Source organism: Carcharhinus amblyrhynchos, chromosome 1 (genome assembly GCF_965287045.1).
Source record: "Carcharhinus amblyrhynchos chromosome 1, sCarAmb.v2.hapA, whole genome shotgun sequence".
NCBI lineage: Eukaryota > Metazoa > Chordata > Chondrichthyes > Carcharhiniformes > Carcharhinidae > Carcharhinus > Carcharhinus amblyrhynchos.
This window is the reverse complement of record NC_137324.1, coordinates 93,710,161-93,782,249: the sequence shown is the minus strand read 5'-3', so window position 1 is coordinate 93,782,249 and position 72,089 is coordinate 93,710,161.

Below are 72,089 nucleotides of genomic sequence, written 5' to 3'. Positions count from 1 at the left end.
TTAGGGATCTTTGACATCTCTTCAGGAACTGTGTTCTCTCTTGTGGGGGCATCATTCTGATCTCCTCCCCTACATGCAGAGGAGACAAATCTGGACCTGCATGTTTGTCATGTATGATTTTCACTTTCTCATATTTTTCTAATTTTTTTTGGATTGATGACAGTCTGATCAGATGACGACTTGGAAAAGTTGTTCCAACTTGCCTTCTGAACGTAATCTCTGTTGGTTATTGTAAACCACAATCCAGTGATGTTGCTTGTAGGTGCAAAATTGCTATTGAATATCTTGACTGGTCTTCTTACATTTCCCAGTTTTGACTTTACCGTCTGCACTTGCTAGCCTGTTTGACCTTCAAAAGTGCAGAGATGACTGACATACTGTGGTTTGCAGTCAACTTTGTGTACATGTCTTGGAGGGTTACCACTGTCTTGTGCATCATTTTCCAACACTATCTCCTCAAGGGAACTAAAAAGATTGAAATTGGCATCAATGCACTTGATGTATCCCTCAGATGGCAAATGATAGGGAATTTGGAGAAGTAATTGATGATAAGTAAGGAGCGATCGCGTCTGACAGTAAACAATTCAGTAGCTGTTCTTGACCACGGATGTGATGGACCATCATGAGGATGCAATGATTCTTTGTGTTGACAAGGTTAATGCTCCTGACATACGTCACACATTCTCACAGCTCATTCAATGTTAATATTGATTCATGGCCAATAAACTATTCCATATACAAGTCACCTTCTTCTTTCATTGTCCATGTGACCTTACTGTAACTGGATAAGAATACCTTGTCAAAGGGTTTCAGGGATCAGCACTTGTTTGCCCTTAGAAATGATTCCACTTGAAATAGAAATCTCATCATGATATGGCCAAAAGAATCTGAGGTCCATGGGAACCTCTTGGCCAGTCTCCAACTACCCACTGATGATGTGCCATAATCCCCTGAGGGCAGGATCTCTGGAAGTCTCTGTCCAGAGCTTCTCACACTTGTCTTGTCTGAATCACATTAGATCAATGTTGTACAGATTTTCTATTTTTCATCCGCTTTATCCACTTGGACACCCAAAGCTATATCATCTGCCTTCTTAGGGTTGAATCAGCTGCCCAAGGTATTAGGCATAAACATGAGGCTTCCAGCTTTATACTTGACCTTGGTATTGTTTTCTACACAGCCCTTACTTTGATAACTTTGATTAACAATCCTTGGAGTTGAGGTGGTGAATTGGTGAGTGACTTTCTTTAAGTAATCTACAACTGCTTGTTATCTGTATCAACAACAAAATGTTTGTCAAATTGCTAACCGTGTAACCTGGTCAACAACATCAATACCAACATTTCTCATGAAATTTACCTGAGTGGTTAACAAACTTTTGGAATCAAACACAACTGGTGTAACTTGCTACAACACACATTCAACAAGGCCTTTTTGTGTATCATCTACTTTGAGTGCAAGGGTCATGGTATTGTGAGCATGTTTCAGCAGAATGTGATAGTTTTAATAAATTGAAAATCTGCAAATGATCTTCATGCCCCAAGAATGGCGTATCTTTCTTGGGAAGTTTGCACAGTAATGACGCTTTTTCAGATATATGTTTGAAGAAATTTACAGTATAAATTTTCTATAAAATATATATCTTTATCGAGGGTCAGGCATTAATTGCACAACCTCGATTTTACTGGGATCTAGCCATATTCCAATATCAGAATGAAGTGAACCGAATAAATTAACATATTTCACATAAATAGCTTATTATTATTGAAGATAGGACCTTATCTGTTTCCTTTGATTCTCCCCATGACCGCTATGACACCTGCAATGCAAACACAGGCAGGTGTACCCTCAGTAAGGGATATGTTATTGAAACAGGTCCAAACTCACTGACAGATCAAATGGCAAACATATAAATCAATACTTCTCAAATGATGCTTTGATTGTTATTAGTTCCAATGGTTCCTCAGGTATATACACTGACCAATATCTAACATCACACCCAACTTGGAGAGGAATGTGCCTTAGCAAACCTTGGGTTGAGTCCCTCAAGAGTAGGCATCTTGTGAAGACATCTCTTGAGTACGTGATTTCAAGAACGAGATTGATATATTTCTAAATATTGATGATACCAAGGGGTATGAGGACCGTGTGGGAAAATGATGTTCAGATAGATTTCATTATGATTTAGTTGGTGGGTCAGGCTTCAGGGGCAGAAAGGCTTACTTCTGCTCTTATTTCCTGTATTCTTAATCTTTGGGATACAAGCATACTCTGATGGTATCATTTCTATTCATCACAATGCTTATAGAGCTATACCAATCTGCATGCTGCTGAACACAGTGAATAGCACCTTGCTGTTTCATCATGTCAAGCTCAGCCTTTGACTTGGTGGATCTGGCAGATTACCATTCCAAAATATCACCACCACCCCTGTCCCTGACCATCCACACCTGCACCACCACCCACCCACCACCCCCAACCCTGCAACACCCACAAAGAGTTCTACCTTAAGAACATAACAAAATATCAAGAGAGCTCCTCATTCACATGTTACTCACTCCAACTATTACACTACATGTTAATTTGCATCATTTCCTATGATGATTCCTACAAAACCATTTACACATTCTGCAAAATGTTACTCAGTATGTTAAACTACATGCACTAACAAAGCAATATCTCAAAAACATCCAAAGTATCAGAACTACTACCATAAGAGGGTAAACATTTGTGGTCCATACCTCCAGCTCCTTCTAATGTCCTTCTCTCCAGGAGATGCTCCTCTTAATATGCTGAACCCGCAGGTCCTTTTTTCCTACGTTACCTAGACGTCCCCACTTAAAAATAGGGAATAACGGAAGCAGTGCTGTAACAATTCTTGTTCATCAGTTAAGGGAAAAACAACATGTTTATTTACAGGTTAGAACTGAATAAAGGCTTGCAGCCTCATGGCTGCAATCAGCTCCCAAGAACGTTCTGTAACAGGAACTTGAGCTCACTAGTGTGATCCCCCAACCTGCTCCATGATTGGTTCTCTGGACTTGCAATCCTTGCTCTGTGGATTGAGTCTTAAAGGAACAATCAGCACACGTACATTGCTGATCTCAACAAAGCTCTAACCTATTATTGCAAATAGAATTGAACAATAGCAGTCACACTAGCAGCGAAAAGAAGTTTTAAGTGAAGGTGTGGAGGCACAATTTGAAAAAGAGAAGTGCAACATGAAGTGAGGGTTCCTGTCAAAACTGGCTAAACCTACACACTATGTACATGTCATTTTGATTAGTAAATTATTTGTGAAACATCGAAATCTAGATTGAACTTTACTTTTGATTGAGTGCAGCACACCCAGATTCTCGAAAATGAATACTAACAAGGGACCAGAGTCAAGTATTAGAGTTTTATAAAAATTGGATCCATGTGCAACATGTCATCATATTAAATAAAAATATTGATAGTTCACATATTACATTACATATTCCAGCATCAATCACACCATGTCTTAATTACTGAAGGAAATAACAAGGGCCATCGATTCCATACTTAATCTCGATTGCAAACACGTTGATGGCCCAGATTTTGTGATTAGTGGTGAGACAACAGTGTGTGTCATTGACCACATTTAAAAAATTGTAATCACATAGTTTGATGGGTGGAGCACGATTTTTTTAACTTTTATCTGCAGCACAGCCTACTGGCACAAGGAACAGTGAGACCCGAGACCCTACAGTGAACTGCATTCTGGGCAAAGCTATGACCCTGGTGGCACACGAACGAAAGGTAGACTGTCAAGGACAATCTTCAGCTGATGGGCAGGTGAGTGCTTGATAACAATTATGAAAAATTTTAAACATCTCTTAAAAACTTGAAAATCTTCTGAAAAATGTTATTGACTTTTAAAAGCATTAATATAATTTAATGAATCTATGAAAACTTAAAACTTTAAAGTATGTGTAATTAAGTGCACTGGAAAGGATGTGCTCAGTAAAACTAACAGTTTTTTTCAAAACACTTACTTACTTGCGTTTTTTTAGTCATGGGACATGGGTGTCACTGACTGGCCAGCATTTGTTGCCCATCCCAAGTTACCTGAGGGCTGTTGAAATTCAACCACACTGCTCTGGAGTTACATGTAGGCCGCGCCAGGTTACATTTCTTTCATTAAAGGACACTAGTTAATCAGATGGATTTTTCCAACAATCGACAATGGTATTGCGGTCATTGATAGATTTACAGAAAAGAAGATGACAGCTTAGAAGGCAGGTGAGAGAGTAGATGTTGTGACTTTAGTATAGAATAAGACCTCAACACACATCCTACTGGTGACAAAGACTGGAATTTTCCAGCTTTTCCTGCCGGTGAGATTTTCCGGTCTCGCCAAAAGCAGCATGCTGCTAGGGGTTTCATGGTAGTGCAGCCTGTGAGTAACACAAATTATTATTGTCTTTGATGGGACGGGTAGATCCCACCAGCAGCCCCTGGGAAACCCATTGTGGGAAAGATGGGGGTGCAGGCAGAAAATCCCAGCTAAAGTATTACCAGCTTATCACTAAGTGCAGGACACCTAGAAAATTAACACCATGGCATGGAAGGAAGTCGCAGAGGCTGTGACTGCCAACAGCAATGTAGTTGACTCTTAAATGCCCTCTGAAATGGACCAACAGACAACCCACCCAAGAGCCATTAGGAATGGGCAATAAATGCTGCCCCAGCCTGATGCCCGTGTCTCCTGAATGAGAAGAAAACATATTTTCATATGATGCAACATCACCAGAACTTGAATGATTTGACTTGATCTGCCAGGGTTTCCAGGGTTTGTGCAAAATTTTTCATTTAAATATTCATTTAAGGTTTAAAAGGATATGAAACAAAGACTTTGTTTGTGGGTAGACAATGTGTTCAGTTTAAGATGGCTTCAGGTAGCTGTAGGATGAAGATGCCTTTGGAAACAGAGATTATTAAATGTAAAGATCTGTTATGTGCACCACACAAGTCTTACCCAAACCAGCAAAGAATTGATTTTAATTTTGCATTGTTGCTGAGTCATATGCCCGTAGGCATTCATTGACTTGGTGGCGCGAGGGGTGGGGGGTGTTGAGGGGAAGCAGTAGTGTTGTGAGGCAGTGTTGTGCTAATTATTGAGTTTATAGTTATAAATTACTGTTTGTTTTCCACTTGAGTTCTAGTGTTGTGTTTGCACATTAGTCTGCATTCTAAAATATACAAAATAATTTTGCTACAATAAACCATTTTAATTTTATAAAAATTTACAAAGCATCAAGATAGCTAATTAGCACAAATGTTATGAAAAGTTTTCCACTTAGCACCAGAGCCATGGTTTTACAGCCCCACTATGGCATTGTCTCCTCCACTCCCAGCAGGTCCGCTGGTCATTTAAATTGCTGTTTACATTGGAGGAACTGTAACATTCCACCAGCTGGGATGTGGGGGTGGAAGAAGACATAAAACCCTAGCCCAAAAGTCTGCATTGTTCCATTATAATTACCTTCAAAAATTTGCAATGAGTCTATGCTGATAAAACAAAATGTCATTTGTTTCACTTCCCACATATATTCTTATTTTGTCTGATTTCCTGGAGTGGGGGTAATGGGGAGAGAGGAATTTTGTCATGCTCAATGTCCAGATGCATCATCAACAATAACAACTTAAATTTATTCTGACACCTTTAATATAATCAAGTCCCAAGATGTTTTGCAGGACCATTATAGAACAAAGTATGACACTGAACCACGAAAGTGCGTCATAGCACCAGGCAGTCAGGTTCAATTTCAGCCTCAGGTGATCGCCTGTGTGGAATTTGCACATTCTCCCGTGTCTGCATGGATTTCCTCCAGGTGTTCCATTTTCCTCCAACAGTCCAAAGATGTGCAGGTTAGGTGGATTGGCCATGTTCAATTGACCCTAGGTACCCCCTAAAATTGCCCCACCCCCCAAAAAGATGCATAGGGTAGTTAGCTGCATGAGAATTATGGAGATAGGGCAGCAGGGTGGGGTTTTGATGGGAGTTGGTGCAAACTGGATGGGCTGAATAGCCTCCTTCTGCACTGTAAGGATTCTATGTTTAAATGGATTTTTTTAAAAACCAGAGCTAATATTTGTGCTTTTAATGGAGCCTAATAGGAATCCAAATTATAAAGTAGTAGCTGCACATGTAGTAGCTAGAAAATCAGACAGGGATACCATGGTTTCATGAAAGGAAAATCGCGTTTGACAAAGTTCTTTGGGAATGCCATAAGCAGTGTGGATAAAGAGGATACACTAAATGTAGGGCATTTAGATTTCTAGCGTGGATAAAGAGGATACACTAAATGTAGGGCATTTAGATTTCTAGCGTGGATAAAGAGGATACACTAAATGTAGGGCATTTAGATTTCTAGAAGGCACTCAATAAGTTGCCACATAAAATGTTACTACACAAGAGCTCATGTGGGTAGTCATTAGCTTGGGTAGAGGATAATTAATTAATGGAAAACAGAATGTTGGGATAAAGCATCATTTTTAACTTGGCAATCTGAAACCAGTGCAATGTCACAGGGATCAGGGCTGGGGCCTCAACTAATTGCAGTTTATGAAAAATGGTTTGGAAGAAGGGACGGAGTGCAAAGAAAACTGGCACACATACTACAGGCACAGTGACACACTGAGAATGATTTCACAGTTCTGGAAAGTGCAACAAAAGCTGTGGCTACAAGGTACTGAGAGAAAAAATCCCAAAAGTAAAAGTTGCAATGTGCATTTTAAATCGTTAACATTTCCGTAATTGCAAGATACTCTGTTTCTCTTTGACACGATCTTTACCTTTCAGTCAGTTCTCACCACCTCTTTCTAACCTCAGTAATCCCTTTCCAATGAATCTCTTGTGTATTTCATTGTTGGTTCAGTATGTATCTTCTATGCTTGGGGATGAATCATTGCGAACTTTCCTCCCTAAAATCCACTTCTAATTTTTTCAGGTTTGAAAACTAACTTTGAATTCTAGGTACTTAATTCCTGGAGTTAGGAAATGGTAAGGGGAATCACCCGAAGCATTCTCAGGTATCTTTTGAGAACTGATTACATTGCATTGATAAACATTTGGAACAGGTTCCCAATTATCCACTTGGCTGGAGATATTGGCTGCGATTTTCCTAAAAATGACTGGTGTCATAATGGCAAGAAAAATGGAGCGATTCATGCCAGTCTATCTCGCACAGACTGGACCACAATTCTCTCATGCTTAGTTTTTGGTGAGTGGTGGGTTGATTGCCAGTTCTGGGAGGGACTGGGCCTGGCTGCAAAGCAATCAGGTGCTGATTTGATCTCAGTGCACTAGGTGATTTCCACCTCCCCCCCCCACCCCCGCACCCCCAAACATCAGTCTCCTCATCGACAGCATGTTACCCTTCTGACACAGATTTCCAGCATCAGGACTTCCCAATGGGTCTTCCGATATGTCCCCCAACATGCCCCTCCCTCCCCTCATCATAGCCCTCTCCCCATCATAGCTCCTGCCACAGCCCCCCGTCATAGCCCCCGCTTAGGCCCCAGTCCCATTTAGGCTCCATGCATTACCATTGCCCCTAGCACACTAGCCGTGCCTAACTGGTACTGCTATGTAAACAAGATGGAGTTGAGGCTACAACAGATGATCTTATTGAATGGTGGCACCCAGTTTTATGATTGTAGCAAAACAGATCTCTCCTACTCACTTCCCAATATCTAACTTAATCTTATCCTTCACCAATTGTGACTGGCTTATCAGAAAGATACACTTCAGGTTTACAGTGACTTAAACTCCGTACACCTATTATGTTCGACACTAACTTCTTTCCTTTCAAGGCCAGAATTCCAAGTTTAGTTTAGCTCTATTCCTGCTCCTAAGTCCTATGTTCTTTTGATGATTGTTTTTAAAGACATGGATTTGAGTTTCCATTAGTTAATGCTAGTATTATGAGTGCAAATTAATGAGGACTACTGAACAGCACAAAACTACTGCCAATACAAAAGAGTAAGGAATATTAAATATAGGTTATAGTAAGGGTAACTATGTTACTGCAACCTCTAATGTTTCTTTAAAATGATTTCACCCAAAGCCTGCCTCAGATTGAACAATAAGCATAGTGAGTTTTCACTGAATTTGGTCATGTGTAGCTGTTTAAGGAGGTTCTGTGTATAAATGTGTAACTTTAAATGCAAAGGGAAAAGTCCTTCTATGCTTAGCAGAGGCACATGTTCATGGAAGATTTTATGTTTGCAGAAAATTGAACAATAAATTTTTCAGAAAAACAACACAATTACAATTGATGCCCAGTTTTATGAGCATGGCAAAACAGATCTCTTCCACATGCTTCCTAATATCTAATTTAATTTTGTCCTTCACAACTTGTGACTGGCTTATCGGAAGGTACACTTCAGGTTTACATCCTCTTATCCTCCGTACATCTATTATGTTCAACACTAACTTGTTTCTTTTCAAGGCCAAAATTCCTGGTTTAGTTTAGCTCTTTCCTCTGAGGCATGTCAGGTTCTCCTCTAGGACCTGCACTTTCTTTTTATGTCTTAATGAGCAAAACAGTACATAGTAATCTAAATGCATTGCACAGCAGGCCCTCTGAGAATTCGAACATAAGTCACTTAGCAATATAACCTCTCATCCTACTTGCATGATAGCTGTCTCTACTATTCAGATATGGTGAGTAGGAAGTCTCTATAAGCCCCCAAGTTGTTCTCTTATCAGTCTGTAGCTTTGCGGACCAACATAATCTACTGTTTGGCCCATATTCAATGTTATTGGACATTTTGTACAACATTTCGTGGCTGGAAGGAAGTGATAGGAAGCGTTATCTTTTAAAATTTGATTTCCTTATTTACTTGGTAATCTCTTTGCTTCTTAATCCAATTTTCCACATTAGTTTGACACACCTGCGTAGAATGGAATCAATCTCTCATTATTACCTAACCTCTGGTTTGACTGAGACTCACCACATTAGAACATTAGAATTGATAACATGAATCTATCTCATAACACAGTGGTATGGCAGCTGAGGTGATAATGCACTCTGCCACTTCACTATCTGTTTCATTCTTTTCAAATGCAATATATCATCAACTCAGCCTCAACTGAAGAAAAATAAAGCAAAATTTGTCAGCTCTAACAGAGCAGAATTCTCACACCACTGCACTAGACTATTAACCACTACACTGAGAGCACCACCACTCAGCTAAGCTGAAGCAACATTCATTAGGATTTAACGATCTCCCAAGTAACCGTAAAATACTTCCTGTGCTGGGTCAAATGAGTAAAGATTTAAGTTCTCAGCATTCTTGAGAAATTCTAAGCTTGCTTTTTTTAAAATAAATATCAGTTCATAGACGGATGTTGAAAGATCACCTAATGTTGCAGAAATTTCATTGCAATTTTAAAATATTTGACTAAAATATATAGCAAAATTGTAGCAATCTACTCCTTATGCGAGTATAAATTGAATAATATTGCATAAATATTAGCAGCAATAACATGCAATTCTTTAGATTTTATGTCTATAACCTCCATACCCAATTCTTTGGTTTGTGTTCCCATCCGGCAGGACTGTTGCAACTTAATGACTTAAAACATTCAACATTAAAAGGAAAATGTTTTGGAAACTTGAATACTGATTTACTCGCTCCGTACTTTTATTTCCATCCCTTTTCCTTCTACACTGACTGTTTGTACATTTTCATTTATAATTGAACAGTAAGATATTTATATTTTCCTTGTCCGTTTCATGTTTAAGCACTGCGTATATCTGATGTACCTGCACCATTTATTCGTCCATTCTATCCTTTTTCAATCGATCTGTGAGGAGGAACTAGGTTGTTCAAGTGTTGTCAACCTATAAAAAAATCCAATAAATGTGTGCCCCCACTTTAAAGGGAACTAAATCATATTAAAGAAAAGAAACATCCAACCATTTATTATAAAGCTGAGACTACCTAGTCTCTGATTGGTTGAAATCAGTTTCACAGACTCGGGTGGCGTGGTGGGGAAATTTTCCCAAAACAAAAGTGTCCAATGGGGAAGTGGGAGGCTTTCCTGCCGACTGTTTTGGTGAGTTGAGTTTATGAATTTAATGGCACTCAGGGGAGAACGTCAGGCGATTCATGCCGGTGGTGGGGCAGGGGGTGGTAGGGAGAGACAGAAAGGCCGCAGCAGCGTGCTTGGGGACCACTGGGGATCCCCCAGTATACAGGGACATCAGTGGACATTCCTCCTCCTCCTCCTCCCTCACATCACTGGCCCCAAACCATCCCCCCCTCCCCGGTCACCAGCCCCAACTCCAACCCAACTCCCGATTGCCAGCCACAGTATCTGATCGCAAACCCCTGGTCACCAGCCCCAGCCTTTGACTCCAACCCCAACCCTCAATCACTGGCCCCAACTCCCAATAGCTGGTGCACCACCTACCGCCCAATGCGGAGTTCCCGTTCCTCAGCATAAGGTTGATTACTGAGAGGAAAATGGCTTGTGAAGATCGTGACCTGCCAGCCACTGGGCACGAATTAAACTCTTTGCTTAAATTTCCCGCCCTGCTACACTGGTCGAGTAGTGTAGCAGGGCAAGAAATTCATGCCCTTACTTTCTGTCCTTTTTAGTATATATCACATCATTCCATCACTAATTAGTCCAGTGCCAGGTGTTTCAAAGACTCGGGGGGATATTATTAATGGGCTGGGAAATGGGACAAGTTGAAATGTTTTATCTATTTTGGTTATCAACCTAAGAATTAATTGTATGAGATATAATGTTACTTTATGATGCAAACTTTTAGTTTAGTTTAGTTACTTCTTTCTTAATCAATTGAAATGCCACTGAGAATAAGTGCAACAACATCTCAAGGCATTCTTTAGTTATACAGTCCAGGTTTCAGATACAATATCTTTTCTTTGGCAAGGTGCTTTTTTCTTCTCAGGTGGTCATACTGTCTGCACAAAAATAGCCTTTTGCAGAAAGATGAAGTGACAAAGCAAATTCTCCCACAACTGAAGAAAATATTTTGCAAAAATTGAATTGCTGATTTCTCCAGGAAGCATTTCAGGAACAAAAACACAAGCCTTCCTGATATGCCAATCAAATCTTGCCAGAGAGAACATTACACAGTCCTATTTTTCCAATGTCCATTCTATTGGATACACTAGAATCACCACGAACAAGGCACAGCAACTTAGCTTAAAAGAGGGTCAATTCAAGAAGAAATTTTCAGGCTGTGACAATGTTATTGATGGCATCATGACATCAAACAGCTGCCTGCTGTGGATACTGACTCTTCCGTTCTATCAGATTATACAGAATAGTGGCCATTTGGTTCATCGTGTTTGTGTCAGCTCTTTGATCCTTCTGCTCAACTCTTTCCCCATACTTCTGCTTTTGAAAGTTACTATGTATCAGCTTCTTTCATCCTTACAGGAAATACATTTTGGATAATAATAAAAAGAATGTTCTTCATCTGCCTCTTGTCACTTGGGGTTAATTTTCTTAAATCCATGTCTTGTTTGTAGTTCATTTGTTCTGTGCTTGGTTATGTATGTCTGGTGGCAGCTGAGGTCCTGGCAATGCCATCTTCTGAGGATGATTCAAAACTTGGAGACATTGCAAACTGTGAGGAGATACTGCTGAACTTCAAAGGGACACAAACAAATTGGTGGAATGGGTGGACAAGTGACAGATGAAGTTCAATGCAGAATAATGTATGATGATTCATTTTGATAGGAGGAACATGGAGAGGCAATATACAGGAAAGGGTACAACTCTAAATAGATGCAGGAGCAGAGGGATCTTGTGATATCAGCGTAAGTTATTGAAGATAGCAAGACAATTTGAAAATAAGGTGAAGAAAGCATAGAGTATCCTGGACTTTATTAACAGAGGTATAGGGTATAAGAACAAGGAGATTCTGTCGAAATTGCATAAGGCACAGGACATTGCTGACCCCCACCCCCCGCAATCTCTGCCCCTGATTCCCGTGCCCCCAGCTGATTGCTGCCCAAACCAATCCACACCCCCACTCATTGATGCAGAGGGCCACCCACTACAGAGTTCTCCCCCTGCCTCCCTGTCATGTCTGTAGTCCCTATCATGGGCCCACCCCTTCAGACACCTTCTCCTCCCCTTACACCTCACCCCCTTAGCACTGTCTGGTACCTGGTGGGTAGTGTCAGGGTGCCCAGTGGGCACTATCAGGATGTCAGGCTAGCATCCTTTCAACTGTCACTTGTGTTTCTCCTTGCCTGGTGTTTGAACACCAGTTTTGTTTGCTTAATGATAAGGGACAGATACATCAACAACACCCCCCCATGACAACAATGAAGTGTCAGGGATTAAAATGTGAAATCTGGGTAACCCAAACCCAAGATGCTGGGCCCTATTTTACCAGTTTGATTCTAAGTGCTGGGCAGACTTGAAACTGGGCATGTTTCGGATCCGATTTTTAGACCCGCCCCATATGCACTCTGCCTGAAAAAGTATCAGTGATCCTGAATCACACTGCACAAGCCTAAGGGTGACACTTAACACGCCTGATATCATGCAGCTCCGATTGGTGCCTCCAACAGAAAATAAACGATAGAATGCAGCTCTACTGCCACATCCTTCCCGAGCTGATTAAGACCGTCCCTTGGCCCCAACATTACTGACCCCTTTATCTCCCCCCAACCCCCCACCACCCACCTCAATTACAGGCCCCTTCCTCGCCTTCCTCCCTCCCACTGATCTCAGGCAGAGTGTCAGTGGACTCCCTCCTTCCCCTTTACTGATCTCAGACAGAGTGGCAGTTGACTCCTCTTCCCCTTACACTGATCTTAGGCAGAGTAGCAGTAGATCTCCCTTCCCCTCCATCAATCTCGGGCAGAGTGGCAGCGGACCCCCACCTCCCCATTCTTCCTCCCCACAATCTCAAGCAGAGAGCCGTTGGATGCTAAGCACATACCTCCTCAATAACTGGTGCGTACAAATCGGACTTTGAGCATGTCTGTTTTGCGCCAATTCTGGATGGGTGAATATATTGGTAAAGGGAGAAGTGCTGGTAAAATTGGGCATGCAGCCCATTAAGTCAATTTAAATGCATGCAAATCGTGGCCATTTTTGGGCCTTGTAAAAGGAGAACCGGCGTGGAGGCAGGCGCGAATTGCACTACTTGTCTCATGCCAACTTTACCAAGTTTTCATGCCTGAAAACAGGCGCAAGGTGATGGTAAAATTGGGCCCACTGAGTCTGTATGTTTTACAGTGACGCATGTTATGGTGTCCAGATACCTCTCTGTGAAGACACAGGATTTTCTGAACATATTTAACTTGGGCAACTATATTGCATCTTTAGACCTGGGGCTTGGGAATCTCAGCACCAAAATGGAAGTGGGAGGAGCCAGCTCCCTAAGGTGAGTGTTGCTTTTGGCCCTCCATGTGAGCCAGAAGGAGCAGGAGTACTCCCCCCTTCCCCCCAGGAACCTGAAGGAAACATTTGATCCCCCCTTGTTCCGATTTTCAATAACGGCCAGTCCTGTTACTCACTAGCAGGCTGCCCACATGGAGACAAGCCTACGAAAGGGAAATGTGACCTTGTTTTTAGGATTGGCAATGCTTCTGCATTCCCACTCTTGCTGGCTATTTTCAACGTCACATACTTGCTTCCTGCTCAGGTTTCAGTCTCCAGCTGGGAGTTGGGCATTTTGCAATTAAATCCCAAGTTGTGTTTCTTGTTCACTTGGGAAAAAGTACTGCATCTAAGAAAGATAAATAATTTTAGGCATATACTTCTTGCACGATGAACAATCTATTTCACTGTTGATGGTGTTTAGTGAAAGCACTGTGTTTTCTGATCAATATAAATTAACCTATGTTTTTTTTTCATTCTGGAAGTCAAATAATTTGTTTCTTGTTATTTAATGTGACAGACTGTAATAATTACTGCTGGCTGCTAACATGATTTTGAAATTCATGAAGGTAGTACAGGCTGTTCATGGGCAACTGTTGCATTTCCACATTATCATGTTGTTCAGCTCACTTATTCATTATCACTGATAAAGTTACTAATGATTGAAAGCTGAGAACTTGTGGCCACCGTTTTCCCCTCCTCACCAGCTGCCTCTGGTGCAAGAAGCTATTTCACGCCATGCCAAACCATCTGAGAGAACAATAATCGGTCTGGAGTTGGAATTAGTCTTGGCTTTCCGAGAATATTTGACATTAATCTAAAAAAACACCAGGAATTCTTTAGGGAATACAGTACCAACTTAACAGCTGATGGGTGAAAATTAATTGAACAGTTAGCATATTTTAACACTTGCCAGTGTTTTGTTCTTAGTTTAGTAATTGCACTGTTGGAATGTTTGCAGAGTATGAAAATGTTCAGGTATAATGTATTGGAAAATAGCATTTATGTTTTTATATGTGGCACTCCTAACATTCTTTTCAACTTTGTATGTTATTGAATTGCCCCGACTGGGTTATTGCCTCACTGGCCCAGATCTTTCAATGTGTGGACTGTCAGAGACCAGGCGTCAACTCAAAATGAATGCCAGGGCCCTGCAAAAGTCCAGATGTGCTGACTCTATGAGAATTTGCATGGCAAGTTTGGATTTCCAGTTGCTAATTCCCCTGGTCACTGGGATCCTCAGAAAAAATCTTGGAGTGGAATTTTCCCATCCCGCAGCCAGAGGAATTTTATTGTCCAATCTTGGGGCAAGCATGGCCGGAAAGTCACACCCTTGGATTCTGAGTTAGATTAGGAGACTTTGGACAGTTCTAAATTACTTACCTGGATACTAATCAAACATTATTGGATAGAGGAAAAATGCCTAACTTCCTGATAACTAACAAATTACTCAAATGACTTATAGTGATGCCTCCAACTCACCCCTCAAACTCCACCTTCCTTACCCCCTCCTGACTACTCCTCCCTGAGACCTTGACTTCCCCACAATGCAAGCCAAAATGACTGCCACCTGGTCTGAACTGACTAGCCTTCCTGACCACGCTAACCCCTGACCACCTGACTGCTGCTCCCAACTCAACACAACTTACACCAACTAGACCTGAATAGTCCCCAACACCTAACTACCATCCTGACCCAACACGACTAGTTCCAACCTGACTACCCCCTTGATCCAGCGCAACTGACCTACCCACTCAACTGCCTACCCACCTCATTCAATTGGCCCCACACCCATCTACCACACTACCCACCTGCCACAATCTTACCCATTTGCCAACCTACCAGCCCTAACCATCTGCTGCTCTACCTTCCTGCCCACCTACCAACTTATTCACCTGCCACCATACTCACCTACAATCATATCACCCTACCCATTGTTGGGGAAAAGGAAAATTTTATTGGGTTAGAGAAGATTTTAAACAATTATGCATTTAAGACACGGGTGCTTCATCCTGGACCACAATGTCTTCACCTTCAATAAACAGTTCTTCATCCAGACACATGGAACAGCCGCGGAGACCAAATTCGCTCCTCAATATGCCAACATCTTCATGCACAGGTTCGAACAAGACCTCTTCATTGCACAGGATCTTCAACCGATGCTATACACTAAATACATCAATGTCATTTTCTTCCTTTGGACTCATGGTGAACAATCACTGAAACAACTATATGATGACATCAACAAGTTCCATCCCACCATCAGACTCACCATGGACTACTCTCCAGAATCAGTTGCATTCTTGGACACACGCATCTCCATCAAGAATGGTCACCTCAGCACTTCACTCTACCACAAGCCCAAGCATAACCTCACAACGCTCCACTTCTTCAGCTTCCACTCTAAACACGTTAAAGAAGCCAACCCCCACAGACAAGCCCTCCGTATACACAAGATATGCTCAGATGAGGAGGATTGCAACAGGCACCTCCAGACGCTGAAAGATGCCCTCATAAGAACAGGATATGGCGCTCGACTCATCGATCAACAGTTCCGATGTGCCACAAAGAAAAACTGCACCAATCTCCTCAGAAGACAAACACAGGACACGGCGGACAGAGTACTCTTCGTTGTCCAGTATTTCCTCGGAGCGGAGAAGCTACAACATCTTCTCCGGAGCCTTCAACATATCATCAATGAAAACAAACATCTCACCAAGGCCATCCCCACATTCCCACTTCTTGCCTTCAAACAACCGCACAATGACAAACAGACCATTGTCCGCAGCAAACTACAGTTTGTAAACAGGAGAACAGTGACCACAACACCACACAACCCTACCACAGCAGCCTCTGCAAGACATGCTGGATCATCAGCATGGATGCCATCATCTCACATGAGAACACCATCCACCAGTTACACGGTACATACTCTTACAACTCGGCCAACATTGTCTACCTGATACGCAACAGGAAAGGATGTCCCAAGGCATGGTACATTGGGGAGGCCATGCAGACACTACAACACCGATGAAGAACACCGTTCAACAATCCCCAGCAGGTGTGTTCTCTTCACAGGCAGTCATCTCAGCAGTTACGGGCATTCAGCCTCTGATCTTCAGATAAGTATTCTCCAAGGCAACCTTCACGACACACGACAATGCAGAATCAGTGAGCAGAAACTGATAGCCAAGTTCCGCATACATGAGGATGGCCTCAAACGGGATTTTGGGTTCATGTCACACTATCTGTGACCCCCACACTTGCCTGGGCTTGGATAATCTCACCAACTGTCCTGGCTGGAGACAGTACACATCTCTTTAATCTGTGCTTAACCCTCTCTCCACTCACATTGTCTGTACCTTCAAGACTTGATTACCTGTAAAGACTCGCATTCCAACCATTATTTTGTAAATCGAGTTTCTGTCTATACCTGCTCTGTTTGTGAACAGAACTCCCACTCATCTGATGAAGGGGCAGTGCTCCAAAAGCATGTGGCCTGTGCTACCAAATAAATCTGTTGGACTTTAACCTGGTATTGTGAGACATCTTATTGGATTTAAGACACTGACAGAACTACCAGTGTTGAGTTCAATGATTCTAAAATAGACTTATAAGCTACCGAGAGAATAGTGAATGCAGTAAGAGATTTAAAACAAGTGATTTTGATTTAAAAGCATATTTTGATATTTTAAATGTATTAGCTCTTTTTAGAAAGTGATTGTGCATTTTGGCGAAGAACAAGTTCCCATGAGACCTAATAGTGCAGGGACTTTCAAACAGAACCTCATTCTTAGCAAACAATGAAAACTAACAATGTGCAGGTTCTTATTAACAGGAATTGTAAGCAGTAAGGTTCTCAGGGCTGCTTATGAATAGAATTATTCACTATCCAGATAAGATGGATGCTTGCCTGGACACAGGATCCTGTGTTCATCTGGTTTGGCCATGAACTGGAGAGGAACCTGTGGGAATGTTAACTTGGTGGCCATACTTCTGGTTGCTAAGTTAGCCAAAAGAGGAGGTTATGTCTGGATTCTACAAACTAATGAAATACCATTATGCCAGAGGGCACGGTGCATTTGGCTAAGGTTTATAACAGGTCTTATTAATGATTTATGTATATTGAAGATGATTGATTTGAAGCTAATGAAAGGCAGGAGAATTTGATAAGAAAAATGTATAATTGATCTAGTTTGAACTATATACGGAGAGGCCTGGCTGCTCTATATCTGATGAAGCCTAGAACTCTTTGGTGATTCCTCCCTGCGATCGCTTTCGTGAATCTTTGTATTGGCTGAAGTTCCGATGATACCCAGTCACCTCGCAAACCCCGCTAATACTAGTTTTAATCTTCTGCAGCTGCCGCCCTACCACCATACCACTTGTCACTCTACCCACCTACCTCACCCAGCTACCTCACCCAGCTACCTCACCCACCTCACACAACCACTCCTTCCATTCATTATCAATCACAGTGGACATTTAAACTTACTTTATGGCAGCTCTTGTCATATAAAAGGGCAGTGGCATCTTCACTGATTCTCTTTGCTGTTCTATGCAAGGATTCCTGTGCTGAGGGGGGTTCTTCTGCATTGAAGTAGGAAATCTGGCATTTTTAAATGTATCCAGCTCGATGGCTAGTTTTCTGTCTGGTCAATGTTGGACAAAGCAGTGGTGATCAGGAGATTTAGGCCTTTCTGCATTGTTGGAAAACATTCTGTTTCAGCAAGAAAACATCTGAAACTGCACTTGGACATCAACCCTGAAATTTGAAAGGCAGTTGTTGAGCACGTTGGCTTATGCTGTCTATTTAATCACCGTAGATAAATGCTGAGCTCTTCACCATTCAGTATAAAGCTCTAATTTTTTACTAGTTTCATTTACCGGGATTCAATGGAGAATGAATAATTAATTCTTATTTTTAATAGCTGATTAAATATTTATAGAATGGTTTTAGAGAATATGTTTCACAGTAGAAAGATAGCAGCCTGCAGATTGAATCTAACCTAAAAAAAATCATAAATCTTGAACAATGTATGCGTTATAATTAGTGAGTAGAATTATTATTTTAACTGATATTTAGTATTAGCTAAGACTGCAATTTATTAATTAGCCATTGCAAGTATCAAAAAAACTAGCATTTTTACTGCACAGAACAGAATCTATAGTTGCAAAAATGATGCGCAGGTAATAAGTTCATAAGATATAGGAGCAGAATTAGACCATTCCGCCCATTGAGTATGCTCTGCCATTCGATCATGGCTGATATTCCTCTTTTCCCATAATATCAAAGTGTTTTCTGTTTGAGTTAACAGAAACACAACAATGTATTTTGTAAGTTTGAGATCCTGTTATTATCAGTAAAATGAAATAAATAACTGACAACAGCAGCACTGGTTAAGAAGCAAGCTTGAGTTTTTAGCCAATCATTTTATACATTGGGAATACTGTGAGCTTATACTTCTTTACAGATAAGGTGACAATACCAGGCCCAACTCTGAAGGCTTACTTTACATGGCTGAACCACAACTAGACTACAAATAATGCTTTTTGAGATATGCCACACTTTAAGTCATGTAAGGAAAACCAATGTGAACTATTTCTTCTCCAGGCATTTTCTATGCTGGGCATTAATGTTTTATAATAACAAAAAAAAGTCAATCCTTGTGGATTTAGAAAGCATTGTTATACTTCAACATCAATGAATTTTTATTCTGCGATAGCAGAGTGAACAACTTCTCACAGATTCTATTTTATTTCACCATAGTCGTTCCAAGTCAGCACAAATGATGGATTAAGAAGTGAAAGATATTCCCCCTCTTTCCTCATATATGTCACTGTACTGTCTTCAATCCGGTGGAAAGGATATTTTCCTTTTAGATTTGTTCACCTGTTCTTCTTTTAAGTCAATTTGATATTAAAATTTTGAATTTCCTCTGAGTTCCAAAGATATTGTCTTGGAATATTTCATGAGACATAGGAGAAAATTTAAAGGAGCATGCAAGAGCAGTAAACATGGTGTGAAAGGTGACTTTTGCAAAAATCTCAATTTCCTGATAACTGGTTGTGATACAGAAATAACTTCAGCAGCGTGTTTGTGACATGTCAAGCCGTCCTGTGGCGGCTTCATACTTTTGACAAATTTGCATTCCATGAATACTCATTCGTGAAAAACTGTAAAAAAATTATATCCAATTGTCAAGGTAAAGTTAGTAGCGCATGAGAATCTTCTGACATTTTTAAAGGTCTTATACATCAGCTGGCTTTGTGCTGTGAGCAAGTTCAGTGGCTTTCGTAGGCGACGGTGCAGAGGGACCTCGGGGTCCTTGTGCATGAGTCGCAAAAACCCAGCTTGCAGGTGCAGCAGGTGGTCAGGAAGGCGAATGGGATGCTGGCCTTCATAGCAAGGGGGATTGAATATAAAAGTAGGGAGGTCTTGCTGCAGCTGTATAGGGCATTGGTGAGGCCGCAGCTGGAGTACTGTGTGCAGTTTTGGGCGCCGCACCTGAGCAAAGATATTTTGGCCTTGGAGGGAGTGCAGAGGAGGTTTACTAGGCTGATACCAGAGTTGAGGGGGTTGAGCTATGAGGAGAGGCTGAATAAACTAGGCTTGTACTCGTTAGAGTTTAGAAGAATGAGGGGAGATCTTATTGAGACGTATAAGATGATGAATGGGATGGATAGGATAGAGGTGGAGAGACTCTTCCCGCTCAAAAAAGACAGTAGGACTAGGGGGCACAGCCTCAAGATAAAAGGGGGGCGGTTTAGAACGGAGTTGAGGAGGAACTTCTTCACTCAAAGGGTGGTGAATCTCTGGAATTCTCTGCCCGTTGAAGTGGTGGAGGCTGCCTCGCTAAATATTTTTAAGACGCGGGTTGATGGGTTTTTGATAAGAGAGGGGATTAAGGGTTATGGGGAGAGGGCGGGAATGTGAAACTGAGCCACGACAGATCAGCCATGATCTTATTGAATGGCGGGGCAGGCTCGAAGGGCTAGATGGCCTACTCCTGCTCCTATTTCTTATGTTCTTATGTTCTTTCCTCATTGAACTATAAGGGAGGAAATCATGTAATGTCCTAACTATGTTAGGGGTTGTGAGTTTTAACAAAAAGGAGAAACATGGTTTGCACCTGAAGATTCAACATACACACAACAACTTTTATCGAAGAGCTGCTCTCTGCATTGCATCCAGTACAAGCTTGGAAGTAAAACAGCAATCTGATTACACACCTAAATTACATCACCATCAAATCATGTGATCAGCTGTTAAAGCAGCCACTCACCTTTTTCAAACATCCTTTCCTCTTTACTTCTGTGATCATGACAACAAATTACTATGATGTATATAGAATCAATAATAACCTAGGCATCGTCCTTTGCATCATTGATCATTATCTACAGTCAATGAGAAAGTCGATCAGGAGACTGTCAATTCCCCCTGGTTATATACAACATTCTGGAATTTAACTGTCCTGGACAATCAAAGTATGATTTCGAACTTCAGCAGTCACTTCTTCTGTTGGAACTAATTCTGCAACAGGCTCACATGTTATAGCAGCAGAAACACAATCATCAAGCAACTCAGATTCAGCTGAGTCTTCTATTGTAGTATTCACAAGACTAGGGATTAAAGAAGGTGACACTTCTGGAGATGATTCTAAAAAATAATTTCAAGATGTCAATAATTGATTAACATTGCATTATCAAACTAATTTATCTTTGGTTTGAACCGTGAAATGAATTGGATCTGTTTCTGCTAAAACTATAGCTGGTACCATTTCTCACTCATGGCAAAATTACAGCCTCCTACTTGATCTCCTTGTTAAAATGAACATTGTTTTGCCTTCACTTCTCATCTAGCAGTCCAAGATTGTTGCTAAAGTTCTACTACCTCTGAAGTTTCTGGAGGTAATAACAAATCAAACATAGTTGTCAATTTTCTCTTCAAGAATAATAATGCAGGTGAACTTTGGTTAGTTGCATTAGTTGTGTTTCTGTAAGAACCAAACAAGCTACTCATACAATGTGATAACAGACCATGCTCTTTTGAAGCTTTTAAATAATGATTCAAAGATTGTATGAATTTTTCAGCTAATCCATTGGTTGATGGATGATAAGGTGCTGATTATATATGCTGAATACTATTTCTTTATTATGAAGTAAACTGTGAACAATTGTCATTAATAGTCTGTTCCAGCTTAACAAATCTCACAAAAATGTCATCGAGTTTTTCAATAATTTTTTTCAGATGTAGCAGATTGCATGATTACAACTTCTGGATACTTTGAGTCTGCTTCATTTAAAACTAAGGAAAACTAAACTCAAATAGACCAGAAAAATCCACATGCAATTATTGCCATGACATTTTAGGCCACTTCCAAGGGTGTAAAGGGGACAACACAGTATTGATACTGTCCCACCTTTTCTTCAATCTGAGAATCCAGACCCAGCCATCAACAATAACTACATGCTAAGTCCTTTGTCCAGACCATAATAGGATGACCTTCATGTAATTGTTCAAGAACTCTTCTAAGTAGACCAGAAGGAACAGTCACTCGGATTGCCCACAATAGACACCTATCTTGGACAGTCAACTAGAGCTTTCTTGACACATATGATTTCAAATCAGGAGCATATGATGCATTCCAGCTATCATTCCTTTCAATACCATATCCATCACCTTCCCCATCATGGGATCATGATGCATGCTTCTGAACTTGAGAAGCTGTTACAAAAGCTACCAGTGAAAAATAAAGAATATTAGCAAAATGAATGGGTGGTATCTGCTCAATAGGCAAAGGTAAGCATGATAATGCATCAGCACTAGCATGGCATTCTGATTGACAATATTTTATATCGTAAAAATGTACAGTTCAGATCAGTGACCATCTTTGTAATCAACTAGCAGGTAACAAAGCCCAAACATAATAGTAAAGTGTACTTGATCAGTCAATGATGTGAAATGACGAGTTTATAAATAATGATGAAACTTTTGGATGCCAAAATGACACCATGATATTAGCATAGAAACATTTAATGTGTTTATGAGATACTACATTGCGATATTAACAAATCCATTAACCTATTTATTTTAAATGACCTAATGTATCCATCAAAATAGCAAGCAAAATTATGTTGCACAAATGCATGTAACTGTCTGTCTGCTAACATTGTGCACAAATTTTTAACAGATTTATGCAGCCAAATTATGGACATTACAAATCTCAGATTTTGCACTGACATAATAATAGATATTGTAAAGTTCTGTAACATTTGTCCAAGAGTACATTGAAAAGAAACTAATTGTGTTGAAAAGTTTTATAGCTTGTATTTGAGTATGACTTTGCCTGAGGTAGGAATAGGACATCTTTGATTAGTTGGATCAATAACTAAGTTACAAGGGAGGTTCTTTTGATTTAAAACCACTTGTGATTTTGGTTGTTGCTGCTTTATATATGAGTATAATAAGCTCCAGAATATTAAAAAAAACTAATGTGAATGCCAGAATTTGAACACCTTTTCCTCTGGATAAAGCAGATATAATAGTGTGACTTTGAAGACTACTACTTTTCAAGAAACTGTTGGGCTATAAATCTTAATTCTAATCATCTAGTTGTCTTGAAGGCATTCACCAAGAAGACTAAATATGTTCTCAACATCTTGTAATAAGTCATCCTTTTCAGCAGGCTGTATTCCATCTCTTCCATATCTTTGCTTAATGTTTAACCACAGAAATTGTAATTTTTGATTTGGCCGAAAATCAGAGCAGCGAATGGTAGGATAAACGTTTTCCTCTTGATCGTGTGTGATATAAAAATGGCCATGTATCAACCAGTGAGTCTTTATATTTTAGACACATGAAAGTTCACAAGTCAGATCTTATTTATTGTAATGAGAGGGTAAGGTAAAGGCACTGCAGTGGTTGAAGAAGATATCTCCCCATCATGTTCTCAATTGCAATCAGGGATGGGAAAAAATGTAGGCAGGCTGGCAACACCCACATCCTGTGGAAGAATATATTTTAAAAAGGGGTAAGACTTTCCATAGAATTCCTTCAGTGCAGAAGGAGGCCATTTGGCCCATTGAGTCTGCACCAACTCGCCCACAAAATATCTTACCGAGACCCACCTCCCTACCCTATATCATTGGTAATCCACTTAACCCACACATCTTGGGTCACCAAAGGGCAATTTAGCATAGCCAATCAACCTAACCCCCACATCTTTGGGAGGAAACTGGAGCATCCACAGGAAATCCATGCAAACATGGGGCGAATGTACAAACTCCACACAGACTCAAGGCCAGAACTGAACATTGGTCCTTGGCAACATGAGGCAGCAGTGCTAATCACTATGCCACCGTGCAGCCCTTTGTTAGATGTGAATGTTTGGAAAATTCTTTGCAGACTGTAGCGAGATGTGGTGTCATAATGTTGCGCAAATACTTGGGGCGTGCACTGTTAAGTCATTTCCTTCTTTTCGGTGGTCAACATATAATTTACAGAACCTTTCTTCGCATTCCTCCTCAGAATGTTTTGGTCACTTGCCCCCATGATCAATGGGTAGCTTTTTGCAGTTTGCTTCTTTCAGTGATGACTGCTTCAGAGAATCACTCCATCACAAGAAATGCTATTTTGTTCTGTAACACATGCTATGCCTGACCTCCACATATCCTTCACTGAAGGAAGCAATTCTTGGAGCTACCTTAGCAATTGTCTTTACCCAGCTGTCAGCTTTCATCCAAAACTCTGCATCCTTTAATTTTCCCTTTGAATAACTGATCTCCAGCAATGTTTCTTCCAGCTGTTCTCTACAGATTCAAAGGAGAAAATTAGACCATCAGAGGCAAAATATTTATTACAAGATTCTAGTCATAAGCTTTGTCCTCATCATTATCAAATTTGAATTCAATATTGAATATAACAACTACAAATAAAATAATATAAAACAGAGTCACAACCTAAGTCAAAGGCCAGTCTCATATATTATTCTAAACATGGTCTCACCATAACAAAACCTGTTTCAACAAGTTCCACTAGATATGCAATTATGAAAAGCAATCTCCATCAAGTAAATACTTCTCTCTCCGTGGCAGAAATTCTCCCATGATACAGGAACTATATATTACTGAAGAAAAGTACACATCCTTAGAGCTTGAAGCTTTTATCTTTGACAAAATGTCTACACCTGAAACATGAATTTATCGATTCTCTTCACAGGCACTTACTGCTCTGCTAAGTATTTTCTGCATCCTTTGTTTTGTTGCCGTACTTCTGGCTTGTGAATGCTTAATATTGACACTGAAAAGGAGAGGGAGAAAAGGGGAAGGCAACCACAACATAATGAGAAATAAACAATTCAGATTAATCCAAGGTATTTTCCAAAAGAATAATTTGGGGATATCTGAATTCACCCTTGTTCAATCTATCAACAAAATTGTTATCTTTCTCCAAAGATTGCCCCTTCAATAATATACCTTACAAACAATTCCAGTTCTCCCTTCTGGCAACGGTCTAGTAGACACTAATTGTACTTTACACTGACCAGATGTTTTTCTTGACCAGCAGTGCAGCTCCTTCATCCTGTCTACATTGAATGGCTACAGTACCAGGGGTAACAGAAATACAGTTGTACATTTGTAGCACAGTGGTCGAAAGTCACAGTAATGATCAAAATCAAATTCTAGCTGTAGGCCTTCCGTTTGAGAAAATCTACAGGTCATCACTGTCAATTTCTTCATGACCAAAAACATGTTGGTTGCTGTCTAATACTGTTCCTCTGAGAATCAGTATCCTCTCGAAGGTATTCCCTGCTGTCAGAGAGATTAGTGTCCAGCCTATTTACATAAAGTATTATCATGGACATTGGGCCACTGCATGTGGTATAGAAGAAGTGTCCCAAGACAAATGGAATCAATTTGTTTTTCCTTGAGGGAATTGGAGTTAGGACCTTCCGGAGTGATTCCTTTTTTGTCCCTAATGACCCAATATTCAGGACAGGCATACACTTAATCCTTCAATTTCTCAGAAAAGGATGCTTTGGTTTGGAGTTAAAGTTAGTCCCAATGGATTTACAGTTTTATAATTTAACACTGTGTCTCACCAGGAGGAATCCGTCAGAATTATCCTTCCCCATCACCACGGTGAAAATGCTTACTGCAGACTGCAAAGTTTCCAAGACTAATCAGTGCCCAGAATAAAAGGCCTATAATTCACCTCTTGGTCCTCACTTTTGACTGCACAATTTCTCTTTGAAACCTTGCTTAATGAACTATAAAGAAAAGAAATAAAGTTAAAAGTTAAAGTTTATTTATTAGTCACAAGGCTTACATTAACACTGCAATGAAGTTATTGTGAAATTCCCCTAGTCGCCACACTCCAGCACCTATTCGGGTCATTCCACCTAACCAGCACATCTTTCAGACTATAGGAGGAAATTGGCGCATCCAAAGGAAATCCACACAGGCATGTGGAGAATGTGCAAACTCCACACAGATAACAATGCTAACCACTGTGCCACCATGCCGCCAGAATTCCATAGATGCTGGAAATCTGCAATAAAAGCAGAACATTCTGGAAATGTTCTGAAGGTCAGGCAGCAGCTGTAGAAAGAAAAATAATGAAGTTAACATTTCAAGTTGATGATCTTTCATTAAAACTGCAAAAACATTAGTGCTGTTAACAGGTTTTAAACAAGTGCAGAGACAGGATAAAGTGTGTGTGAATGTGGGGGAAGGGTGTGGGTAGGTGGTGGGGAGAAAGAACTAAAAGGTAAATTGAAAGACAGGAGTGATTAAATTTCAGTTTGAGGTAAAAGATGGTAATGGGACAAATAAAGAAAAAAAGGAACAGTCTGAAGAAGGTATAAATAGCGGTAACAGAATCATTTCCAATAATTCATCTTCTAAAAACAATGGGAGCAGTGGTTGTGATCCAAACTTGTTGAACTCACTGTTGAGTTATGAAGGCTGTGAAGATCCAAATCAAAAGATGGGATGCTGTTCTTCAAAGTTTATTTGGGATTCATTGGAACGCTGCTGGGGGCCAAGAACAGAAAGGTTAGTGAAAGTGGAACAGGGAATTAAAATGCGAAGCTCAGCATCCTACTTGCTGATTGACAGGAGGTGTTCCCCAAAGCCTCCCAAATGTGACAAAGACCATTGCCTGAATCTTATGCTCCTCTGCCTGTGGGTTTGTAGGTGGGAGGTAAATGTGAAATAGCACAAATATGTGTCCCCTGTGTTCCCACCTGTCCCAATCTCATGTCAATTTCATGCTGTGATGATCAAGGCTTCAGATGGGCTGTCCATCCTTATCCCAGTTGAGGCCCTTAAGTGACTGGTTATTTACCATTGAAGGGCTGCTTCCCACCTAATCTCAATTTCTGGGTATGGGGGAAAGCTTGAAAATAATTGGGCTTAGGCCCTGGGTATGAATGTGGCCCCTCAGAAACCCACTATTAAGATCCAGGAATCGCTGTTACCTTTCCTCACCACAGCCTCTTCACCAACACCCAACACACAGCCTCCCCCGCAGCCCTGGCCTGTCCCCTACATCCCAAACACATATTGTCCGTCCCCCAGACATCCCTTACTCTCCCCAATCTGCGACTCCCAAAACTTACCTTTTCCTGGGATCCTGGGACATAGGCTCCAGGCAGTCATGTTTGTGGATTGGGAAGATCCCGCTGCCAGCCAATGGCCAGAAAATACCTCCCAATAACTCTGTTTCTCTCTCTCTCCAACTTGCTGAGTATAGTACTTCCATCATTTTCTATTTCTCTTATTGGCTATTTAACACAAGTTTTGTAATGAATGAACCCAAGCCAGAGTACTCTGTCAAAAAAGTAGGCAATTTCTTGAGATTTTGGAATCAAGTTTTTGATTGAAAACTATTTGTAATCTGCTGAGAGGAGAACTCTATAGCTTTGATCATTTGCTCCATAGCTTTGACTCTCTGGCAATGTCCCAGAATTTTTGATTTCCAGGCTGCTCATCTATTCAGCTTTGAAATTACAGCCAAAAAAATCTTCCTCCAGAACCTTTCAGAAGCTGAGATAAATGTTTTGTTCATGTCTCTTTTGTTATATTGTATAATGTAGCATTTCAATGTCCAGGAAATAAATTGTGAAAAAATGTAAAATAGTGAATTAGGAGGTGCCTATTTTGAATGGTTATTTCACACACTTATGATTGTCTATTGATAAAGGCAGATCCTTCAGTTCATAAGTGAACAAGTATCTCTCTCTCCCTCTCTCTCTCTATATATATCTATATATGTATATATATACACAGCCATGTGAACTAGCACACACTCTGTGTAAATCTATGTTCTTGTAGATGGAGTTACAGTACCTCTAAATAGTCTCCTCATTATCTTTAATCCGCAAGGATTTATGTCTGAAAAAGGACTCTTAATTAGTTGATGGTGTGGGGAGTCTTAACAGGTTACCTTACCAGGGTTTCCCTCTGGTAATAATAAGATATTTTTCTCTCATGAAAGCAATAACAGTGAAGTTTCATGACTTTGTCGCAAAATGATTGTATAGTGATTAGAGCTTTGTTTTTTGTGCAATATACTACCTGATATGAATAAAATAAACAGGTTGAAAGGTTGCTTTCAAGCTGTGTATAAAAATTACTTTTCTGTTTCCCTGTTAGAATATTTTAAAATTCTTAATGTTAAATTATTCTGCAAGAATCAGGTGTAAGCTCCAAAATCAATATTTGCATACATATTGTCACTCTAGACACATTGCTATATACACGATCAGAGAACTAAACAGTTACTTGCTATTTTCCCAACAACACTTCATGCATATGATTACACATCCATCATAACAACTTTACCAAAGGATAGATTAAACTGTCATCATCTAATATTTCTCATTGGGCTTTAGATTTTTGATTGTGATACCTTGACTTCAAAGTTTATGATTCAAGCCAGATATTTTCAAAGTTTTTATTATTTTAAATTGAGGCACACACTGCAAAGTTTAAAAGACTTTCCCTCATCCAAACATAAAATTCGTCATTTGGATGTGACTGATGGTTTAGTAAGACAATCTCCTTAAGTGCTAAGTTTAATTAGTTGCTTTACTAAGATAAATATTAATATTTCTTTGACATTGACAGTGTTGATAATTTATTACCTTCAGTATTCCTGCTGCAAATCATTTCTGAACATGTAAACCCAAATTCTGTTAACTCAGAAGGACTCGGTGCCTTGGTCAAAATGGTGCTGGGGCCTGGGATCTGGATATCCCACCCTCCAGAACACAGTTCATGCCATTTTCTCTGTGGGGGGAAAAAAAAACTTGAGGGCAATAGACATTACATTTTGGGAAATTCAGCCAGCCTACAGTTGAAAAGTATCAGGTTCTGCAAATTCATTGGATGGTTATTAACATAAGCCTGTTGCAGTTAGTGTCCTTGATTGCTTCCACAACCTATTGTTATCACAGCTGGGGAGTTTATAAGTTCACAGTTTGATTGACAGCTTTGAGTGGTCATAAAGAGATTAGCTATCTCTGACGTCAGCTACAAGAACCAAATTTTTATAAAGGTTTAATGTGATATCCACCCACAAGGTCCGTGCCCCAGAACAAAAAAATTCAAAATTTCAGGCACTTTCTCCCAAGTTGAGTTTGCAGAGTCCAGAATTGCTGATCAGAGTCAGGAGCAAAGACTTGGCCCTCGCTGTCATGCAAGTACCTTGTTTGAACAGGTAAATTAAGCATCCTGTATCCTGACAGCATTATGCTAAAATAAGCTGTGATGTAACAGTGGTGGTGGGTGTGTGCACAGTTGGTTGGGGTCATTTTGTGTGCATTTGATTTTTTAACCCCAGTGTGGGACCTTTCCCACTCACTATAAAGGGATTAATATCGAGGTCACTGTACCCACAGAAGTAGAAATATTTTCAGTTTACTTGGTCAGTAGCAATTTTAGAATAAAAACAATTGTGATTTATAGATATAACCCTATTTCCTAGGCAAGAGTGACCCAAAGTATGTGTAGGAGATCTGCAACTAGTGATTGTTAGTGTCCTAGCGCAAAAGGTAAAAAAACCACAGATGAAAAATGCTGAAAATGCTTAGCAAATCAAGCAAATATCTGTGGAGAAAGAAACAGAGGCCTGCATTTCAGATGCCCCTGTCGGGGCCTAGTGGGTGCATGTAAAATAGGGCAGGTACCTGCAATACCATAAATGGGCGAACGGTGGGCACCAAAATCTGCAGTCCATAAGACCATAACATGTAGGAACAGAAGTAGGCCATTCAGCCCATCCACTCTGCTCCACCATTCAATGAGAATCAGCTGATCTGATAGGATTCTCAACTCCACTTTCCTGTTTTACCCTCATAAACCTTGGTTCCCTGACTGATCAAAAATCTGTGCATCTCAGCCTTGAACTTACTTATTGAATGCAACCTCCACGACTCTCTGCGGTAAAGGATTCCACCAATGCACCATCCTCTGAGTGACAAAATTCCTCCTCATCTCTGTTTGAAGCGGGTGACCCCTTATCCTGAGATTATGTCCTCTAGTCCTAGATTCTTTCACAAGAGGAAACATCGTCTCAGCATTTACCTTGTCAAGCATCCTGAGAATCCTATGGGGACAATCTTGAGTGCATGTGCGCCGTCCTTGCTAAAGCCGGCACAGTCTCAAGATCCAGAAATTGCAGATCTCACCAGTGAGATTGCGATCACGGATCTTCCCTGCCCCTTGCCAGTGACATTATTAGGTTCATGCCCATAACAGTATGAAGAGAGAACAAAAGGGAAGATCTGTGATGGGGATATCATAGATATATTTCCATACATCTTCCATATGTTGCGTACCCTGAAGTTGTTACCCTGTTGTAATTGACGTTGCTATTACTAATACATATGGGGTTGAATTCAATGGCCAAGATCTTGACCCTATTGACTGGCCAGGAAGACATTAGCAACCTTGCCCCAACCATTTCTGATGGAAAGCCGATGGAATTAAATGCCAATCAGCTAGTTAACTGCCTTCCTTCTGGATTCCTGTACCTTTAAAGGAGAAGATCCTATCTCTGACAACTGATCAGAGGGCTGACAGCCCTTCAACTGCAGTCATGCCAGGACATGCAATGTTGGAGCTGCAGCGCACTTCAGAGCAGCAGCCATTTTATGAGTCGTGGCAAGATGAGACCTCTAACTGGCCATTTAGTGACCTCAATTGTCCTCTGGACAGGAATGCCATCCTTCACAACCTTGATATAATTGGGAGGTATTGGGAAGGTGAAGCCTTCTCCATCCTGAGCCTTACCATCTGATTATACATCCTTCCCAATTCCCAGCTTACACTCGGAGTTAGGGATTTGGGGGTGAGATGATTAAATTCTATCCAAGGTGTGTAAGTGTAGACATATAACTTGCATTGTTGAACAAATGTGCAATTTCAAGCCTACTGTGGTCAGGTTTTAAATATGTTAGAAAGAAACTCCAGCTGCGATTCTCCCTTCGCAACTGCAACTTTTCTGGCAGGTCACGATGAGAGATGCGTGTTGCTCGTGTTGTTCCAGGACTTGCTCATGTGCTGGGAATTATGCACATCTCCCAGAGCCAGCGAATGGTCACCGGACAGACCATGCTGGAAACCGGTGGGAAGACAGGTAAGCCATTTGAATCTGTTTTAAGTTATTTTAAATACGGTTTCAATGTAATTATCAGGAACTGACTGGTCCCCCTTGAATCTTCCATCCCACTAGGAGTGCTGCATTCCTGCGGGGTTCAGACAAGCTCCCTACATTCGCGGAACTAGCAGGAGACCCTGCCAGAATGAAGGGGGTGCAATTGGTGCCCCCCAGGGGGTCAGGAGGTGGAGTGGTTGGTGGCGGTGCCAGCCTGAGCCCTGACATGCTCAAAGGAGCAAAGTGCCTATACCTGGGAGCACATTGATACTGCCCACTGGGCATTGGGCAGTGCCAAGGGGACAGGGTCTACTGTGGGCAGGACTGAGGGGCAATAGGTGGGGGTGGGGGGGGGGGGGTCCCGCTGCTACTATGCATGACAATCAGTCTAAGATGGACAGAGGACAGTGATTGGGGCGGGCTGGGGGGAATGGTCTGCCGGGGGTGGGGGAGGGTCTGTCTCCTGGGGGGATTTAACCTCGGGTTGTATCAGCGAGGAGGGGTCCGCCAGGGTGAGGGGGATGGGGGGATCACCATTGCTGGGGGGGATGGGGGCTGGATATTGGGGCACTCCGGGACAGGGAAGGGTCAGGGCAGGCCGGGGAATTGTTGTGGGGGCATGGGGGGGTTGCTGGAGGGGCAGCACTGTGGGGGTTCCAGCTATTGAGCTGGCTAACAAACAGGGAGTCTGACAGATCAAGGCCACCGTGCATGCGCAGAATTCCAAAACTGTCAAACTCTGGCGTGAATAGGCCCTGTCCCCTGGATTTTTAATAAGATTCACGACTGGGCCCTGTGCAGTGCACAGAATGCGGAGATTCAGGTAAGAAGCAGAACTGGCAAATCAGTCGTGATCACAATTTTTCCACCAATTCAGTGCTTTTGGGAGAATCACAGCAGATGGTTGGGAAAGGACAATTTACTCATTGAGCAGCTCCTAACATGGCCAAGCCACCAGCAGCCTATCCCTCAGACTTGCCAAAGTGCTTTACAACTGAATTTGATGATCAGTCATAATCAAAACAAATAGTGGAGCAGGCTCGAAGGGCCAAATGGCCTCCTCCTGCCTTGCTTCTATGATTACTTTTTTGAAGGTCCTGTTGTTAGCTAGGCAATGTGCATAGCACAGTCCCAATAATCAAGGCAAGGAGCAGGGAATGCGGATGAAAGTGGTCTTGAGCAGTAGTACAGAAGGTGCAGACTCAAATCAGTAGCCCATTTTACAGCCCTTCTGATTTTTTTGCCCATTTCATTGATTTTCTGACACCTTTTATTGTGCTGCTGCCCAAGACCAATTTCACTCCCTGTCTGTTTTTAGTAACGTTGGTCAAGGGAGGAATGTTGGCCGGGATGTTAGGAGAAGACTTCATTTCCTAAATATTGATTCTGTTTCTCTGTGCAAATGCTGCCTGCCCCTATTGACTGCTTCCAGGACTTTTTGCTTTGATTCCATATTCCCAACATCTGCATTTACTTTGTTTTTGCACACTGCTCTTGAGAAGCAGCAAAGGACATTTAATGAACATCTGGGCAAATAAAAAGGACATTGGTTAAGCATTTCCAAGGAAAGACAACACCTCATTCTCTCACAGCAGAAATATCAGTTTAGATTATATGCTCAAATCCATTGTTCATTAGTGGCATAAAAAAATTTCAGTTTGTGGCCTTTTGCTTTTAATAAGCTTCTGTGAGCTGCCTCCTCTTTCTCTGCTTTGGCATCAAAAGGATGAAGTGCTTTATTGTTGCCCTGATTAATCCTCCCCCTCTGCTGCTGAGTGAACAAGGTGACAATGCTCCATAGGTAAGTAACAGATTCATTGCTTGCTCATGTCCAAACCTCTGGAATATGACCCAGAAGTGCTCCCAGCACATTGCATGCAATGTGTCAGGAGCAATGAGACATATTTAAATCAGCTAACCTTGTAATATGGGGCATGGACAGCTCATTTGTGTGCAGGCACATGAAGCATCTAAATAAGAAGCACATTATCAATCCCATTGACTCCTTGTTGGATTACCATGGAAACTAGTCACCCTTTGCTCTCTTGCCCAAACAGCTATTATCCATATCCAAACCTTAACGGTGAGCTATTGGCAGGCTGTTCAATCAGACAGGGTAGTCCAGTGTGATGTATTTCTCATGCAACATCTTCATGAGTAATTCCATGTAACACTAAGTAGAGTAATTCTGACTTAGAGTTGTAGTGTAAACCAACAGTATCAACTGTTGTTGCACATCCCCTCTGATTTTTACTTGCATTGAAGCCATTGGAAATAAAAAAAAATTGGAGAGCTGGCTATCAAACAGCTGAATATCAACATTGTTTTACTCACCCAAATTCAAAAATAACCTCTACACATGGAAATCTTTTTTCTAAATTCATATGGGATGTGAGCATCACTGGCGAGGCCAGCATTTATTGCCCATACCTAATTGTTCTTGAGCAGGTAATGGTGAGCTGCCTTCTTGAACCAGTGCAGTCCATGTAGTGTATATCCATCCACAGTGCCATCTTTGAGGGAGTGTCAGGATTTTGACCCAGTAACAGTGAAGGAACGGCCGATATATTTCCAAGTCAGGATGGTGAGTGACTTGGAGGGGAAGTTCCATGTGGTGGAGTTCTCATGTGTCTGCTGCTTTTGTTTTTCTAGATGGTAGCAGTCATAGGTTTGGAGGGTCCTGTCTGCTGAGCCTTGGAGAGTTCCTGCAGTGCATGCTGTTGCTGTGAGCTGGTGGTGGAGAATTGAATGTTTGTGGATGGAACATCAATCAAATGGGTTGCTTTGTCCTGAATGGCTTCTTGAGTGTTACTGGAGTTGCACTCATCTAGGCAAGTGGGGAGTATTCCATCATGCGTTGTAATCTTGTTCACTTAGCAGCAAAGGACTTATGCTTTGTAGATGATGCAGAGACTTTGGGGAGTCCGAAGTGAGTTATTCGTCACAGAATTCTTATCCTCTGACCTGTTCTTATAGCCACTGTTTATATATGACTCATCCAGTTCAGTTTCTGGTCAATGATAAGTCCAGGATTTTGATAATGTTTCAGTAATGGTAACGCCAAGGGGCAATGGTTAGTTTTCTCCTGTTGAAGATGGTCACTGCCTGGCACTTGTTTGGCACAAATGTTAATTTCAGTTTCATAAGAGAAATATGAATATTATGTTTCAGTTTTCTCAATATTAGATATTTAAACTAAAAAATAATGCTCAACATTAAGGAGTGATGGCTAAATTCTCCTTTGTCGGAGATGGTCATTGCCTGGCACTTGTGCAACATGAATGTTACTTGCTACTTGTCAGCTTAAGCCTAGTTATTGTCTAGGTTGGACTGTATTTAGATGTGAACTACTTCAGTAAGTTTTAATTTGTCTTTCCTAATCCAAGAGGACCAATACCAATTATCTGCCTCCTTCTCATCTTGACTGCCTAAATCAGATATCTCAGTACAGGTCAGGATCAAATGGACCATTTAGTGTCTACGTGGCTCCTCTGTGGTGCTATAGGCAGTGTCCCTGCTCCTGAACTAGGAGCCTCCAGATCAAGCCACGGTGGCATAGTAGTTTGCACTGCAGCCTCACAGCACCAGAGACCCAGGTTTGATTCCTGGCTTGGGTCACTGTCTGTGTAGAATCTGCACATTCTCCTCGCGTCTGCGTGGATTTCTTCTGGGTCCTCAGATTTCCTCTCACAGTCCAAAGATGCGCTGGTTAGCTGCATTGGCCATGCTAAATTCTGTATCATTGTACCCGAACAGACACCGGAATGTGGCGACTAGGGGATTTTCACAGTAACTTCATTGCAGTGTTAATATAAGCCTACATGTGACACTAGTAAATAAACTTAAAACTTAAACTTAAGCCCCACCCAGGACTTGATGGTGAAGGAAGGTGTGTTCATAATGCAGCCAAGCAGATTTATTAACAACTTGTATGTCCTTCCAACATATGCTCTTATTGCCAATGGCGGGCGGTAAGAGTAGGAGAGATTCCTAGTCAGTAAGGTGATGGAATTAAAATTGGTGCCACTACCATCATTATTTGCAACTCCAGGTTATAAAGAATAATAATTCCACAGCAACTCAGCCTTCTTGGGAGAGCCAGTTGATTGGACGGCTGGTGTGGATCAAATTTGTGCCCAAAACATGGGGTACAATTATGACACAGCTGCTTCTTTGCCTTATCCATGGTGGAGGTTATGACACTGTGGGTTGGATCTGACTCAAAGCAAAAAATTCAAACAAAAAGTTATTGACCTCACTGTTCAGTGAATTAGATCCTCTAGCTGCTCATAATTTTATACATTTCAATTAAATATCCCCACAGCCTCTTACATTCCAAAAAATAAAAATTTAACCTTGGTCATCTTTTCTCATAACTAATGTTCTTCATTAACGTCCTTTGCTTCCTTCTTGTATGAATATATATCTTCCCTGTAATGCAGCAATCAAATTTGTATTTAGTACTCGAGTTGTGGCCAAACAAATGTTAAAGTTCTGGCATAACCTCCCTGCTCTTAGATTCTATACATGAGCCAATAAAGGGAACAATCCATTATGTCTTCTTATTCATCTTATCGAAAGGCTACATTTCCCTGGGGGACACTTGTTTGTCATCTCCCTCCCCACCTCCTGTTCTCCCATTGTAACTGCTGATCAGCAGCCAGAAGACCTGAATAGCTAAGCAGCCTGAGAGTGAGACTTCTGCCCCTCAGTGACAGGACGTCTCACCCTTAAGAGATGAAGCCAACCTGAATGGCCAGCAGCTTTTGCAGTCTCACCAGTGCGAAAACTGAGGAATGGGTGTTGCTGGGGTTGCTGATAGGCTCATGAAGAACGTTGGTGTATCCCAGAGCCAGGTCAGTCCCTACTACAGCTGAGGGAGTGCCTTTCAATAGTAGGTGCTAGCAACAGAGTGGGAGGAGTTGAAGACAAGAGACGCAGATTCCACTCACCCTGGATGAGTGAAGAAGATCATTCATCTTCTACTGACACTGCTGCTTGTCCTCTTCTGGAGTGCACTTGCACTGATGAGGGCTGTCACTGCATCCCAAACAGGGGTGGTCACCCTGCTGGATGGCCATCTCCTGGAGCAGGGTAGAATGCTTCACTTCACTAGAATCCTCTACTCCACTTCATCCAGAAACCTTGTGAGGGCCCCCTCCAAGAAACACAGTGCTGCCTCCTTAAATTGAATTGAATTGATTTATTATTGTCACATGTATTGGGATACAGTGAAAAACATTATTCCTTAAAAGCTGTTGCAGCCAAAACATACCATTCATAGAGTACATAGAGGAGAAGGAAAAGATAGGGTGCAGAATATAGTGTTGCAATTACCAATAGGGTAAAGAGAAAGATCAGCTTTATGTATGACAGGACCATCCAAAATTCTGATGGCAACAGGGAAGAAGCTGTTCTTGAGTTGGTCGATACATGGTATCAGACTTTTGCACCTTTTTCCTGATGGAAGAAGATGGAAGAGAGTATTTCCGGGGTGCATGGGGTCCTTGATTATGCTAGCTGCTTTTCCGAGACAGCAGGAAGTGTGTATGGAGTCAGTGGATGGGAGGTGATGGACTCAGGTAGGTTCACAACCCTTTGTTATTTGTTACGGTCTTAGTCAGAGTAGGAGGAATACCAAGCCGTGATGCAACCGGAAATGCTGCTTTCTATGGAGCAGCTATAGAAAATGGTGACAGTCGTAGTGGACATGTCGAATTTCCTTAGCCTTCCTAGAAAGGAGAGGCATTGGTGGATTTTCTTTATTTTTTATTCATTCGTGGGGCATGGGCTTCGCTGGCTGGCCAATATTTATTGCCCATCCTGAGTCGCCCTTGAGAAGGTGGTGGTGAGCTGTCTTCTTAAATTGCTGTAGTCCATGTATATGGGTTGAACCACAATGCTGTTAGGGAGGGAATTCCAGGATTTTGACCCAGTGACTGCAAAGAAACAACAATAGTTTTTCCAAATCAGGATGATGAGTGGCTTGGAAGGGAACTTGCAGGTAGTGGAGCTCCCATGTATCTGCTGCCCTTGTCCTTTTAGATGGAAGTGGTCTTGGGTTTGGAAGGCGCTGTTTAAAGATCTTTGTTGAATTATTAGTGCATCTTGTAGATAGCACACACTACTGCTACTGAGCGTTGGTGGTGGAGGGAATGGATGTTTGCAGTTGTAGTGCCAATCAAACGGCTGCTTTACCCTGTCAAGCTTCTTGAGTGTTGGAGCTGCACCCATCCAGGCAAGTGGGGAGTATTCCATCACAGTCCTGCCTTGTGCCTTGTAGATGGTGGATAGGCTTTGGGGAGTCAGGAGGTGAGTTATTCACCACAGTATTCCTAGCCTCTGATCTGTTCTTGTAGTCATTGTGTTTATGTGGTGAGTCCATTTGAGCTTCTGGTCAATGGTAACCCCAAGGATGTTGACAATGGGGGATTCAGTGATGGTAACATGTCAAGGGCAGTGGTTCAAGTGTCTCTGTGATGATCATTGCCTGGCATTTGTGTGGCATGAATATTACTTGCCACTTGTCAGCCCAAGCCTGGATATTGTCCAGATCTTGTTGCATTTGAACATGCACTGCTTCAGTATCTGAGGAGTCATGAACGGTACTGAACATTGTGCAATCATTGGCGAACACCCCCACTTCTGACCTTATGACGGAGGGAAGGTCATTAATGAAGCAGCTGAAGATTGTTGGGCCTAGGGCACTACCCTGAGGGACTTCTGCAGAGATGTCCTGGAATTGAAACGACTGACCCTCCATAACAACAACCATCTTCCTCTGTACCAGGTGTGATTCCAACCAGTGGAGAGTTTGCCTCCTAGTACCCATTGATTCCAGTTTTGCTAGTGCTCCTTGATGCCACACTTGGTCAAATGCAGCCTTGATATCAAGGGCTGTCATTCTCACCTCACCTCTGGAATTTAGGTTTTTTTGTCCATGTATAGCCAAAACTGTAATGAGGTCAGGAGCAGAGTGACCCTGGAGAAACCCAAACTAGGGATCACTGAGCAGGTTATAGCTGCAAGGAGTTTCACAACATCAGGTTAAAGTCCAACAGAATTATTTGGTAGTAAATGCTACTAGCTTTTGGGGGTTGCCCCTTTGTCAGATGAGTGAGTCAATTGGTGGTGAATGTGTGGAATTCACTACCACAAAATGTAGCTGAGGCTAAAACGTTGTCTGATTTTAATAAGAAATTAGATAGAGCTTTAACGGGTAAAGGGATCAAGGGATATGGGAGGAAGGGAGAGTCAGGATATTAAATTTGATGATCAGCTATGATCAAAATGAATGATAGAGTAAGCTCAAATGGCCGAATAGCCTACTCCTGCTTCTAGTTTCTATTAAACTGCATCCTAAGGTAATTATGTCAGTAATTAAAAGTCAATTAGGAAAAGAACAAATGGGGAAATGAGCAGATTTTTTTCAAACAGAAGGGTATTAGGTAGAAACAGGAAGTGCTGGAAGTAGCAGGTTTAGCAGCAGTTGTGGAGAGCAAAGCTTCTAAATTGAATATGACTTTTTCCAAACTGGATGTTGGGATCTGGAAGACCTTTCTTAAAAGGATTAAAAGGATGTAGAAATTAAATTCCATTGAAACTTTCAAAAAGCAATTGGGTGTGTACTTGAAGAGGACTAATTTTCAAGGTTGTGGTGAAAAAACTGTCATGTAGACATCTAAAGAATAAGCACAGATACAACAAACCGAATGGCCACCTTCTGTGCTGAAAGATTCTCTCATTTGTTTTTCATTAATTAATTTAAAGTTTATTTATTAGTATTACAAGTAGGCTTACATTAATGCTGCAATGAAGTTACTGTGAAAATCCCCTAGTCACCACATTCCAGCAACTTTTTGGGTACACTGAGGGAGAGTTTAGCACAGCCAATACACCAAACCAGCACATCTTTCAGACCATGGGAGCAAACGGAGCACACAGAGGAAACCCACACACAGGGAGAATATGCAGACTCCGACAGACAGTGACCCAAGCCAAGAATTGAACCTGAGTCCCTGGCGCTGTGAGGCAGCAGTACTAACCACTGTGCTGCCGTGATAGCCATGATGTGGCTCTGGATGAAGATTCTTCCTAATAACATATACCCTCCTTTAAAATCTTGAAGTCAAGATGGTTGAGGAAAAACTTGCTTTCTTTGCTAACGCCAGTTTTAGCCAACTCCCAGGATTTCACTATGAAATTTTCTTTGTTCCATTTCAGAGAATTTCTTTGATTAGCATCTCTCTCCAGAAGTAGTCAGTATGGGAGGTAGTCAGGATTAAACCTTTTCCCTAGTTTGTCATTAACATTGACCCAATGCATCATTGCGAAGAATGAGAATACCTTCAGAATGGCCCTATAAAGTGTTGATTATGGAAATTGGTTATGTGGCTAATCTTATTTTTTAAATATGATTTAATTTCAGAAGTGAGATAATCGGACGTAGATGTACAGGGTGTGTATAATGTGCTGTTAATGCAGATTGAGCTAGTTGTATTAATTGACCTTGTGGGCATTGACTATTTAACTGAATTAGTCCAGTATATTTTAAAGTTTGAGTTTCCATATTCTCCTTGTGTTTGCGTGGGTTTCCTTCAGATGCTCCTGTTTCCTCCCACAGTCCAAAGATGTGCATGTTAGGTGTATTGGCCATGCTAAATTCTGCCTCAGTGTGGCTAAATAGGCACTGGAGTGTGACTACTGGGGGATTTTCACAGTAACATCATTGTAGCGTTAATATAAGCCTAGTTGTGACTAATAAATAAACTTTAAATAAATGTTGAATGCAATGTGTTCTGGCCGAATAGGTAGGCAACCATTGGTCATGCATTTCTGTGGAGTATTCAGCAAGATTTTGTTTGTATGAAATGTGATTTTTTTTGTTATGTGCTTTAAACATATTGTCCCTAGTTGCTATTGTTTTGTTGTCAGGTAGAATGTTGTTTCTTCCAGTACTCTTTGTGGTTATATAATGTTCACTTAACAACATGTGGCCTTTATTTGTGTCATCCCTCTCATGTGCTGTCCCTATTTAAATAACATTTGGTTTTGATTTGCACTTGCATTTCGTTTTAAGTAGGCATCTCTGTCTCTCTTTTTTTCCAATTATTTTGTTTGTGGACCAATGCATATTGAATTTGAGGATATTTGAAAAGCCACTTTGTGCTTATTAATATTTGGCTTGCATGAGGATTGAGTTTTCCAGTTTGGGAAAGGTTTGCTTTGTCTTCATTCCTTCCAATTAGTTACAGCATTGAAAATGTTCCAATCTTCTTTAGCTCTTCATAATTTCCCAGTTAGTGAACAAAAGGCCATTTGGAGATTATGCACCAATTATTGAAATATTTCACTGCTGTTTAATATTTCCACCAATCTTTTATCTCATTCAGCAATGTTTGAACATCCAAGTTGAAACTATCTTTCTGGAGTAAATGTGGAAATGAGAGGTCATAGAATCATAGAATCTCCACAGTGCAGAAGGAGGCCATTCAGCCCATCAAGCCTGCACTGACACTGATCCCATCCAGGCTCTATCCCTGTAACCTCATACATTTACCTGCTAATCCCCCTGACACTAATGGACATTTTATCATGGCCAATCCACCTAACTTGCACATCTTTGGGCTGTGGGAGGAAACTGGAGCACCCGAAGGGAATCCATGCAAATACATGCAATTAAGGTCATTCAACCCTTCAAATCTATTTCTCTTCTTTTGCTATAAAATCTTGCCCATTTTAATTTTCCTTTGAAAGCCTTTGTGAGTTTATAAAACATTAACAGTGGCTTGTTGCAATGGCTGTTCCCAGCTCCAGTGATGCAATATGTTTTTAGCCAAGAAAAGGAGGGCAGTTTCAAATATTTGCATCAGATGATATATAGTTAAACTTGACGAACATAACATATTGTGCTGGCAAACAAATAAGCAACCCAGAATTCAAGAATATAAGGTTTCATTTTTTTAGCCTTTATTGCTGGTGGGACGTTTCACCAGCTAATGACTATTTTCTGTTATTGCAAAAGCCATCTACCATTTTCTGACACTTTCCCCACTAGGGGTTCAGAACTTGCAAAGTTATGCCTACGGTGTAAATGTTGTGAAATTATGTTCTTCTCCCTAAGAATAAATGCACTTTCAAACATGTTAAGGTCTCCAATCCATGGCTATCCACATTGGCAGGTTCTTTTTTGTCAGTCAGATGAACTAGGCTAATCCTATTTTTTAAATATTATTTAATTTTGGAAGTGAAATAATCTGAGGTAGATGTACAGAGTGTGTATAATGTATTGTTAATGCAGATTGAGCTGGTTGTATTAATTGACATTGTGGGCATTGACTATTGAACTGAATTGGTCCAGTATATTTTCCATATTCTCCTTGTGATTGTGTGTTTCCTCCAGATGCGCCAGTTTCCTCTCACAGTCCAAAGATGTGCATGTTAGGTGTCTTGGCCATGCTAAATTCTGCCTCAATGTGATTAAATAGGTGCCAGATTGTGGCTACTAGGGGATTTTCACAGTAACATCATTGTAGAAATCTGTTTCATCTTTGAAACTGGAACTATCTTCATTTCAATATTTTCCAAGTGAAGGTAGAAACTAATCGAGAGTAGCTATGGATTTTAGGGATATTTCATTTTGTCCACATTGATTGATGTCTGCAATATGTAATTTATTTACTAATGACCCCGTACTTTTGTTACTTTCTTCAGCATCTGTAACAGGCAACAGTACTGTTTTTGAGTGATTGCATTTAGAAATAATCACTTTCAATCACAAACTTGCTTATATTCTAGTCCTGCATTGAAAACATCAAATTGTGGCATTAAAGCATTAATATAATCAAATAGTAGATACACAGTTGAAGTCATTTTCCAATTTGTATTCTGACATAGAACCTGACATCCCAGGAGCTCATCTTTGAATGTGCAGTGCTCATGATTTTCCAACCATAGATTTAAATGATAAGTGCTAACTGTATTCTCATTCCGCCTCTGCCACTGACGTCAGCATATGATTTTGGGCTAGATTCTCCAACCTCTCCCTCAGCTGGGATTCGCCAGTCCTGCTGCAGTGAATGGAGAATTGGTTGAGCACCAAATTTTCCGTTCTCACTGGCAACAGGATGTGAACGGCCAGAGAATTCCAGCCTTCAACTTCACTCCTCCTTCTCCTAACCACACAGGGAAAGTTTTAAAAATACTTTAGAAGTATCCCTTCTTGTCCCAGATCCTCTGGCCTTTTCCTTCACCCACCGGGCCAGCATTATTTCTTGCTCAGAGCTTTTGAGAATTAGAAGCCACTGAGATGTCACAATTGTTTTGTTTTTGTCAGGCTTTAACTTACCATTGGTTAAACCCCTAAAATGTCTTATCCACTTGGACTTCCAATTCAAAATGAAGTCAGGTCCTCACAAGCATATTTAAAGAAGGACTCTGCTTGCCTCAGAGTGGGTGTCCTCGTTGCCCATTCAAAGGAGCAATTAAATATGGAAGATGACACAATAGAGGAAGCCTTCAGGCAGGATTTACTGGCTCTTCCGCTAGCCGAAGGCCACATCTCCCCATGGTGGGCTCCCAGGTGGTGGGACAGGCGAGCCAGCAGAATGCCATAGACATTGGTGAGACTGGAAGGTTCCACTGGCAACTAATAGTGCCACCTCCACCACCAGAAAACATGTTGTGGTGGGTGCACTAGGGTGCTGGGGGTTGAAATCTTACCCACATTGGTAGCCAAGTCAATTTTAGGTGTTTGCCCATCAGATTTGCACCAGGTGCACTAGGGGGTTTTCACAGAAACTTCATTGCAGTGTCAATGTAGGCCTACTTATGACACTAATAAATAAAGTTTCAAAAACTTTAGGTAGACAAAATTAAATTCATCCTTACAAATTTGTCATCTATACATTGTACTGATGAAGTCTATAGCAGGAAATCAGGAAATAACTCTTAAGGATATGAGTTAGCAGTAAAATTATTTATCAAGTTGTTATTTATTTATAAATGCTTAGAGAAAGGGTTACACTCTCGGGTGACAGTATTTATTTTAACACTGGCTGAGATCTTTGAGTTTGATTCTTCTAAGTGAGTTCATCTTTGTTCTGGTGAAGATGAAGATGTTTATAAACTAGCATTCTGTGGCTCTTGTATTCAACAGATAACTACAGGTTGAAATGTTTTGGACCCATCCTGGGGATGTTGGGACACTGTAGGCAGGTTATTAGGCGTGTGCTGAAAAGTTAGGTTAAATTGGTCAGTTCTCACAGCCCACACAGTTGAGGAGGGTCGTAAGCAACATTTCCATGCAGCCAAATTGAGCATTCTGGCTCCGTAATTGTAATAGCAACTGCCCAAAGCTGTGGAAATTTTTGCTTTACAGAAAGCTTGGTCATTAATTTCAAAGATGGACTTATCATTCGTGATATCTGGCTGCCTGTAATTGGAGTTACCTAGGCAATGGCTTTAGGCTTTTCACGGACTTGTAATCCATTATACGTGTTGCTGTTTAGTTTCCCTACACTTGCTCTGCATTAACAGCTTATTTCAGAAGCTTTGGTCAGATCTGATGTTACATGCCAAAGTCGTGAAACGGTTTATCTCTCATCCCTTTTTTGTCATTTTGTGTTTCTTTTATTTTTCCTTTCAAATCATTCTGAGCTAACTGTATGTTAGTCATTTTTAATACCTTTCTTGGGCAATATTTCTTGCTCAGAAGCTTTTGAGATTAGAAGTCACTGAGATTATCACAATTGATTTGTTTTTGTCGGGCTTTAACTTACCATTGGTTAAACCCCTAAAATGGATATTGTGATTAACCCAGGGCCATTCATTGTGTTTAAGTTAAATTATGATTGCTGGATGCAACTTGTATTCTCTGCACTGTCTCTATCAATCTCAATAAATTTCAACCCCTCAACTCATATCCTTTACCTCATTGTCAAAAACTTGACACACTTTCAAGCTTTGCATTTAAAACTTACAGATCACACACTATTTAACTATAGTTGGGCAATAAATGTTGGCCTTGCCATTGATGCCCACTTATAAAAACATAAGAACATAAGAAATAGGAGCAGGAGTAGGCCATCTAGCCCTTCGAGCCTGCCCTGCCATTCAATAAGATCATGGCTGATCTGTCGTGGCTCAGTTCCACATTCCCACCCTCTCCCCATAACCTTTAATCCCCTTGCCTATCAAAAACCCGCGTCTTAAAAATATTGAGTGAGGCAGCCTCCACCACTTCAACGGCAGAGAATTCCAGAGATTCACCACCCTTTGAGTGAAGAAGTTCCTCCTCAACTCTGTTCTAAACCGCCCCCCCTTTATCTTGAGGCTGTGCCCTCTAGTCCTACTGTCCTTTCTGAGCGGGAAGAGCCTCTCCACCTCTATCCTATCCAACCCATTCAACATCTTATACTTCTCAATGAGATCTCCCCTCATTCCTCTAAACTCTAACGAGTACAAGCCTAGTTTATTCAGCCTCTCCTCATAGTTCAACTCCCTCAACTCCGGAATCAGCTTAGTAAACCTCCTCTGCACTCCCTCCAAGGCCAAAATATCCTTGCGTAAGTGCGGCGACCAAAACTGCACACAGTACTCCAGCTGCGGCCTCACCAGTGCCCTATACAGCTGCAGCAAGACCTCCCTACTTTTATATTCAATCCCCCTCGCTATGAAGGCCAGCATCCCATTCGCCTTCCTGACCACCTGCTGCACCTGCAAGCTGGGTTTTTGCGACTCATGCACAAGGACCCCGAGGTCCCTCTGCACCGTCGCATGCTGCAGTTTTTCGCCAAGTAAGTAATAGTCCTTCCTACCATTATTCCTACCAAAGTGGACCACCTCGCACTTGCCAACATTAAATTCCATTTGCCAGTTCCTGGCCCATTCGCCCAGCCTATCTAGATCCTTCTGCAGACTCTCCACACCCTCCGCACAATTTGCCGTTCCACCAATCTTGGTGTCATCAGCAAATTTCGACACCATACACTCGGTTCCCTCCTCCAGATCATCTATATAAATGGTAAATAGCTGAGGCCCCAGCACCGAACCCTGGGGCACTCAAACCGTGAACCTTGCGTCATTCTCCCAGTCATGTTCAATGACAGGATGAGTAAATTGTGCCTACTCAGCCCATGTTTAGAAGTTTAGAAGAATGAAAGGTGATCTTACTTAAACATACAATATTCTGAGAGGGCTTGACAGGGTTGAGATTGAGAGCTATTTCCCCTGGCTGGGAAATCTAGAACACAAGGGCACAATCTTAGGATAAGAGGTTGATTATTTAAGCTTACATGAGAAATCTCTTCATTCAGAAGGTTATGAAACTTGGAATTGTCTACTTCAGAGGGCTATGAATACTCCACTGTAGAGTATATTTGAGACTGAGATCAATAAGTTCTTGATCTCTCAAGGCCGGTTTTCTTAAAATGCGTTTTGTGCAACCCTGGCTTTGACTGGATACATGCAGGGACTCCTGGATAGCAAACCAACCAGCAGCCAATATAGTGGGAAGGCAGCCTGTGTTTGGATGAGATAGAAAGAGTGGGAAAGTAAGTCTTCAAAGTTCCAGGGCAGGTTAAGAGTGAAGGAGAGAGCACACAGTGGAGTGAAGTATAAGGATGATGGAGTGGTGCAGAGGGTGGGCAATGAAAGGGAAGGGGAAGTATCCTTGAGGTAGGAGAAGGAGTGGCCACAGAGCAGAAGGGTCAGTGATCATAGGGCAGAAGGGGAAGTGGCCAGGGGGCAGGAGGGGAAGTGGCCATGAGGCAGGAGAGGAAGTGGTCTTGGGGCAGGAAGAGAAGTGGACATGGGACAGGAAGTTCAGTGGCTGTAAGACGGGAGGGTCAGTGCCTATGGGACAGAAGGGGAAGTGGCTATGAGGCAGGAGGGGAAGTGGTTATGGGGCAGGAGAGGAAGCAGTTATGAGGCAGGACAGGAAGCAGTTATGAGGCAGGAGGGGAAGTGGTTATGGGGCAGGAGGGGAAGTGGTTATGGGGCAGGAAGGTCAGTGGTCATGGGGTAGGAGGGGAAGTGGACTTGGAATGGAAAAAGAAGCATCCATGACGTGGGAGCAGAGGTGGCCTGGGTGTGGAAGGGGAAGCGACTGTGGGAGTTTGCAACACAGTAGGTCACGGAGTGGGATCGAGAGCAGGGCAAGGGGGAGAACAGAGTTAAGGTTGGAGTGGGACAACGGGAGCCATTATCATGTGTGAGAGAGGGTAGATGATATTACGTAAATGTGTTTATGTATGTGTGTGGAAGAATGGGAGAGTGAGTGTGTTTGTGAGAAAATGAGAGGTGAGGACTTTTGTGTATGCGTGTGATTTGTTTGTGAGAGAAAGAGGGAAGCAGAGTATATGTGTTTGTGTGTGTATGAAAGAGAGGGAGAGATTGGTGTGAGTGAGAGTGTGAGGGGTAAGAATGTGAAAATATGCGAGAGAGAGATAACAGTGAATGTGTGAATGAGAGAGAGAGACAAAGAGAGAGGAGCATGTTGTTTGTGTGTGTGCATGTGTGAGAGAGAGAGAAGGGGGAACATGTTTGCGTATGTGAGAAAGAGAGGGGAGTGTGTGTGTGTGTGTGTGTGTGTGTGTGTGTGTGTGTGTGTGTGTGTGTGTGTGTGTGTGTGTGTGTGTGTGTGTCTTTGCATGTGTGTGTGGGGGGAGCTTATTTACGTTTGTGTTTGAGAGAGAAAGGAACATGTGTGTTTGTGTGTGCGTGAGAGAGGAGCATGTTTGTGTGTTTGAGAGAAAGGAGGTACGTGTGAGAGAGAAGGAAGCATATTTGTATGTGTGTGACAGAGAGGGGAACATGTCTGTGTGCCAGTAAGAGAAAGGAGAGTGTATTTATGTGTCTCTGACGGAAAGAGGGGCGAGCTTATGTGTGTAAAAAAGAGAACGGGGGGAGTGTGTTTGTGTGTAAGATAGAGGGAACATATTTGTGTGTGTGTGAGAGAGAGAGATATAGAGAGAGAGAGAAAGAGAGAGGGGAAAGTTTGTGTGTGTGTGATGTGAGAATCCAGCTCTCCAGCATCACTCCTAATATTAAACGCATTTGTAAGCAAAAGCAGCATTTCTCTTTGCATTGAATTGACAGCATGAAGGTAAGACTCAAAAGTACTTTTGAATCTTATAATTGCACACATATAGAAAAGTCTGTTATATGTTTGTTTTTGTGTGTTTGTGCGTACAATTTTTGTGATTTAACTCTTCAAAAGAATAAAAACGTTTCTCAGAGGTTCCATTTCTGTGAGTTCTGTGGCTGGAAAAGTTTGGTAAATCCTGTTTGAAAGTATCAAGGATTTGAGGAATGGACAGGAACGTGGAGTTGAGGTGGAAGATTACATTTTGCTGACAATGCTACCCCGTCCCCTTCTGGAGTGCATTCGCACTGACCAGGGCTGTCATTGCATCCCAGGTGGGGTGATCACTCTGCTGGTCAGCCATCTCCTGGGTAGAATGTGTCCTGCCTTTGTTCCATTCCATCCAGCATCCTTGTGAGGGCCTCCTCCAAAAAGCACAAAAAGCCTTCTTGCCGGCTATCCCCCGCAGTTTTCTTTAATAAACGCAGAATTAATGACACCCAAGAACTTCAATCCAGTAGGAAAAGCTCTTAACCAATGTTAATGCCTCTTCTATATTTGTAACAGTGCAAGAAAAATTTCAATGCCTTTTCTAAGAGAGTCAAGGAGTAAGGATTTACTAGAACTTGCACACATTACATTGAACATGTATGTCACCTACAATTAATTACCCATCACACAGGACCTTTCCAATTGACCATCAAGTCCATCTAAGCAGTTTATGACTCTCGAATGTTCATCTGGAAGTGCTTCTTTGTTCGAATTATTGTGCATTCATCTCAAAAGAATTCTCTCAAAGTGTTGATGTTGACATATTCATTTTATGAATTACATGTTGATTGCCACATTTTGAGATTTTTGACCATCTTTTCCTCTTCTCAGAAGGAAAAACAGTTCAGAGCAATAATCCTATGTCTCCACTTTACTGGTGTTCCATTTTAAACTATACAAGACTAAGTGAGACTAGTGTTCTTATTTCTTCATTTTACTGTGTTTTCTTTCAAAGATGGAAAGGATTGCAGCACAAAGGTTGTTTTAAAATAATTGATTCACAAAAGATTTTAAAAAGTAAAGCCACAGGATATTTACATTGAGTACATACTGAGTCAAACCGGATCCATTTATGGAATTCATTCAGACCCATTTGCCAGGAGAGGTCACATTCATCATTAAAATAGCAGGAGATATCCTCATTAAACCTACTTGAAGAGGCTACCAGGTATAATTCACAGGTCCTGCAACTGGAAGCTAAGCATTCAGAAAATCGGTGGTTTCAGTTTAAAGTTACCTAGAAAGAAAAGTAATGCCAAAAAAAGTCACAGGACATTTGCTTTAATTACATGTTTAAAAAATTTCTAGGACAGAATTAGCACTAAACTAACTAAATTGAATTTGCTTTGACTGTTACTTGGTATATTCACTTACCAGCTGGAATTCTACCACCTTATCTGTCACAGAAATCGAATTGGGCAAGGGTGGGCAATGGGACCTCGAGCAGGATTTTACAGTTTCGGGATGAGCGAGGCCATAAAATCATGCCCACTGTCTATGAAATAAGACGGTGAACTATGAAATAAAGTTTCTTAGTTAATACGTTTCTGGCCTTATCTCCCAACATATTTCAGTTTGCCTTCAAAAAAGTAGAGAAGGACAAATGCAAAAGGCTGCTCAAAGCAGGTATAAAGAAATAAAAAACAATGTAGAAGATATAGCACAAGGATAGAATACTTAATGAGTCATTGTAATTGTATTTATTCTGGAAGAGGACGCTGACAAATTATCAGTAGAAGTGGAAATGATAGAGAAAAGGCATGGGGTGGAAATTAAGAGGCAGGATGTACATGAAAGGCTGGTTTTGCTCACAGTGGATAGGTTGCCTGGTCCAAATGGCTTGCATCCCATATTTCTAAGCCAAATGTGGATAGAGAGTCATCGCAAAAAGGCTTACCATAACCTTCCAAGCTATCCAAGATGTGGCAGAGCTGCCAGATGATTGAAAGTGGCAATTGTGTTACCCTTGTTTAATAAAGGGAGTAAGGGCCTTCCCTATAGCTACAGTTTAACATCACTGGAGGGTAAGGTTTTAGTGACAATAATCAGAGGGAAATTTAACAGCCACTTGGAAAGGTATATTGATTTGTAACAGGAAGATTATGTTTAATCTAATTAGTCTGAATGAATTTTGTGATGCAGTACCAGAGACTGGAGAGACTGCAATGGATGATGGGAAGGATTTTCCATCATCCATTGCAGTTGATGTCAGGAATCATCCAGTTGATGTCAGGAATCATAGTAAGCTGGAATGGAAACAATCAGTGGAAGGCCAAAAATGGGTTTTACATCATTGGAAAGCTGGTTTGCTATTACCTTCTCCATCCATCAATGGTGGGATCAACGCCCAAGTTGGATCATTTAGGCATTTTGGTGTGCAATTAGGAAGATGAGTTTTACAACGATAAGTGATATGCAATTGGTGACCTGCACCTTGCTCAAGACTTTGTTTGCCTACCTTACAACATCCATTGCTCACAGGTTTCAGTGCCAGGATTCACAGGCAGAACCATATTGCTTTCATGGGGGTCTCACGGGCACATTTCTACATACCAGGCTAGCAGTAAGATGGGAGTAACTTTTCAAGTGCTGCAGGGTTAGGGCCATACTTGTCACAACCACAAAACAGCCCACTTGATTGCTATCCTTTCCACAAAACATTCACTCCCTCCAGCACTTTCAAACAGTGACAGCTGTGAGTACCATCTACAAGATGCACTGCAGGAACTCAACAAGTTCCCTGGTGAGCACCTTCCAAACTTGGGACCTCTACTAACAAAAAGGATAAGAGCAGCAGATACCAAGGAGAACCCAGATTATCTTGGAACATCATTGCCTGGAGGCGACCCTCCAAGTCAAGCAGCATCCCTACCTGGAAATACATCACTGTTCCTTCACTGTTACAAGGTAGAAATCCTGAAATTCCATCCCTAACAGTGTTTTGGGTGTATCAGGGACTGCAGTGATTCAAGATGGTAGATCACCACACCTTCTGAAGAACAACTAAGGATGGGTAATAGCAAATTACTGTGGATGCAGGAATCTGAAACCAAAAGAGAAAATGCTGGAAAATCTCAGCAAGTCTGGCAGCATCTATATGGAGAGATAAAAGATGATGTTTTACGTCCAGATGACCCTTTGTCAGAGGGATGGGTAATAATTGCTGGCCTAGCTAGTGACACCAACATCCTGTAAAATGAATTTTTAAAAAAATGAGTGATGGACTTGTGAGTGTGTGAGTTGAGAGTGATGAGAAAAATGACTCACCCTGACAGCAAGGATGATATCATTCATTAATTTTCTGCATGGGACACCCAATCTCTCCTGTCCAGAGTTGGTACTGACCACCACTGCCATCCCCTCCCAAGCTGGATTGGTCACTTTGCTGGACATCCTGTGGCCAGAGGTGGGGTAGAGCACATGATGGCACACTTCCATTGTGTACAGAAGTGGGTATAAAGGGATGCCATCCTGGACTACACAGTTTGAGAGAGGTTTGCATGGGTGCAGGTTAACTATGACACTCTGAGTGAGGAATCGCTGAGGGTATGGCATGGCAGGTAAAACAATGGCTGCCTCCCAGTGATCTGGTATGTTTCCAGGGACTACTGAAGCACAGAAACCCCAATGCCATGTCAAGGTGGTCGTCTACAAAGGGAAGCACCACCTTAATATGGTATAGTTGTTTTGTGCTTTGACGATCCCTTGAGCAAAGCTTCTGGTAAGGCCAACCATGGCAGCAAGGTCAGGGAGAGGTGTCAGACTAAACATCGTCCAAAACATCCTCAAAGACAGAGACCTCAGTTTAAAGTCCCATCCAAAAGACAGATTTCTGACAGTGCAGCGTTCCTTCAGTATTGCATTGGAGTGCCAAACTGGATTATGGGCCAAGCCACTGGACTGGATCTTGACTTTGTGATTCACACATGAGGATGCTCCCACCTTAAACATGGCTGACACCACAATGGCAAGACAGCAACACTTGGACATCCTGAATAAGTAAGGCAGACCAAAAGCTTTTTGCATTGACACTTGGCCTAGCTGCATGGTAGCTGAACTATTGCAAATTTTACTTTTAGTACACTTCATTTCAGGATAAAAGTGCCATGGCAACTTTGACAGATTAGTGCTGGATGGTAGATCTCAAATTTTGGAAGTCAAACCCAGTGTAAGGAAAATAGTCTTGAAATTCTTGGCGGGAAGATCAGAGCAGGTTTCGAAGATGTGGAAGTAGGAAGGCAGCAGCCAGCTCAAGGTTCATTACCAGCCTCTGTGGATCTTCCTTATTTTTCTATTGTCTGATTCATGGCTGCTAACATATATATGTAACAGCCATTCTCCATGTCACTCTTAATGAATGGTGAATATTAGAATAATATTTTAACATGTTTCCCATTTTTTCTTCACTTTGATGTGGCACACAAGGCTCAGAATTCTTTGGTTGTTCATCCCCCGAATTGCTGCCAGAGGGAACAGGGAATTCGGGTTTAGCCAAATCTTCAGTCACTGCCACAGCGATGAAGAATCCCAGCCATGGGTAAGGTCAGAGGATTCGGCCCAAGAGTTCCATTACAAGCGGCCAAGTCAACACTTCACAATATCTACTGTCGCTCACTTTCTCCTGACTGAGCAGCTTGGGTAGTCCCATCTGAGGCATCTGACAAGGATGTAAACAGGATGAAAAAGGCAATGTGAGTGAGCAGCAGACAATGGTAACTGAGGACAAACTTACTGCTCATCAGGCACGTTTACCTCAGTTTGATGAGCTTGGAGATTTAGATCTGATGGCCGTGCTTTTAAAAAAATGATGTTTTAGGAGCAATAAGCTTTGTTTCAAGTGGTGGTCTTTATCCTAAGTAGTTCTTAATTGTGACTTTGATGAATAAGCCCAATAACTACATGCAAAGTATTTCACCGTAACCTAGTGTGCCATGGGCATCAACAGCAGCTTCCTGGGCTGGTGGTATTAAAGCAAACTGTTCCTTAGGCTGAAACTATTGGAATATAGGGCAACAGGTTGTGATGGAATGTCTCCTCTGACTATAACAGGATTTGTGATAGATCCATTGAGAATATGAAAAGGTTTTACTGGCCTCATGTGGACAATTAGGGTGTGAATAAAGAGTGACCAACCATTTAAAATCATCAATAAAAGTGATGAGAGTGGTCAGGTGGAACATTTTTACATGGTGATGGGCCGGAACATGAAATTTTTTGTCACAGGTTGTGTCTGAGGCAGATAGGATTGGCCCTTTTAGGTGAAAATTAGATAAATATTTGAAGCAGAGAAAGATGAAATTCTCTAGCAAAGAGCCAACAAATACAAACAACCTTCTTCCAGGCTGCAATCTGATTTGGTTAATTGGGCCCTTGTCACACAAATTAATGCCATGGTGCAGCAGAGCCCAATAATTGGTCAACTGTACAATTGCCATAAATGGACACTGTTACTTCAGGAAACCAACTTATCTGTACTCTTGTGTTCGACCGTTACAATATCCGACTGGGTGACAGAAAGCAAGTCTGGTTAGACGTCCTCTGCAGTCACAATGTTTTAATTATGTTTTATTCATTCCTGGAGTATGGAGAATGCTTGCAAGTGTGCAATAATCACCACTGAAAGTTGCTCTGGGAAGATGCTGCTGGGCCTTTTTAAACTGCTGCAGTAATTGGTACTGGTGATCCCGCAGTGGTATTAAAGAATCCCAAGGCTTTGGCTCAGCAATGATGAAGAGCACCAGCTGGATTATCTACCCCTGTTCTTAATCCTACTGAAACTGCTGGAAAACTTTTCTTGGAATAAAATCACTGACATCCAGGAAGATTCTTGACAGTATTGGGCAAATCTTGTGAACATTTATAATGCTATAGTGAATTGCCTTCAGGCACAGTCAGCTACTGAAGCCATTTCCTGCAGCAGCAATGCTTATATATTAGTGCTTAGATATTTGACACTGGGAAATTGCAGTAGTCAGGCCCTCAGTTACCCTCAAGAAAGGTGAGCATCCGCTACGCACTCGGGGGGCCCTCTCTCAGGACATTCCGAGGGATTGCAGTCTCTCACAGTGCTCTCTGCTTGTGACCACACCCTCCCCAACTGCTCAGGCTACTGAGTGTGTTTCTGCCCCTGAGCAGGTAACCCTTATCAGGCCAGGGCCCTCCAAGCCTCAGGCCACCACTGAATATTTACCAAGGACATCACAGTCATCGGGACATAGCAAGCAGCAGGCCACCTCCACCTCTACTGCAAATGTCAGGGCTGCACCCAGACATGGTGTTAAGTAAGTTCAGGAATTTTGATTTCACTTTTGGGTCATGGGTGTGCCATCACTGTAGATCACTTTTGATAATACGTTTGTTGGTTATGTGACATCTCCAAGCCTCTTATGAGCCTTTACCCACCCCTCTAGAGGCTATGTAAATGGTCACTTTTCGAGGGTGAACCTACACCAAAAAGAGGTTCATGTACTTCACCCCTCCTCCAGCCCTTATGTGCCACACTAATATTCCCACACTTTCCATGCACTCCATTCCAGAGTCAGTGTGTATCCCCTTCCAATCAAAAAATGTGACATCCCTTGTTTGTCAAAGTTAAGGCTCATGGGATACAAGGACAGATGTCTAGATGGATTGAGAACTGGCTTGGTAACAGGAGACAGAGAATAGTAGTGGAAGGGTCTTTCTCTAGCTGGAGGTCTGTGACTAGTGGTGTGCCGCAGGGCTCAGTACTGGGACCTTTGTTATTTGTAATATTCATAAATGACTTGGAAGAGGGAATAACTGGTGTGATCAGCAAGTTTGCAAATGACACGAAGGTGGCTGGACTTGCTGATAGTGATGAGCAGTGTCAGGCAATACAGCAGGATATAGATAGGCTGGTATATTGGGCAGAGAAATGGCAGATGGAATTTAATCCAGATAAATGCGAGGTGATGCATTTTGGAAGAAATAATGTAGGCAGAAGTTATACGATAAATGATAGGCCTATTAAGAGTATAGAAACGCAGAGGGACCTAGGGGTGCAAGTACACAAGTCCTTGAAGGTGGCAGTACAGGTGGAGAAGGTGGCGACGAAGGCTTATGGTATGCTTGCCTTTATAGGAAGGGGTATAGAGTATAAAAGCTGGCGTCTAATGTTGCAGTTGTATAGAACGTTGGTTAGACCGCACTTGGAGTACGGTGTCCATTTCCGGTCGTCTTACTACCGGAAGGACGTGGTGACCCCGGAGAGAGTGCAGGGGGGGTTTACCAGGATGCTGCCTGGTATGGAAGGACTGAGCTATAAGGAGAGATTGGGCAAACTGGAGCTGTTCTCCTTAGAAAGACAGAGAATGAGGGGATATCTAATAGAGGTAGATAAGATTATGAAGGGTACAGATAGAGTGAACAATGGTAAGCTTTTTCCTAGGTTAGATACAAAAATTACGAGGGGCCACGGGCTTAGGGTGAGAAGGGTGAGGTATAATTCAGATGTTAGAGGGAGGGTTTTCACACAGAGGGTTGTGGGGGCCTGGAATGAACTGCCAAGTTGGGTGGTGGAGGCAGGCACGCTAGAGTTGTTTAAGGCTTACTTAGATAGGCACGTGAACTGACTAGAGATGGAGGGATACAAAAGATTGTTCTAAATAAGGATCAAGAGCCTTAGGACGTTCCTGGGAATCAATTGATTCCTATGGACCGTCCAACATATTTTATGGCTCACTTGTCTTACGTCTGAGCTTCTGGGGATTTCGTGAATGTCTGTATAAGTTGTGCATGTTGATTGATGTCCTTTTTTTTAATCCACAAGTGATTCAGTCCACCTTGTTGTCCAACAAGGGGCATACGCGTGGTGGGCCGTGCGAGGGTGCTCTTAGGTGTTGCTTCGAGAGTTGCCTAGTGCTTCACATCATTAATGTACGCTTAAACTTGACCAGCTGACGGACAACATGACAGCTCAGTGACTATCACTGTTTGCTGTGCAGATACATGGATTTGGGCCAGTGTCTGTGGGAGTTTGCACATTCTCCCCATGCTTGCGTGAGTTTTCTCCAGGTGCTCTGGTTTCCTCCCACACCCCAAAAGCGTGCTTTTAGGCTGATTGGTGTTAACAAATTGTCCCTAAATTAGTCATCCCTCAATCTGGTTATGGTTCCTTTATTGTGGAGTCCAATAGGCGTAGACAAAGGTCATAGGTAGAAGAGGGCACTCACAATGTTAAAATGGCGGCGTGGGCTTGTTGGGCCGAAGGGCCTGTATCCTGTGCTGTGTTGTTCTTTGTTCTTTGTTTTATATACATTTGTCAGGCTCCAGCTTTCCACCCCTTGGCCTACCCTCTCTCTTCCATTATTCCTCATCCTCCTCCACCTTTTCCATTTCTGCCTTCTAATGTGGCTCCTTCCTTCCATCAGAGTTCTTACACAGCCCTTCTTCCCCATTGAGCCACTTGTACGCACCCTTCTCTTCACATCCCATCCTGACTACAATGTTCATTTCTGAAAGTCGAGTTCTGCCTGAGTATCACCGTCCAGCGGCTTTGTTTTGTACAAGCCCAGTGTCAACCAACGGGAGCAGAAGACCCTTGCACTCATCAACCCCAGTCACAGTCCTGAAACTGAAGGACTTGGTGAATACTGCAGCACAGTGCTATCCTTCTGGACAATGCTGGCAATGAGTGGGAGGAGAATGGCATTTATCACAACAAGAGCAGCACATGCTATGCCGAATTGGCTATGTAGCCACCTCAAAGTCACAAGCAAACAGAGGTCCAACTTGTGCGCACCATTCATTTTCAAATGGGTTTGTGACTGATGTGATTTCCCACTGATTGGAAAGATTGAAAGTTGTGAGGAGACTTCAGTGAGCAGCTGCTTTATTGAGCATACATGAGATATTTATGAATGCAAATGGCTTTCAAGTCGCTGTGCAGCAAGATGACTGACTCGCCATCAACTCACCATCGGGAGAATTGTCAATTGTTTTACGCTGACAGATTTCTGACCTTTTTGCCTGCCATAAGATTCTGTGTTCTGTCCCGTACCCACTGTGAGTAGAACGAGAAAGTCCACCTATTAGTTTCAGTTACAGTTGGGCAAAGGGAAAGTTAAACTAATTTTTAAAAATAATGGAATGGGAGAAATTGAAGTTTCAAAGGGATGTGAAAGATGAGTAAAGGTGATTTTTTTTGAATTTAGCATGGAATTTTTCAGTGTTTCTTTTAGTTACATTATATTAATATTACAACAATAAAGTACTTTCCGACAACTGAGTACTTTTATTGCTCTGTTTATTTTTTGACTTGTTTGTGTATTGCAACTTGTGGCAATCACAAATATTTTTTTTTCCCCAAAATCATTTTGTTACCTCTCTGTGTTCCTTCAAATGCCTATCAAAAAATTCATCTCTGCTACTATTTGCTTGCTCCTCTTCCATTTAATTATCTATCTCCTGCGTGTGTTTCCTTCTCCCCTGTGAAGCATTCTGAGAAATAAATACTGCTAGTTGTTGTTGTGTTGAAAGCATCAAAAAGGCGGCTGGCCTGAGGAGACTCAAATCTTCCAGGGCTGCCAGCCATACAGGACAGTAAAAGCCAAATTAATAAGCAGGAAAAATTCTGAAGAGCTAAACTACAACATAGTAGAAGACAGAAATCAATTGTACATGAAATATAGTATCAGGACAATAATCAAATGCCCAAGCTGCAAGACGGAATAGGAGTGCATCCACATCACGATTTATTGCTAAACTTAGCACTGTGATAACAGTTCATGATGTGGAGATGCCGGTGTTGGACTGGGGTAAACACAATAATTCTTCAATTCAGTAGAATGCAGAAAATGGGGTATTTGGCATCTGATCTTTGGGTAAGCGTTCTTTAAGGCAGCCTTCACGACACACAACAACGCAAAGTCGCTGAGCAGAGACTGATAGTCGAGTTCCGCACGCATGAGGACAGCCTCAATCGGGATCTTGGGTTCATATCGCACTATCTGTAACTCCCACGACTTGCCTGGGCCTGTAAAATCTCACTGACTGTCCTGTCTGTAGACAATACACATCTCTTTAACCTGTGCTTAATGCTTCCTCCACTTAAATTGTCTGTACCTTGAAGACTTGATTACCTGTAAAGACTCGCATTTCAATCATTATTTTGTAAATTGAGTTTGTGTCTTTATATACCCTGTTTGTGAATAGAATTCCCACTCACCTGATGAAGGGGCGGCAAGTGCTCTGAAAGTTAGTGGCTTTTGTTACCAAATAGACCTGTTGGACTTTGGCCTGGTGTTGTGAGACTTCTTACTGTGTTTAATGCTGGCATCTTCACATCATGGCTTTTCTGTGCCCATTTGCCAGTTGAATTTTTGACTTCATGCACTGACATATTCTTTTGTGCTCTGCATGGAGATATGTAGTAGTTACCATGAAGGAGAAATAACATGAAATAGGATTGATTTGCTAAATAAAAACCTGAGGGATGAGCTTTCACTCTCCGAGTTGAGAACGCAGAGTCCGCAAACATTTCCTTTAAGAACTTAATCCCCTATGAATTCAAATATTTGTATTTATAATTGTACGGCTAATTTTTTTATAACTCGGAGCTGTCAATCAAACAAATTCACATTCCCTCCCACTGTGATAATGATGGGTTCTGAAAGCAGTCAAGCAGCATAAATCCTAAAATGATAACCTCAGGCTTATGGCAACAAATGGTGAAATAGCAAGCACTTTTTCTTTTCAAATGCAGACTATAATTATGTTTTCAAAAATGTTAAGGTCCTGGGGATTTAAAATGGTTTGATGACTTTAAAGATGCACAGAGCTTATCCACATTGTTACATTCATACATGACTACTTTTAACAATTCCAAAGGGGAACTTAACTGTGCATGACTACTTTTAATAATTCCAAAGGGGAATCTGACCTCCCCCAAAGGGATGCCTGCACCTCTCAAAAATGGTACTGACCCTTCCAAACAGCTCTGGCAATTTCTGATGCTTTCCTCAAATGTATCAAGCCAATGAATCATGTTTTGAACACCCCAGTTACAAAAACTCCTTCTGTTTGAAGGCAGCTGCATTTCTACATGTGCAGCTGCCTCCGTGAACCTCAGATGTGCAAAGTATTTCCCAACTCCATACCCCCAGGCAAAAATGGTGAATGACGGGTTCAGGGGTGAGATTCCTGAAGTTGGAGCATTGGTACCAATTAGCAAAGGCACAGAGCCCTTCTACCTTTATGAACATTCAGGACTGAGTATTTTCCACCTCGGTTGTTTTTTTTATTAAAAAAACAGATTTTAACATCAGCATGATTACTAAATCCACAACAGCGAAACACTATTAATTTAAAAATGTGATATATATAAAATTTGATGCACCCCTCAACCTTCAGTACGTCAAATCTAAAGCCAAGCTATTTGTTGATTAGTTCTCACTCCAGAAAGCATGTATCAGACAGAATGGATAAAAATGTGTTATAATAAATGGGAACTTACACAGAACAGTCATCATAAAATAAAAATTAGGAGCAGGAGTAGACCCTATGGCCCCTGAAATAAATTATTTGTCCCTGAAAAATATTGTGTTTGCTTCCAAAGACAAAATAGGTTATCCATAGAAAGCTCTCTATGCAATTGGCAAAATGATCTAAAGATGAGAACGTTTTGTGTGGAGGTGTTTGTAGAATAAGACATAAATGAATAATTTATATAGAGCTTTATACAGACTGAACAGAGAATTTTCCCAACAGTTAATGGCGAATGTTTCTTAACTAAGTGGTATAGTTTCCTGGGCTGATATCTGAACGTCTTTAATCATGTTCAAGTTTTGATGATTCTATAACCCAACTTCATACTCAATTTTATCATCTTGAAGCAATTTTTTAAATGTGATGGCTATGAAATTGCCAAGAGTAGCAAGTTGTAATATTTGTTGTAATTTGGTAACATACACATTTCTTGTATGAATGCTACTTTACTCACCTTTTCCAAATACAATTATATAACATTTTGAATTGGAAGTTAGTTGACAATTTGAAAAGTAATTTATAAATAAGTTAAAGTAAGTTTACTACCTGCATTAAGTATCACTTTTAATCATGTTCTTATAACTGTGTTATTGAACAGTATATTTAAGTCAAGTAATAAAGTTGAATGTGATGAGACACCTTGGGCGGTATCCTATTGGTTTGCCACACCAGTCGATCGGTGAGAGGTGGAAGATGGGCTCATACAAAGTTTCTCGCCTCTCACAATCTTGTCGGCCTCATTCTGCTGGTGAAATCAGTCCCATACCCAGTGAAGGGCACAAAGCTGATTTAATAATTAATACCTTTCATGGAGGTCCTCACTAGTGAGGATCACAGTCGGTCTCCACCAAAGGGGACCAGGTATGATGGTCTAGCTGGTGGAACCGGAGACCATTGAAACCCCCAAGCTGTTAGGGGCAGAACAAGTCAGGGCCCATGGGCAGTGCTAGCCTGGCACTGCCCACTGGGGCAATTAGCTGAAGCCATGATTGGGCAGCTGGGTAATGGTTGGGGCGATGATTGGGGGGAGGTGCAATAGGCTGGGGCTGTGATTGGAGGGACGACTGGCCGGAGCCATGAATGTTGGGGGAGAGGGTAATGTCCAGGTGGTGATGACAATGGCACCCCTAGAGTTCAGCAGCCAGCCCTCACAGGCGTGCTAAGATTCCACCCCCCTAATGGCAAGATTCACATTATGGCCTCTGCATTGCACAGAATGACATAAAGTACCATGACTCACCTTAGTGAAAAAACAGGTGAGAAAACCTTCTGTGTTCTTGTCCATTTTACATTTAGAATTTTTCTGAGAAAGTTCTGCCCTCTGTTTTCAGACTAATTGAGGTCATTTAAACAAAAACTTTTCAAACTAATTAAGTATTTTCTTCCTCAAGACCCATCTGGAAATGCAGAGAATCTTGGACCTTTGTTGTTCATAGTATACATAAATAATTTGAAAGAAAATATAGTTGGTCGGACTAGTAAGTTCACAGACAACACACAAATTGGTGGAGTTGTGAATAATGAAGAAGATTGTCAGAGGATACAGCAAGAAATAGATAGGTTGGGGATTTGGGTGGAGAAATGGCAGATTAAGTTTAATCCGGACAAGTGTGAGATAATTCATTTTGGAATGTCCAATGCATGTGGGAATTATACAGTAAATGGTAGCACCCTTAGGAGTACCTAGATGCACATGTCCGCCAATCACTGAAAGTGGCAATGCAGGTCGATAAGATAGTGAAGAAAACAAACAGCATGCTTGCCTTCATTGGTCGGGGCATTGAGTATAAAAATTGGTAAGTCATGCTGCAGCTGTACAGAACCTTAGTTAGGCTTTAATTAGAATACTGTGTACAATTCTGGTCACCACACTCGCAGAAGGATGTGGATGCTTTGGAAAAGGTACAGAAAAGGTTTATCAGGGTGTTACCTGGTTGGATTGGATGAACTCAGACCTGATAGAGGTCTACAAGATTATGAATGGCATGTTCAGAAAAGATAGCTGCTCTTTCCTAGGGTAGAAAAGTCAAGTACTAGGGGACATAGGTTTAAGGTGTGTGGAGAAACGTTTAGTGGGGATGTGCAAGGCAAGTGTTTTACACACGCAGTAGAGAATGTCTGGAACACACTGCCTGGGGAGGTAGTGGGAGCAGGTACGATAGTGGCATTTAAGGGACAACTAGAAAAATACATGAATAGGATGGGAATGGAAGGATGTGGACTCTGTCAGTGCATTCAGTTTTAGTTCTGGCAGGCATCATGATCGGCGCAGGCCTGGAGGGCTGAAGGGCCTGTTCCTGTGCTATACTTTACTTTGTTCTTTATCCACGTGCATAAGCCCATATGACAGCATTGGAAAGCTGTGCAAGAATGCACTCAGGTATCAGACGGGATTTTACAGCCTCACTCAAGCATGACTGGAAATTTCTGCCTCAGGTCAACAGACATTTCTGTTGTCCGCCCCTCATCTGCTCCGATTCCATGGCAAGCGAGGTGGTAGAGTTCTAGTGGCAGAGTGGGATTTTCTAGCCCTTCCCATTGAGAGGATATTCCATTGTTGGGTTTCCCAGAAGTGGGGCCGGCAAGCAATGCAAATCACCATTGATTCTGGCCAGACTGGAATATTTCAATAGCGACAAATGGCGAGCTGCCTTCATCACAGGAAAACATGCCACAGGGTGGGGTGGAGTGAGATGCTGTGGTGAGGCAGAACTCCTGGCCTCAGTGTTATCAGGAGTTATTTTCCATCTTCAGTTATTCACATGTTGTGTCCTCAGTCTGAATCAAGCAACTGTGGAGCAGGAGTGAGATTGCACCAGAATAAGGGAGAAAAAATCAGATCACTGGTTACCTTACAGCATTGGGAAAAGCATGAGACTAGAACACTCTAGTTCGGATTAGCGTAACTTGAGTGGTAGCTATTGTTGGTGTAGGCTCGATAGGCCAAAGGGCCTTTACTGCACTATATGACTCTATGACTCTATGACACTAGATTTTCAATTTGGGGTTCATGCAAGACATAACCAAGGAGGAAAAAATGTAATTAACAATGCACAACATGTATGTCCAATTGTGTCTGTTTAAGGTTTAATAGTGGTGGTTGGGGCAGGGGAGAGCAATTGAAACAACATAAAACTTAGAAGTATCACACAAAATTTATTGCATGAGCATTTTATATTTCTTTTGTTCAAACAGAATCAAAATGAAATGCCAGCATATTGAAATGGAATTTCTACTTAAGAAGTTTTTGTGATCTTAATAGCGTAAAATCTTCAAAACAGAAATGAAGGCTTTAGCATTTCAACAGCTGTTATTTTAATAGTCTCTCTTATAACCGTAGAAAAAAGTTGTACACAAAGAACTTCATCTAACGAGAATGCTGTTCGGAAATTCTTTACAAAAACCTTCATATAAATAATCCTTCTTGTTTTATTGTCCTTGAAGATTTTCCTAGGGGTATACTGGCTGATTGACACTCGCTGAGAAATATTCTGCTGGATTCAAATGGAAGCTCCCACTGCCAAAATCCAGCATCAAACCAGGAATCTTTAAAGCTTCAATTCATGAGATATTCAGGCTTTGGCTAGGACAAGTCATTTCCTGCTAGAATATTATAACACTCATTTATTCTGCTCATGACCGAAAAAAAACTGTCAAGTGCTCAATTCACTGATTTTATTTTTCAAAGCTGCAATTATTAAAACTGAATGGATGCGCATTAAAGACTTGCTCCACAACACAGAAGACAAATCCAGTTTTCTATTTTGGGTTCTTCAGTTATCAACAGGGAAGTGAACTGTATACTAGAACAGAGCTAAATCAAGCCCATTTGAGTTTAATCACATATATTCAAGTTTGCAGTATTTTTGGCACAGCATAGAGATGTCTATCTATTTTTCAAAGACATAGGTTTCCAAATTCAGGCATACCCATTTTTGACACTACCTGAATGGTGACGTTCAAAGTGTTCTCAATGTTGGGCTTCAGCCCTCATTATCACAGAGCTAACAAACTGCAGAGACAAACAGACAAAGTGAAATACGTGCTTGTCCCAGCATTGTGACAATAGGGCTATCCCTTCTGTGAGTGGTTAAAATGGAGATAGGGTGGAGATTGGGTTATTGGATGGGGAGGTTGTGGTAGTGGGTGAGGGGGCAAGGGATGTGGTGGGAGTTGGGAAACAGTGGCTAGTGGTGACTTGTGTTCCTTTACTCTGGGGTTGATTGACCTTCATTGATTCCCGTTCCGGTATGCGTATTTTGATATTTTTGTGGGCTGCTAGATGCCCCTTTTAAGAACTGCCTGTTGGATCATGGGCTTAGTTTTCCTGAGTTCAGAATATGCCAGCTGGCTGAGAGAAAACCAAACTGGCAGATGGAATCTTGAAACAAACGTCATTTGAAAGGCAGTGACAGAGGATGATGATGATGACACTGATGATTTTAGATCTGATAATGAAGAGTAAAGTGCAAAGATGAAGGGGATTAAGAAAGTGTATGTCTCTCAGTACAAAGTTGAGATCCAAGAATTCACCATTCATTGCTATATCATCAGTTTTGGGAGGTGTGAAACCATAGCATATTGAAGCAAAGGATTAATGTTTGTTTCACACATGGATCACCATGTTGATTTTTCATTGGCTTTTACCAATATAGCAGCTGGTTCTCTTCTGGTTTACATTACGCATGTGCTTTGCACCCGCTCTACTTAAAGCTTTTTACCATCCATAGAACATGTGCTGAACAACTGGTTTTCTTGGTCATGTATTTTGAGACCATATCAGGAAAGGATTGATTCCAAACCCAGCAACCCTTATGAAAATAGAATAGACAGGCAATTAAATAGTGGAGTTGGGGGGTTACATTGAATTTGTTTCCACCATCCTCTGCCATTTTAACTTGCAGGGCAGACCCCGCAGAGGTAGGTGCACAATGGTATCCAGTCAGGTGGGTATAACTGGATGTTCTGAATATTAACTCTGGTCTTCGTGAATCCATGGCTTTAGGCCAAACAAGGTCACAATCTTTCAGATGACCACTTACTGCTCTTCCTCAAATGATGGGTGGGATTCAACGGTCTTGTCTGTAGCAGGACCCAATGCGAGCAAGAACGTCTCAGCCAAAACCTCATTCACTTTCAACAGCACCAGGAAACCCCAGCTGCGAACAAGCACAGAAGATTTCAGTCAGTGAATTTACCCACATCCATCTTGAACACCACTTGACAAAAGCACCGAGGGGTAGCAAGAGCACAGAATGCAATGTCTGCAACAATAAAAGGAACAGGCAGAGGAGTTCACATGGTTTAGTAATTTGGAGAGAACGGAGCAGGGTTCATGGTGTTGTGGAAGCTGGTTAAGGATGTGGGAGGTGTTAGATTTGTTGATATCTAGGGACAATGGAGGATACTGGGTGGGGGTTCCTGGGGACTATGAATAACGCAAAAGGGTGCCAAACCCTGAATTTATTCAGGGAGAAATTTTCTAGCAATGGAAGTTAGATGGTGGGATTTATGACGCGTGGAAGGAATCCTGAAGGCTGTGTTAGGAAATAAAATAGAAGCAATGCATTGTAATTAACTCAGATATAATTTCCAGCTCGGTGCCACAAATGCTGTAGATTGATACAATTGAAACATTTTTTTAGAAATTGGCCTGAAGCTGCGCTTTCACTGTGTTAATAAGAGACTGCTGTTCAGTGTGTCCAAAGTGGAGAGAGGTGGGAAGCAGTGGGAGGTATCAGAACTTTGCAACTGGCACAATGCACAATTTCTACAGATTCCACCCACTTTTGAGATGTAATCCAAGAGTTGGAAGGGTAAATTCTGGAGTCACATTTAAAGAATGAGCCAGAGATGTGCGCTGAAAATAATCTTAGAAACAGCAAAGTTAAGGATGATAAAGCTGAAGACTGCATTGATAGAAATATTGAAATACAAAAGATACAGCAACAAAATGTAACAGAATTAATGATTCATTTAAAGGGAGCATAAGCCATATGTATATCTGCTCAAACCATATTCTAAATATATGACCAAATTTATGTGACTCCTCCTTGTAGTGCAAAATCAGTACTGGGATGACAAAAGACCACACCACCATCAATTTAAAATGATTCATGTTAGAAGTTGATGGGCTGGTTTGGTTTGATAATTTTAGAAATGTTTGCAACAGAATCTCGTCCACCAGCAGGAAAACCAGAAGGAGCCTTCAAAGCCTCCATTGGTGAAGGTTCATCAATATTAAGTGTACATCAGGCACGTAAGTGGCTGGTGTCAGGCCACCCCCGGATTAAGGACCCCAGGCTGGACCCAGTTAATCAGAGAACAGTAGCTCTCCATTGTCATCAATGCAAACGGGAGAGGAGGCAACTACCAGTCATGCACCCACCAGAGATTCAAGATAACTCAGGTACCCCAGACCAAATTTGAGAGAGTGCTGGATGGAGGTGGTGGGAAGGAGATTGCGAGAATGGAGGAGGGGGTCAGAACCAGAGACCAGGGGCAATGCGGTGGCAAACTCCCCATTCTTGATATTGAGTACCTTGGTCAGTCATTGTGATCTTTTGAATAAGTTGGACTCCTTTCCCATAGAAGCCTGGCTTTTTGGGCTTCCTACATGACTTTGCCCATCACTTGCTGAATTCCAGCCACAACTGGCATTAATTAGCATCTGGGTGGGAAGGCTGCTCACAAATCTTCCAGCCCCTGATTTAATCAGGCAGAAGCTGGAAGGTGGTGAGCTCCTAACCTAAATCCTCCCACCCAATTCAATCATTCCCACCTCCAAAATAATCATGAGGGGATGGGGGAGCCGATCGGGGGAGGCCATGGAGTGGTGGTGGGGTGTGCAGATATTAAATTCCACTCTAGGAGTAGACTGAAGGATTATGAAATCAGAAGGGATAAATTAAATCTCAATTATCCAACTATCCAGTGCATATTAGGAGACATGTGCGGAAGAAATGACTCCATCTTTTCTGATCACGTATGGCAGGGGAAATAGTGGGGTGAGGTATGATGCTTTGGTATTGATTACTGATTTGAACCATGACTTGATGAATACTTGTATCTTATAGTGTAGCTGAAAGCTTTGGAGAAAAATAATTCCTCTCAGTATTGACGGCACAAGGCGCAACCTGGATAAATTACACATCTTATACAAATTATTCAAATTTGCTTATGATGTCAAAGAAAAGCTTTCTGTAGAGCTGAGTAAACTTGAATGAAACGCCTTTTTGTCCCAGGACTTTGGCTTGTATTTGGCATGTTCAAATGAAATGTTGAAAAACTGACAGGTGCAAGACTGTGAACTACTGTCTATATAATGGATCCACTTGAGTTTCTCCTACGGTGCATAATGGCTACACAATCAATGGATGTGCATGCTGAGGATTATAATCATTCTGTCTGACTTGATAAGAAAGTTACACCACTCTGTACTGAGTTTTTAACACTCGAATAACATTTAAAAGAATGAAACAATATTGCTTAAGAGCAGAAATTTTCTTTCTAGGTTTGGTACGATGCAAAGCAAGGTTGAATCAGCTAGCTCCGGATATAAGAATAGATTTATGGCTTAATTCCACCCCATAAATGAATATAAATGGGGCATCACTGAGCATAAATATGGGCAGCAATCAAATAGACTCGCTGTGCGTGGTGAGCATTTTCATTAGGCACGGTGATAGAGGAAACTGCTGTCTAACAGTGTGACTAAGATGTTTTACGTCTCATTGTTACACTTCTCCTGTGGTATATTTATGTAAGGTGGCCCATTGTTGTGAGTTCATGGGAGGCTCTGGAAGTTGCTGTGGCCTTCAACATCTGTGAGCCTCTGAAATGCTCATCATAAAGGCTGTGGCAGTTTCTCAATTGGAGGAGCAATTTGTCTTACCCACTCTCTGGAACTGATTGGTCAGGATTTTATAGCCCCTCCCACCTGTCAGGATTTATGGTGTAGGCTGAAGTAAATGGCGATTTAAATGGCCCGCCACATCCATTTGAGGCAGGCACATGGTAGCGGAGCTGTAAAATCCCAGCCATATAGTTATGGGAGGAGAAGAGAATTTATTACAATCCTCCATGGCAACACACTGAGCATGTACACACAACACCATTATTGGGCATTGGTGTTTCTACCAAGAGAGGTTTTACAACAACTATGCAAGAGATGCAAGGGAGACCAATGGTGGCCTGTACTGTTTCAATTCTGTGAATCAGTAGCATCGTGGCACAATAGGTTATCACTCTGCCTCACAGCACCAGGGACCCAGGTTCGATTCCAGGCTGGGTCACTGTCTGTGTGGAATTTGTATTTTCTCCCTGTGTCTGCATGGTTTTCCTTCAGATGCTCCAGTTTCCTCTCATAGTCCAAAAGAAGTGCTGATTAGGAGCATTGGCCATGTTAAATCCTTCCTCGGTGTGCCTAAACAGGTGCCAGAGTGTGGTGACTAGGGATTTTCACGATAACTCCATTGCAGTGTTAGTGTAAGCCTACTTTTGACACTGGTAAATAAGCTTAAAACTTAGCGTAGCTGTGAATTTTGGATTGCTTTACACTAACTATCAACTGGTGGAAGTTACTTGCCAGTCTCTTAACTGCAACAATCTTTAATGCTCAGAAATCACTTCTTTTCTTTGAAAAGTCAAAAAGAGCAAGGAGAGTGAGTCTAAGGGAAAACAGTGTGAAAGGCCAATAAATAAAAGTGGAAGAATCAGCGGTTCATCAATGGTGGACCTCTTACCTTATTTTGTTCAGTTATCAGTTGAGGATATTTGTGAGTTCACTGTGTATGTTGTTTGATCCTAATTCTCTTCTGCTGCTTTCAAACAGCTTGTGCTTCAGATCTGTGTATGCTGCTACACTACTCTCCATCTCAGTCTTAAAACCCCCAGGATGAATGTACCTGAGCTGCTGTTCTGGATCGTTAGAATACAGGACGCTGCATGCTGTGACTTGATGTCTTGATGTGTTTCACTGCTCTCAGACTTAACTTCCTGTGGCTTTACGAGAACCAGAATGAGAATCTGATGTGGCTTTCAGCAGAATGATTGATGTGCAATTGTGTATCTGTATATACTTTGGTCCCGGTGAGAGTGAATGGGAAGGATGAGAAGAAAAAAGCAGGATAAGGATAATACAAGCCCGAGTTAGGACAACACCTCCTACTTCCCCTTCTTTGTTCTTTCATTCCAAAATTGTAGGTATTACCTCCTCAAGTGGAAGAAGAAGATGTATAGGTGCCTTCTCACTGCTTTATATTCTTCAGCAAACAGAGCAAAAACTGAGAAATTAAAATTGTCAGAAGTTGTAAAAGAGCAAACTGGTGTTATGCCTTGTGGTACTCTGACATCTGAAATAATCACACTTTTAGACAGAAATACTGGAGATGATTTTGCATGTATTTCTCATGTCTCACCATGTTTGATAGAGTGGTACACTGTTGCTGTAGTGCAGTAGTAAGTGAAATGGCATTTATACATGTGCATGTAACAATAAAGTTCCTAAGTCTTCAAATGATGTAACAATATAACATCCCACTTTCTTGCCTCTAAATATTAATACATCTCTTCCAATCATTAACTTTTCCATATTACGAAAGAAGGTTAACAATTGCTTTTTATAATTAAACTGGACACTTTAAGAGCCTTTTATGGACTGTTTTCTTTTCTCAACACTCTCTGGAGGTGTGTTGGGTTCTATTTACACATATTGGCTGTGATTCTCCCAAAAGCACTGAATTGCAACGTGCTAGTCAGAGTAGAAACGAAAGGAAAAATCGGATAAATACGTGGCTGAAGAAATGATGTCAGGGGGAGGGTTTCAGATTCCTGGGGCATTGGGACCAGTTCTGGGGGAGGTGGGACCTGTACATATTGGATGGATTACACCTAGACAGGACTGGGACTGATGTCCTAGGGGTGTGTGTGCTGGAGCGGTTGGGGAGGTTTTAAACTAATATGCCAGGGGGATGGGAACCTATGTAAGGAGTCTGAGAAGGGGGGAGCAAGGACAAAATGTGGGGAGAATACTCCAACTACATCAAAAATCAGGAAAAAGTTGAAAGGAAGGAGAACTCAGGAGATGTTATTAATGGAAGTGTTAGAATTCAAAAAGAAGGTACAAAAATGAGCATAAAAGCACTTTATTTGAATGCTCATAGCATTCGAAACAAGGTAAATGAGTTAACAGCATAAATCATTGTGAACGAGTATGATCTGGTGGCCATTACAGAGACATGGTTGCAGCTTGGTCACGACTAGGAGTTAAATATCCAGGGGTATCAGACTGCTTGGAGGGACCGACAGGAAGGTAAGGGAGGTGGTGTGGCTCTGATATTTAACAATGATATCAGGGCAGTAGTGAGAAATGATATAGGTTCTGTGGAAAAAAAGGTTGAATCCATTTGGGTAGAAATTTGAAATAGTAAGAAGAAAAAGTCACTGATAGGCATAGTCAATAGGCCACCAAGTAATGACGTCATCGTGAGGCCAGAAGTAAACAAGGAAATAACTGATGCATGTAAAAATGATACAGCAATTATCATGGGGGATTTTAATCTACATATCAATTGGTCAAACCAGGTTAGTCAAGACACCCTTGAGGAAGAGTTTATAGAATGTATCCGCAATAGCTTCCTTGAACAGTATGTAATGGAACCTATGAGAGAGCAAGCTATCCTAGATCTGGTCTTGTGTAATGAGACAGGAATAATTAATAATCTTGCAGTTAGGGACCTTCTTGGAAGAAGTGGTCATAGTATGGTTGAATTTAAAATTCTGGTGAGAAAGTAAAATCCAACACCAGGATCAAAATTTGATCCAAAATCAAATCAAATTTACTGTATACTTTCCTTTTGCAGCAGACGTCCCACATTGCATCACCTCACATTTATCCGGTTTAAATTCCATCTGCCGTCTTTTGACCCAGGTTCCAGCAGATTTATATCCTGCTGTATCCTCTGATAATCCTCCTCACTATCCTCTTCTCCCCCAATTTTTGTGTCATCTGCAAATTTACTAATCAAACCATCTACATTTTCCTCCAAGGCATTTAGATATATTTCAAGCAACAGAGGCCCCAGCACTGATCCATATGGAACACCACTTATCACAGACCTGCAGTTAGAAAAGTACTGTTCCACTGCTACTCTCTGCTTTCTATGCCCAAGCCAGTTTTGCATCCATTTTACCAGCTCACCTCAGATCCCATAGGACTTCACCTTCTGTATCAGCCTACCATGCAGAACCTTGTTGAAGGCTTTCCTAATATCAATGTATACAACATCCACTGCCTTGTCCTGGTCAATTTTTTTGTCACTTCCTCAAAGAACTCAAACAAGTTTGTGAGACATGATCTTCCTTTCACAAAACCATGCTGCCTATTGTCAATAAGCCAGATGTGAATACATCCTGTCCATAAAAACCTTCTCCAATAATTTCCCCACTACTTATGTAAGGCTCTCAGGCCTGTAGTTTCCCAAATTGATTTTTCTGCCTTCCTTAAACAGACGAACAATATTACCTACTCTCCAATCTTCTGGTTCTTCGCCAATGGCTGAAGAGGATACAAAGATTTTGGCCAAAGCCTCAGCGATTTCATCCCTTGTCTCTCTCAGTACTCTGGGATAGACCCTAACTGGCCTTGAGGTCTTGTCCACCTTAATGTTCTTCATAACCTCCAATACCTCCTCCCTTTTTATCTCAACATGTCCAAGAATGTCAACATCCTCCTTTCTACGCTCACCATCCCCTATGTCCTTCTTCTTTTCTACTGATGCAAAGTACTTATTAAGGACATCACCCATCTCATCTGGCTCCACACACAAATTCTCTCTGCTGTCATTGAATGGACATACCCTTTCCTTTGCTACCCTCTATCTCCTTATACACAGATAAAAAGTCTTAATTCTACATGCAAAGATATTTCATGGCCCATTTTTGCCCACCTAAGTTCCTGTTTAAGCTCTTTTCTGCTATCTTTGTATTCCTCAAGAGCCTTATCCATTTTCAATGTCCTGAAATTTATGCATGCGTCCTTTTTGACTAAGATCACAATCTCTCTTGTCATTCAGGGTTCCCAAATCTTGCCATCTTTAACATTCATTTTTACTGGGACATAGTTTTCCTGAACTGTTGACAAGTGACATTTAAAAGACTCACACATATCGGATGTGCATTTACCCTCAAACAGAAGCCACCAGTCTCCAGTCCCTAACTCCTGCCTACCACTGCCGCATATAGCCTTGATGTGGGTATGCCGGCGTTGGACTGGCGTAAATGCAGTAAAAAGTCTGACAACACCAGGTTTTTAGTCGGTTGGACTAAAACCTGGTGTTGTCAAAAGTTTTACTGCATATAGCCTTCCCCAAGCTTAGTACTTCCACTTTGGAACTACTTCTATCCTTTGCTACAAGTATCTTTAAACTTAAAGAATTGTGGTAACTGTTCCCAGAATGACCAATTATTACCAAATTGGCATGTTGTCACCTTCACGATGCACTTATCTGCATTTTGCTGTGTCCCAGATTTTCTGGTTCTCTCCATGGCTTCCGGTAGATGGGATTTTCATCATAGGCAGGGATGAGGAGAACTGTGATACAATTGAACAAATCAGCATTAAGGGAGAACAGGTGTTAGCAGTTTAAGCAAACTTGAAAGTGGATAAATCCCTACACCCACATAAGATTTATCCCTGGAAGCTGTGGGAGGCGAGGGGGGAGATTCCAATGGCTCTGAGAATAATTTTCAAATCTTCTCTGGCCACAGGAGAGATGCCAGCAGACTGGAGGACAGCTAATGGGATACCATTATTCAAGATGGGAATTTGGGAAGAAACAAACAATTACAAACCAAAGAGTCTAGCATCAGTGATAGGAAAGTTATTGGAATAATTCTCAGGGATGGAATTAATCTCCATTTGGAGAGGCAAGGATTAATCAAGGGTAGCCAATGCAGACTTCAGTAAAGCTTTTGATAAGGACTGATCAAGAAGGTAAGAACCAATGAGATCCAGGACAACTTGGCAAATTTTGCTTAGTGGCAGGAGGCAGAGGGTGATGGTCGTAGGTTGTTTTTGTGACTGGGAGCTGATGCCCAGTAGTGTACCACAGGATCAATTCAGGGTCCCTTGCTATTGTAGTGTACATTAATAATCTGGATGTGAATGTTGGGTGTATGATCAGTACGTTCACAGATGACATGAAAATTGGAGATGTGGTAAATAGCAAGTATGAAAATCTTAGATTACAGGATGATGCTGACAAGCTGGTCAGATGGAGAGAACAGTGACAAATGGAATCTAATCCTGAAAAGTGTGATGTGATGTATTTAGAGAAGAATAATAAGGCAAGGGAATATGCAATGAATGGCAGGAT